At 39.5% G+C, this 72,089-nt stretch overlaps 2 protein-coding genes and 1 non-coding gene across 3 annotated transcripts in view; 2 read left to right on the forward strand and 1 right to left on the reverse strand.

The window, feature by feature from the left end:
- The first annotated feature begins 330 nt into the window (after nt 1-330).
- Nucleotides 331-24,430, forward strand: FCRL4 (Fc receptor like 4). The gene is made up of 12 exons (XM_030842200.3): nt 331-391; nt 2,324-2,347; nt 9,393-9,647; nt 10,666-10,920; nt 11,355-11,633; nt 12,456-12,743; nt 17,852-17,962; nt 19,104-19,131; nt 19,878-19,960; nt 20,160-20,228; nt 24,232-24,263; nt 24,361-24,430. The coding sequence occupies exons 1-12, from the start codon at nt 331-333 to the stop codon at nt 24,400-24,402; spliced, it is 1,527 nt and encodes a 508-aa protein (XP_030698060.1). The 3' UTR covers nt 24,403-24,430.
- Nucleotides 24,431-41,827: 17,397 nt separating this feature from the next.
- On the reverse strand, nt 41,828-41,934 carry LOC115844848 (U6 spliceosomal RNA). Its single transcript, XR_004036237.1, has one exon. It is a non-coding gene; the product is annotated as a U6 spliceosomal RNA (small nuclear RNA).
- A 6,312-nt stretch (nt 41,935-48,246) lies between these two features.
- The window catches only part of FCRL5 (Fc receptor like 5), a 42,381-nt gene continuing 18,538 nt past the window's right edge, over nt 48,247-72,089 (forward strand). The window contains exons 1-9 of the mRNA XM_070045072.1: nt 48,247-48,277; nt 55,542-55,562; nt 56,813-57,067; nt 58,143-58,415; nt 58,705-58,989; nt 60,447-60,722; nt 63,401-63,740; nt 64,816-64,838; nt 68,639-68,917. Of these exons, the coding sequence (XP_069901173.1) occupies nt 48,247-48,277; nt 55,542-55,562; nt 56,813-57,067; nt 58,143-58,415; nt 58,705-58,989; nt 60,447-60,722; nt 63,401-63,740; nt 64,816-64,838; nt 68,639-68,917 (1,783 nt within the window). The remainder of the gene's footprint in view (nt 48,278-55,541; nt 55,563-56,812; nt 57,068-58,142; nt 58,416-58,704; nt 58,990-60,446; nt 60,723-63,400; nt 63,741-64,815; nt 64,839-68,638; nt 68,918-72,089) is intronic.

A 72,089-nucleotide genomic window follows, 5' to 3' on the forward strand; every position in this document is an offset into this window, starting at 1 on the left:
GAACTGCAGTCTTACCTGATGTCTGGTAGCAGAGAGAATAAGTTGCAGTTTCCTTGGAAGGCAGAGACTGGAGCTTTCTGAAAATAAGACAACTAAAGCCTTGAGGGGCTATTCATACCAATATATCAAAGCAGTACTTAAATATTTTTTTTATCATATATTGACTTCTGTCATTGAGATTTTCTTACACCTCGTAACATAAGTGTTCGGTATTTTAAGAAAGATTCCCCTACTTCCCCCTTTCACTTCATTAACTCAACCAACTGTACTCAGAGGAACAACTTGCTGAACTCACTCTCCAGCGCTGGGAACTGGCCTGTCTCCTATGAGATGCTCCTCAGGACCCCAGAACAGACTTCCATGCTACTGTGGGCATCCTTGCTGGTCCTCGGTAAGTAGTGGGGGAAGTCTCTGTTTGCTGGGAAAACGGAGCCTCTCCACAGGCAAAAGACCTCTCCTCTGTGCTGCTGAAAAAATGGATTTTAATCTCATTTAGAACAGCAGAAAATGAACAAAGGGGAAAGATATTGATACAATGGAATGAGAGGGAAAAAATTATTTCTAGTAATGTGTTCCTTGTTTGCTTTTAATTGCCTATGAAAAATTCCTCTTACCCCCCCAAAAGTGGGCTTATTTTTCCATGCAGAAAACTACAATTAAATTTGGTTACCTTTCTAATTACAGATCATGAAAACCAAGAGTGAAAGATGAACTGAGTCCCTTGTGAAAGGACCATGTTCTGACCGTGAGCTGATGTAGAATGATTTTCTGCTGAGAATAGTTATTTCTTTCTTGTATTCTAAGATCAAACCTGCTCTGATGTTCACAAAGAACATGAGAAGAGGAGAAATAAGACAATTTCCCTTTGATTTTTCTTCCCTGCTTGCCAATATTTGTCCAAATGAGACACTGATTTTCTAGTAGCTCAAGCTTAGGGAAATAAAGACCAGTCAGTCATTTGTACACTGAATTTTGTTAAATGTGTTTGCCTTGTTCTCAGCTATATCTCCAGACTCCAATTAAGAAAGGAAGAGTACGGGGCTTCCCTGCTGGCGCAGTGGTTGAGAGTCCGCCTGCCGATGCAGGGGACACGGGTTCGTGTCCCGGTCCGGGAAGATCCCACATGCCGCGGAGCGGCTGGGCCCGTGAGCCATGGCCACTGAGCTTGTGCGTCCAGAGCCTGTGCTCCGCAACGGGAGAGGCCACAACAGTGAGAGGCCCGCGTACCGCAAAAAAAAAAAAAACAAAGGAAGAGTTATTAGTGTGACTGGCACATTATGGGAATTCAGTAAATAGTGAATGAATGGCTATATGGGGCATAGCATGGTGCGGGGCAATGCAGAGTATGCAGGGACACGGAGGACATGGCCTCTGCCCTCAAAAACTGACATTCTGATAAAGAAATCAAAGGACAAATAAAAGAGCATTTGACTTGGCAATACAAGAAAATTATTACACAATGGATCATAGGACAATGATAATTAATTCTTGCTGATAATAATTAATTCTTGCTGAGCCCTATGTCAGACAGTCTTCTAAGAATATCCCATTGTATTAATGTATCCAATCCTCTAACAATCGATGAGCTGGAACTTCTATAAATCCTGTTTTACAGATAAGGAATCTAAGTCATAGGGACGGTCTCTTGCCTTAAGTTTCATGCAGTAGCAAAGTGGCAGAGTCAGGATTCAAACCCATAATCTGACACTGGAGCTGTGCTTTTAACCACTGCCCCATACTGTATGTCCAGTTATGAGTTTCAACTGAGCGGGAATGGGAGGGGTTCTGAATCAATAGAAAAGTGAGGGTGCTGCAGCCTGGAGGCATCTCAGAGGGCTTCATGGAGGAGGTGGGATTTTATCTGGGCTTTGATGTGTGAGGGTAACTTGCTTTTGCTTCATAATGAAGGAGGAGAATAACACTCCAGGCAAGAAGATAGTGAAGCCAAGCCTCAGCAGCAGCCACAGTCATGTCAAAAAAACCAATTACAGCAACCTTAATTGATGACTTACTAATTTAGCTCATTAAAATATGGCCATGAGGTCAGTTTGATGGCCCCCATCTTACAGAGGAGAAAACTGAGCCTTGGAGGTTTTGTGCAGTTTGCCCAGGGCCACACAGCTAAAATTCAAACCTGTTTCTGCCTGAGTCTGCAGCCTGAGCTTTTGGCCATGACATTATCTTGTTTCTCCAGGGTGGGTGGAACTGGGCATGTTTCTCCTCCATTTGGCCGGAAGTCGAAAATGGGCGGGTGAACTCTCACGGTAAAATGGTTTGTGACTCGTTGCCTTGTGCTGATGCCTTGCTCTTGAATCTCTTGCAGCACCTCCAGTCAGTGGACCACTTGGTAAGTCCATCTTTTCTTTCCCTTTCTCTTTTATGTTTCTGGATATCTTTTATTTACTTTTATTTTTTTTATATGGGTGTTGTTTTCTTTTTTTTTAACCATCTTTATTGGGGTATAATTGCTTTACAATGGTGTGTTAGTTTCTGCTTTATAACAAAGTGAATCAGTTATACATATACATATGTTCCCATATCTCTTCCTTCTTGCATCTCCCTCCCTCCCACCCTCCCTATCCCACCCCTCCAGGCGGTCACAAAGCACGAGGTGATCTCCCTGTGCTATGCGGCTGCTTCCCACTAGCTATCTACCTTATGTTTGGCAGTGTATATATGTCCATGCCTCTCTCTCGCTTTGTCACAGCTCACCCTTCCCCCTCCCCATATCCTCAAGTCCATTCTCTAGTAGGTCTGTGTCTTTATTCCTGTCTTACCCTTAGGTTCTTCATGACATTTTTTTTTCTTAAATTCCATATATATGTGTTAGCATACGGTATTTGTCTTTCTCTTTCTGACTTACTTCACTCTGTATGACAGACTCTAGGTCCATCCACCTCATTACAAATAGCTCAATTTTGTTTCTTTTTATGGCTGAGTAATACTCCATTGTATATATGTGCCACATCTTCTTTATCCATTCATCCGATGATGGACACTTAGGTTGTTTCCATCTCCGGGCTATTGTAAATAGAGCTGCAATGAACATTTTGGTACATGACTCTTTTTGAATTATGGTTTTCTCAGGGTATATGCCCAGTAGTGGGATTGCTAGGTCATATGGTAGTTCTATTTGTAGTTTTTTAAGGAACCTCCATACTGTTCTCCATAGTGGCTGAACCAATTCACATTCCCACCAGCAGTGCAAGAGTGTTCCCTTTTCTCCACACTCTCTCCAGCATTTATTGTTTCTAGATTTTTTGATGATGGCCATTCTGACTGGTGTGAGAAGATATCTCATTGTAGTTTTGATTTGCATTTCTCTAATGATTAATGATGTTGAGCATTCTTTCATGTGTTTGTTGGCAGTCTGTATATGTTCTTTGGAGAAATGTCTCTTTAGGTCTTCTGCCCATTTTTGGATTGGGTTGTTTGTTTTCTTGTTATTGAGCTGCATGAGCTGCTTGTAAATTTTGGAGATTAATCCTTTGTCAGTTGCTTCATTTGCAAATATTTTCTCCCATTCTGAGGGTTGTCTTTTGGTCTTGTTTATGGTTTCCTTTGCTGTGCAAAAGCTTTGAAGTTTCATTAGGTCCCGTTTGTTTATTTTTGTTTTTATTTCCATTTCTTTAGGAGGTGGGTCAAAAAGCATCTTGCTGTGATTTATGTCATAGAGTGTTCTGCCTATGTTTTCCTCTAAGAGTTTGATAGTTTCTGGCCTTACATTTAGGTCTTTAATCCATTTTGAGCTTATTTTTGTGTACGGTGTTAGGGAGTGATCTAATCTCATACTTTTACATGTACCTGTCCAGTTTTCCCAGCACCACTTATTGAAGAGGCTGTCCTTTCTCCGCTGTACATTCCTGCCTCCTTTATCAAAGATAAGGTGACCATATGTGCGTGGGTTTATCTCTGGGCTTTCTATCCTGTTCCATTGATCTATCTTTCTGTTTTTGTGCCAGTACCATACTGTCTTGATTACTGTGGCTTTGTAGTATAGTCTGAAGTCAGGAAGTCTGGTTCCTCCAGCTCCGTTTTTCGTTCTCAAGATTGCTTTGGCTATTCGGGGTCTTTTGTGTTTCCATACAAATTGTGAAATTTTTTGTTCTAGTTCTGTGAAAAATGCCAGTGGTAGTTTGATAGGGATTGCATTGAATCTGGAGATTGCTTTGGGTAGTAGAGTCATTTTCACAATGTTGATTCTTCCAATCTAAGAACATGGTATGTCTCTCCATCTATTTGTATCATCTTTAATTTCTTTCATCAGTGTCTTATAATTTTCTGCATACAGGTCTTTTGTCTCCTTAAGTAGGTTTATTCCTAGATATTTTATTCTTTTTGTTGCAATGGTAAATGGGAGTGCTTTCTTGATTTCACTTTCAGATTTTTTCATCATTAATGTATAGGAATGCCAGAGATTTCTTTGTATTAATTTTGTATCCTGCAACTTTACCAAATTCATTGATTAGCTCTAGTAGTTTTCTGGTAGCATCTTTAGGATTCTCTATGTATAATATCATGTCATCTGCAAACAGTGACTGCTTTACTTCTTCGTTTCCGATTTGGATTCCTTTTATTTCCTTTTCTTCTCTGATTGCTGTGGCTAAAACTTCCAAAACTATGTTGAATAAGAGCGGTGAGAGTGGACATCCTTGTCTTGTTCCTGATCTTAGTGGAAGTGCTTTCAGTGTTTCACCATTGAGGATGATGTTGGCTGTGGGTTTGTCATATATGGCCTTTATTATGTTGAAGAAAGTTCCCTCTATGCCTACTTTCTGGAGGGTTTTTATCATAAATCGGTGTTGAATTTTGTCAAAAGCTTTCTCTGCATCTATTGAGATGATCATATGGTTTTTCTCCTTCAATTTGTTAATATGGTTTATCACATTGATAGATTTGCATATATTGAAGAATCCTTGCATTCCTGGAATAAACCCCACTTAATCATGGTGTATGATCCTTTTAATGTGCTGTTGGATTCTGTTTGCTAGTATTTTGTTGAGGATTTTTGCATCTATGTTCATCAGTGATATTGGCCTGTAGTTTTCTTTCTTTGTGACATCCTTGTCTGGTTGTTTCTGGATATCTTAATAACTATCCTGTATCTCAAATACTTGTAGAAAGAGGCCTTGTTGTGCCTGCATCATTTTCTTGAGGACTACGGGCAGGTGAAAACATGTCTTAGGACTCTGACCCTAAGAGTTTGGGAGTCACACTCTTGGTTGAAACCTGGCATCGTGCTGGATGATCTTGGAGACAGGGCTGGGATACATGTCACAGAATTCAAGGAAACGGGGTGTCCCCACCTGATGTGGGATTCTAGCCAACTTGACAGAATGCATAGAATCGTGAGAGGGGAAGGATAGAAATAAGCCATTACTTTATTGGGGGAGGCTGAGGTGCAACCAACTTGCCAGCTTCCCCATGTCCCCCCAAGCTTGACAGAGCCACGGGCAACCAACTCATCCCGAACTTCAGCATTCTGTGTAGACATTTCTCTATTAATAAGCTCAGATCATGATAACTTTGAGCCCCCATCCTACTGGTCAGCAGAAAGTTCAGCCTTCTGTTGGGAGCTGTCTCCACGAGTTTTGGCAATCCCTGCTGATTTGTCCAGCTCACCCCCGCCCCCCAACCAGGGAGCTTCTTATGGTCAGCCAGCTCCAGCCAGTGGGAGCCACTGCCCCTTGATGCACACCATCCCCTGCAGCTTCTGGGCCTGTGATTCTCCCCCTCAGTGCTGTGGCTACAACCCATTTCCCACAAATCTCTGCCTAACTGGGAGGAGATCTTAACTGGACTGGGTTTTGTTAAACATTCTAGGATGGAGAAATAAAATACAGAGAGTGTCAGCTAGTAGATGTGGCTAATCTCAGAACCCATTGACTCAGTCCCAACCTCTTAAAGATGCTGACAAGATGTGTCTCTCCCTGACCACTGGGCCATCTGTACATAGCAGGGGCAACTCACTTGGACCAGTGAGGAATAAAGCTGCACACACCAAAGAAGTTCTCCCTTCCCTCCAGTATAAGACCTACTGCCCAGTCTCCATTTCCCTAACCCCAGATGCTTCCCAGGAACATAGACAGTGCAGATTTCTATTCTCTTTAAGAGAAACACAACCCCATACTCACTGGGGCATAGTATATCTGTATAAACCTCTAGAGAAAGAGAAAGGAAAAAAAGTCTGCAGAGACACATGAATGTTTCTATAATCGAACAGAACATTTAATTTCTTTATTTAAAACAAGCGTTCAGGTTATTCTACAGTTTTTGCCCCCAAACAGAGTATTTCCATTACATTTGGGTACAATTCTAAGGCGTATTTGGGGCAGTTCTTACAGAAAAAGGTAAGAATATTTAAAGTCTCAAGCTTTAAAAAAACAATTGCTTGTACGCCCTTGAATACAGACAGTCCTCCTTACCTGAGCATAAAAACTACTAAGATAAAAACACACTTAATTGATTCCACTTATGATTTTATGGTAAATTGCATATCCCCAACAATGAGATTTTATTTTTGGAAAAAAGACAATACAAATGGAAATAATGTGTTTTATTTTCTACATCACAGAATTTAGATTACCAAGGCAATTTGTAGAACAAAGCATGAATCAAATATTGTTTTTTGTGTGGTTGTTTTTGTTTTGTTTTTTTTGTATGTGATAGCTGTAGGAAACTAAAACTGCAAAAGAGCTCCCCTGCTATGCTTCTCTCCTTTCATCATAAAGGAAAAATCTTCCCCCAGAATCCTCACCCCTTAGTTCACTCCTAGCTTTATTCCTCTGACATCTCCTTACTCAGAACTGTGTCACGTGGCTGGGCAAGTTAGTGCTTCTGTTTTTCAAACCCGCTGGTGGGCCACAGGCTCAACAGAAGGACATTGGGACTAACTTTCAGAAGCCAAACAAATATTTTCCCTATCATTGTTTGCTCCTCTTCAACTTTAACAAATCTTGCTTTACTACACTTGTCAGTGGCTTTGGGAGCCAACAGAGCCATGGTCCCACAACACTTTTACCGCCTTCATGAATTACTGCATCTTTGGCAGAATCTGAAGTATCACTTTACAATAAATTTTCATTGTATACACAATGAAGGATTAGCCTATCAAAACATTGATCTCTGTGCAGGCTAGAAAATAGTAGTGTTAAAGGGGTAAGAATGTTTGAGTGGGTGTTTCCAATAGTGAATAATTTGGTCTGTGATTACTTTTATTATGTCAAGGAAGAAAACCTTTTTTTTTCTATCCTCTTAGGTTTTCCTAATGAGGGCCTGCAAATTAAACTGACAAAAGGCAGACTAGCAAGAGAAAAGACAAATTTTTTTATTCAAAACGTACGGGAATACACAGAAAAATATAAACTCAGGAGGCAGTTAGAATTTGGGACTTATATAACATCTGGATAGGGAAAGGGGCAGGTGAGAAGGCTACTTACTGGAAAACAAATGATTTTTAGGAAAGATAAATGGGCCCTTAAGAGAATAGATGGGAGCTATGCTAGTTTTGTGACAAGTTCTGCTTTAGGTGTGGTGCCAACTTCCAGTGTCTGGGGATAAGAGCTGATCATTTATTTGCTCCTGGGGAGGTGATTTATGACAACTGAACTCTTCACAGGCTTGGCTTTTAGGCAGATAAGAGAATTCAGAATAAAGAAAAATAAAATCTATTCTCAAATGCCTTCAGCTCAAAATAATTTTTATGCCACAGTGGTAGACTCATCCTTCAGTTACTAACTCTCACACCTTGAAGCTACAAAACTTAGGAAATAAACTCAGATAAGAAAGAGCCACAGTAATGGCTGCAGGAAATAAAGTTAAAAACAAAATCTCCCAACCCAGAAATCCTCTCCACAAAGGTAATAAAGAAAGCAAACACTTTTAGCATTGAATAAGCATTAAACCATACGCTTCATAATAAGCATGCTCATCACAGACAATCCGCCAAGAGATTGCAAAGACAGAAAAGGATCTCTCACTCTTATATTGCCAAGGGGATTCAGCCCATTACACACATGTTTTCAAGATTAAACAGTAACTAGTTCTCAAGCAGGAGGACTTGACAGCACCTTTTGTCACACATAGTTTATCCTAAATTTATCATGGTTCTTGGCTTTTTTCAAGAGGAGGAATAAACATCTCATATCTTTAGTACTGGAGGTAGTCTTGCATACTGCAACAAGGTACCTACCAAAGGTAAATGCTTACCCTTCCACAGGAATGGGGAGACAGGGTCCAGGGGAGCTATCCCCCTAGATGTCTGCATTTCAAAAAAATGGCTCCTGGGGCTTCCCTGGTGGCGCAGTGGTTGAGAGTCCGCCTGCCAATTCAGGGGACACGGGTTCGTGCCCTGGTCCGGGAAGATCCCACATGCCACGGAGCGGTTAGGCCAGTGAGCCATGGCGGCTGAGCCTGCGCGTCCAGAGCCTGTGCTCCGCAACGGGAGAGGCCACAACAGTGAGAGGCCCGTGTATGGCAAAAAAAAAAAAAAAAAAAGATGGCCCCTTCTTGAGAAAGATGTTCCTGAGTTATGAGACTGGCAAGAGGCTTTTTAGCCATTATAAAGATTCACATACATTTGAAAGAAATTCTGAAAGAAAAAAACAGAGGGAGAAGTTGTTTCCCTTATTTTCAACAGGGAGAATTAAACCTCTTATCTTTAATTTGTATTGATATTTACCCTTACATTCTCCAGCTTCTGTCCATTAATTATTCAAAGATGTTAAGGCCTGATTTTATGCAGGGCCCACATTTTATTTTCATGAAAGAGTATCTTTGGGGTGTGGGGAGTTAGAAGCACCTAGTTCCCAGCACTCATACTCTTTGTAGTTATTTCAATATAATTTTCACTTCAGACAACAGCCTGCTCACCCCTCCCCTACCTACTTCTTGTTGGAAAAACATACTATGGACCCTTTTCCATAACTGCGTAATTAACCCCAAATTCCTATACTCCCTCCCTCTACAATCCCTCACCCCACCATATGGCCACGCCACACAAATGCTCATCTTAGAGAGGTGTGTGTAACATGAAGAGCCCAGGTGGGAGGGAGTTCAGGAGGAATCTACTTGAGGACCTGGTCCTGTTGGAAAAGGTAAGGGGGTTTGCGAGCCTCCCATCACTGATCTTCTGTGGTGAGTAGGTCCTGCTGGGGTTGCCCTCTGAAAGGTTAGTCTGTTCCTGTAGACAGACTTCACTGTATACAGAGCAGTTGCTGCACTCCTGGGTAAGGTGAACACAGCTGGAAAACTTGAAACCTGGGGAAACAGCAGCCTCGCTGGGGGGCCTTTCAGAGACTCACCAAAGCTGGGTGCTTCAGTCCACTCCACACAAGCCACTGCAGTGGGGACTGCAGACACCTCCACCTCAGACTCATTTCTCTTCTCCCCAGCTACTGTACCCAAATCCATGATTTCCCTCCAGCCTCCGTGGACCACTGTCTTCCGTGGAGAGAGAGTGAATCTGACTTGCAATGGATTTCACTTCTATGCACCAGAGAAAATAAAATGGTACCGTTGGTACTCTGGAAGACAACGTCCAAGTGAAACCCAAGGAAACACCCTCGAGGTTCGTGATTCTGGACAGTACATTTGCCAGGCCCCAGGCTCACTCCCGAGTAACCCTGTGCGCTTGCTTTTTTCTACAGGTGAGAAAGAAGGTGAATTAGTTAAAACATTGGAAGTGGTTTGCAGTACATCTTAGCTCCCTGGATTTTCCAAGAACTGAGGCCCTTCATTCTACTCTAACTTTGATCTTTCAGGTTCATGTCCTCCCTCACTGTCTATAAGTATTTTTCAAACTACTATTGACATTAGAGTTTAAATGTCTGATATTAATCAACAGACATTCTTACACACACAATTAAAGAAGGAAGTTTTAGTTTTAGGGGATTCAAAAGTGAAGCTGTCTTAGGTCCTGCCTTCAAGGGCTCTACAGCCTCCTTGGGGAGAACTTACGTATACATGAATGTACTAAGCACAAAATAGAGAGTGAAAAGTGCTATAAAATAAGAATTCAGAGGTGGGAAATCTCCAGCCTCAGGGCTTGTGTCTTCACCTGTCTTAGGATATGTCCCTTCTCTATTTCAGAAAATTTAGATCACTCCTCAGGCATTGGTCTATAGGAGCAGGCATTCACTGCATCGTCTCAGAGAGAAAGGATAGAACTAGCCTGTAATCAGAATCTGAAGAGCATGAGAGCTTCATGAGTGGACCGCATTCGCTGTCCCTTGACCCTGAATTTGTATCTGTGACCATAAGCCCTCTGCATAGCGCACTCCAAAGCACTGTAACAATTCCCAGTGTATTTCTCCAAGAACTACGTCTTTGACGACTCCTGTTCTGTTATTTGGTGAGCAAGTCGGTGTTGATCTTCTCCGTAATCAATGACGTCAGAGATTTGGTCACACCTCCTCTCAGCTTTTCCTCTGCACATTAGAATCCTTATATTTCTGAATCTGTCCCTGAATGGTTAAATAGACGTGTTTAGGATTTATTTAGGAATTGTATCTGAAGCAGGTCAACTGATTTGGAAGGAAATGAGTGAACTTGAGTCAGGAGACTAAATCCTGGGGGAGAAAAAAGGAAAAAAAAATCTCTGTAATTCAGGATGCGCAGAGGAAGGAGTGCCTCAATAACAACGTCTTATCTGTGTGTGGTTTCCAGCCTCCTTCATCCTCCAGGCCCCACATTCTGTGTTTGAAGGTGACGAGTTGATTCTGAGATGCCGGAAAAGGGGGAGAGAGAAACTGACTGCTGTGAGGTACTTTTGGAATAGAAAACTTATTTCTGATTCTAATAAAAGCTTGGATCTTCTGATATCACAAGCAAGTTTAAACAACAGTGGCTGTTACCAATGCACTGGATCCTTGGGAAACAATCGTGTATTAAGAACAAGTCTCACAAATATTCGAATTCAAGGTAAACACTTCATTTCATACAAATTTGCTTAGCAATGTCAGGGCAGGGTAAATTGGGCACATCCGCGGGGATCTATGTAAGTGATGTTTTTTGGTTTTTGGTTTTTTTTGGCTGTGACGCTCAGCTTGTGGGATCTGCTTAGTTCCCTGACCAGGATTGAACCGGGGTCCTCGGCAGTGAAAGCACAGTGTCCTAACCACTGGACCTCCAGGGAATTCCCTATATAAGTTGATATCATAACAAACTCTGGAAATATTTGAGACCACGTCCTCTAAGAGGCAGAGAAAGCGGAACAATTTGACTTAAATAATCCTGGGAAAGAAAAATGTGGTAGAGGGGTCGATACGTTTGTCTTGCTGGGTGTCTGAAGTTTTCCAGAACCGCGAATCCAAGCCTGCCTCATACTGAGAACTTGATTCACCTCTTCTCTCTAGAGCTATTTCCACGTCCAAAGCTGAAAGTCACAGACTTCCAGCCTACAGAGGGGAATCCTGTAAACCTGAGCTGTAAAACACAGCTTCCTCTGGAGCGGTCGGACACTCGGCTTCGCTTTGTCTTCTTCAGAGACCATGGGGTCATCCTCTCAAACTGGAGTGCGTCCCCAGAACTCCAGGTCACAGCCGTCTGGAGAGAAGACTCAGGATCATACTGGTGTGGGGCCATGACCAGCGGCATCCACAAACGCAGCCTTCCACTTCAGATTGACGTGCAGAGTGAGTGCTGGAGAGCCGGGCTGTGGCGTCTCCCCTGACTGCTCCTTCTGGCCCAGTGAGGGTAGGGACTGCCCAGTACAGATGGAGTTTTTCATCCTGACAGAGGCACCAGGCTTAGACTGTGAAGTGAGGTAGATAATAAAAGAAATACAGGATTTCATTTCCACCTCTAGTTCTCTAAAAACTTAGTCTTTCTTTGAAATTCTAGCACCTTGAAATGACAGAGGTGATTCACGGAGGCAGATACAAGAGTTGGGCAAAACAAAATGAAAACAAGAAACAAAATTCTCTGCTACTGAATCGACAGATTCTAGGATGTCAGATCTTGGGGCAAACTATTTAGAAGACACATATCCACAGAGGTGGACCCTAACCAGTAACAACAAACAGTGTGATGTGTAAAGCAGAAGAGAAGGACATGCATACACACAAAGATAAATACAATAAATATCAGCTTGTCTTAGGTACCAAAGCAGGACTTCTGGAAACGGATGTGGTCTAGGTCAGTGTGATGATAGCCACTATTGCTATTACTTCTCCCAGGTCAAAATAATTCACACTGACAACTAGGACAGGACATAAAACCCAAATGATTTTTCAGGGAGACCCAATTTTTCTCTCCTGGAGTCTGTGCATCAGGATGGAAAGGTTACTACATTTAATGATACTCTAGGTCCCAAATCCACAGTCTATGAGCTACAGTGCTAACACCTGCAGAAGAGTATATCCTAAAGTCCCATAAAAAGTGACCCTGTCCAACATCCCAACCCTGTCCTCCTCTCACCATGCCCTCATGCCACCATGTTGTCTGTGTTCATACAGGAATCCCTGTGTCTGGAGTGTTCCTGGAGACCCAGCCCCAGGGGGACCCGGTGGTTGAAGGGGAGATACTTGTCCTTGTCTGCTCTGTGGCTGAGGGCACGGGGAACACCACGTTCTCCTGGCACAGAGAGGACACAAGGGAGAGTCTGGGGCAGAAAAGTCAGCGCTCCCAGAGAGCAGAGCTGGAGATCCCTGTTACCAGGGAGAGCCACGCAGGGGGCTACTACTGCACAGCTGACAATGGCTACGGCCTCATCCAGAGCGAGGCGGTGAACGTCTCTGTGAGAAGTAAGTCTTAATCCCCATTGACCTTATTTATTCTCAGATTTCTCAAATTAGGGGTGGGCATAGCCAACACTATCTTTGTGACTCTAATTTTTCTATTTCCATTTTCCACTGCGATATTCACTTTTTTCCATTAAATATCAATAATTCAAGTTATAAGGAGGTACTACAGTGAGGGAATGCTGGCCAGGGGCCATTTCATCTCTTGGGGATGATTCTGTGTGCCTGTACGCTGATCCATTGTGTGTTGCTCTCAAACAGCAGTCTTATGTCATTAGCAGTGTTTTAGGGTAGGGTATAGCTCCTTCATCCTAAGCGTCAACTATACTCTCCTTTTGGTAATCCTCCACAGGGCCAAAGACATAAAACATCCCTTTACTCCATTACTGTAGGTCTAAGAGTGTGTCAATACCAACTTGTATGCAGGTCAGGAAACTTACAAGTACCAAGAGCGAATACAGAGCTCCATTATGTCCACAGAGGAGATAAGCCTTCCTTTGGGATAGCACAGTCGTAGCTTATATCTTTACCTTCCTCTGTCTCCAAGGAGTCATACTAGGTCAAGCCAGGTTCCCACTCAGCTCCCCTGGGACTAAAGAAATTGTTTCTATGGGGCTTCAATTCATCCTCTATCTCAGGTTCAGTTGCATCCCAGGCTATCCAATAAAGCTAGTTTTATGGAGGAACTACTGGAAAGCTAGATTTCCCTTAAAAGAGTTATCTCTACTCACTCTCTTTACTTCTGTTTTCTCTCAAACCCATCACCTTGAGGCTTGCCTCACTCCAATGGTACTTCTATACCTATTCATCAGATACCCCTTTTAAGGTTTTTTTTTTTTCTTTTTACTGGATCCCCATTACATTTTTTAAAAATAAATTTATTTATTTTATTTTTGGCTGCGTTGGGTCTTTGTTGCTGCGTGTGGGCTTTCTCTAGTTGTGGTGAGCGGGGGCTACTCTTCATTGCGGTATGTGGGCTCCTTATTGCAGTGGCTTCTCTTGTTGCAGAGCGCGGGATCTAGGCGTGAGGGCTTCAGTAGTTGTGGCACGCGGGCTCAGTAGTTGTGGCTCACGGGCTCTAGAGCACAGGCTCAGTAGTTGTGGTGCACGGGCTTGATTGCTCTGTGGCACGTGGGATCTTCCCGGACCAGGGCTCGAACCCGTGTCCCCTGCATTGGCAGGCGGATTCTCTAGATCCTCCAACTCTAATACACCTGCAAGTCCAGATAGCTCTACCTTCAAAGTATCACCAAAATATGACTAATTCCCACCACTTCCACTGCTACCACCTGATCCAAGCCACCTGGATGATTGCAATAACACTCTGATTTTCTGCTTCACCTGTGGCTCCACACAACCTGTTCTCAACACAGTATCAGAAGGAACTCTCTAAATCATAAATCAGATCATGTTACTCTTCTGCTCAATATCCTCCCATGGCTTCCCATCTCCTTCAGAGGGAGAGCCAATGTCCTCTCAACATCCCACCAGATCCTGATGATCTGGCTATCCTGCTGTTCTGACCTGATGGCCCACCACTGTCTCCTCACCTTCTCCACTCTAGCCACCATGGCCCCCTGTCTCTTCTTCAAAACTTCCAGTCACACTCCAACCTCAGGGCCTTTGCACTGCTCTTCCCCACTATCTTCATGCTCATCCCATCACTTCCTCCAGGACCTTACTCACCTTCCCAGTGAGACCTTCCCAGCCAGCCTATGTAACATAGCAGCTCTTCACCAAGGCCCTCCCTCTCCAAGTCTTGCTTGATTCTTCCTCACAGCATGTGTCACCAACTGCCATGCCATGCAGTCATTTTCTGTCTCTTTCCATGCCTCCCATAGTAGCCTCATAAAGGTAAATCTCTATTTTGACCATATTTTATCCCAAGTGCCTATTCCACTGCTTAGCTCATATTAGGCATTCAATAAATATTTGCTGAATGAATAAGTTTTACACATATCATTTTTGCTTATCGTAGTCATAATCCTAGAAAATAAAGATATTATCATCTCCATTCTACAGAAAAGGAGTGTGAAACTCAGAAAGGTTTGGTAATTTGCCTATGGTCACAAAGCTTATACCTGGCAGCCCAGATTTGAACCTCGACACAATCTTTTAGCTCAAAGAGACAGAGATCTTTCCCTCTGTCTGACTTGTCATACGTAGCATAATGCCCTCAAGCTTCATTCATGTTGTTGCAAATGGCAGAATTTTCCTTCTTATGGCTGTATAATATTCCATCACATTCACATTCCATCATGATGGAATATTATATATCTATACCAGATTTTCTTTGTCCATTCATACATCGATGGACACGTAGGTTGCTCATGTCTTGGTTATTGTAAATAATGCTGCAATAAACATGAGGATGCAGATATCTCTTCAAGACAGTAATTCCATTTCCTTTGGATATATATGTAGAAGTGGGATTGCTAGATCATATAGTAGTTCTATTTTTTAAAAGTTTTTGAGGATCCTACATACTGTTTTCCATTGTGGTTGCACAAGTTTACATTCTCACCAACAGTGTACAAGGTTTTCTTCTCTCCACATCCTTACCAACACTTGTTATTTCTAGTCTTCTTTTTTTTTTAAGTTATAGGGAATAAAGTTTATTTTGGCAGAGAGTGTTAAACAAAATTAAAGTTGCATACATTAGTAACATAACTCAACGTCCTTAATTTAGTGTAAGTGTGACACATTTTCTTGCTTTCCTATGGTCTGCTAAATCACCATAACGTAGACTGCTTTATTAAACTGAAATGCTGAAATTTAATTTTACTGTTTGTTTGTTTGTTTGTTTTGCCGTATGCGGGCCTCTCACTGTAGTGGCTTCTTCCGTTGCGGAGCAAATGCTCCGGACGCGCAGGCTCACGGGCCCAGCTACTCCGCGGCATGTGGGATCTTCCCGGACCAGGGCACGAACCCGCGTCCCCTGCATCGTCAGGCGGACTCTCAACCACTGCGGCACCAGGGAAACCCAATTTTACTGTTTTTGCTTATGCTCTGATTCTAAACAAACTTTATAAAAAAGCCATTGTAGCAGGTGTGAGGTGCTACCTCACTGTGGTTTTGATTTGCATTTCCCCAATTAGTGATGTTGAACACCTTTTCATGAACTTGTTAACTTTTGCATGTCTTCTTTGTAAAAATGTCTATTCAAATCCTTTGTCCATTTTTAAATTGGATTATTTGAGGGTTTTTTTGCTATGGAGTTGTATGACTTCCTTATATTATTATACATTAACCTCTCAACAGATACATGATTTCCATGTATTTTCTCCCATTCTATAGATTGCTTTTTCATTTTGCTGATTATTTCTTTTGCTGTGCAGAAGCTTTTTAATTTGTTGTAGTACTATTTGTGTATTTTCACTTTTGTCGCTTGTGCTTACGGTATCATATCCAAAAAGTCATTGCCAAGGCTAATGTCAAGGAGCTTTTTCTCTATGTTTTCTTCTAGGAGTTTTATGGTTTCAGGTCTTACATTTAAGTCTTTAATACATTTCAAGTTAATTTTTGTGAGTGGTATAAGATGGAGATCCAGGTTCATTCTTTTGCATGTGAATATCAAGTTTCCCCAGCACCATTTATTAAGAGATTATCTTCTCCACTGAGTATTCTTGGCTCTCTTATCCAATATTAGTTGACAGTATATGCATGGGTTTATGTCTGGCCTCTTGATTCTGTTCCACTGATTTATGTATCTGTTTTTATGCTAACACCAATTTGTTTTGGTTACTCTAGTTTTGTTATATAGTTTGAAATCAGGAAGTGTGAAGCCTCCAACTTTGTTCTTTTGTTGCAGGATTACTTTGGCTATTTGGTGTCTTTTGTGGTTCCATACAATATATATTTTTTAATTTCTGTAAAAAATGCCATTGGAATCTTGATAGGGATTGCAGTGAATCTGTAGATGACTTATATAGTATGGACATTTTAACAATATTAATTCTTCCAATTCACAAACATGGGATATCTTTCCATATTTGTGTCTTCTTCAATTTTTTTCAACAATATCTTATAGTTTTCAATATACAGATCTTTCACCTCCTTGCTTAAATTTACTAGTAAGTATTGTATTATTTTTGATGTTATTGAAAATGGGATTGTTTTCTTTATTTCTTCTTTGGGTAATTCATTGTTACATGGATAGAAACACAGTTGATTTTTGTATGTTGATTTGGTGTCCTGCAACTGTAGTGAATTTGTTTATTAGCTCTAACAGATTTTTTGTGGAGTCTTTAGGATTTTCTTTATATAAGATCATGTCACCTGCAAACAGAGACAATTTTTCTTCTTCCTTTCCAATTTGGAGGTCTTCTATTATTTTTTTCTTGCCTGATTCCTCTGGTTAGGACTTCTAGAACTATGTTGAATAGGAGTGGTGAGAGAGGACACCCTTGCCTTGGAGAATGGATCCAATGGAAAAATCAGAATTCCCCAACAACTTAGTTTATTCCTTCCATCAGTTTCTTTCCCACCTCCCCTTCAAAGACTCAGGCTTCTATGAGGAAGGAAACTGGTGGCATTTCATTGTGGTGTCCCAATATATTTTTTTAATGGAGAGCAATCTCAGAGTTACTGCTGGTTCAGCTAGTGTCCTAATCAGTGGTGATATTTGCTTTCTTTCTCAGGCAGGCTGCTGTTCCAAAGTTAGATGCTGCCAAGCCGCTGTCGCATAACATCTTTCCAGATGTCTAGGGGAAATTTCCAAAAGGCCAAAGTACAGAATAGATAGAGAGATAGAGAGGCAGATGTAGATTTTCCCCCAAATATTAATTTCTGAAATGATGTCTGGGGGTCAGTGGAGGGAGCTGTCTACCTTTCTCCCCTTTGTCACAATCCACCCAGGCTCTTGTCTTCTACCCCTTCACAGTGAGTCACTTCCTGTCACATGCAGGCTCAGGGCTGTGCTGCCCACAAGTAGAAACCTGCTTCCTGTGCCACACCAGTCCTAGCCTAGTCCTCAAAGGCCCCCATGAGTCCTCATCTTTTAGATTCTTCCCTCTACCAGGCTCAAGGCCCCAGCCAAGCTGAGGAAAGCTTCCAGGGCTCCAGGCCCTAGACCCCTCCCCTGGAGGCTCATACAGGCTTTTCCCCTCCAGGCACCCCAGGGAAAAGAAGAGGCCTTGTTGCTGCAGGAACCACTGGGGGGATATTCAGCGTTCTCCTGGCTGTGGCCCTGCTGTTTTACTGCTGGCACCAGAGGAGACTAGGTTTGTGTTCTCTCTTACCTTTTGCTAGAGCCCATGCCCTGTCCCTGCCTCAGACACCCCAGCTCATCCCAACCTCAGTAACAGCCACGCCACCGTTCTCTACCTCACCACCCCAGCGCTCACAGACACACTCATACTCTTCCTTGAAATGGCAGTTTCCTTAATAGGTATCTAGTCTAATCTACAAAGCCTCAAGTGGAAAGGGAGGGAGGAAATAAACATTTTAATGTGAAGTTTCAAAAACTTTAAATGGTTTCCTTGGGTAGTTTCTTTGGTCCAAACAGACTGGTCAACTAGATGCTTCAGCCCACCCTACATCCCCTAGAAGTGGACAATCAAAATAAACTGGAAGCCCCTATGAAGAAATGACTGAGAATGGGAGCTGGCTAATCTTTATCCTTCTTCTTCCTCAGAGACTTCCCAGAGTCAAAGCCTGAAACGAGCACCCTGTGCTCCAATGGCTCTGCTCTCCACAGGTCAGGCCGCTGCCTCCCCCTCTACATGGTGGAGAGAGTTTCTCCCTGGTACTGTCATGTGCTTCCAAAGGCTTCTTGCTTTAACCCAGGTCAGGGTAGTTTCAGATGCCAGGAAACCTGGTGTAGAAGACAGGCACAGAAACTTTTTCAGCTCTAGTATAATTACCCATCCTTCCTCCCTGTCTTTTAATTTAATTCAATTCAACTCAACTCACCAGATCCTTCTGAGCACCCGCTATGTGCCCTGCACTGGGCTGAATGTAGGGAGCCTTGGACCTTTGACCATGAGTCTCCTTAACGAGCTTGAGACTGAGGTTCCTCTGGGCATAACCACAGATGTTCCTGGAAAGCCATATACAGCCCCTCACTACTCTGCAAGAAAGACAAATTTGGCTATATTTAGTATTTCCTGAGGTAGATCAACACAGCCTTGAACCTTAATAAGTCTCAAATAATTGTATATTCAACATAGAAATGTATAGCCCTGTCCCCAGCAAGTTATATGCTTTGTTCAGTTCTTTTTCACATGGTTTTCATGAGAATATGGGACTGGGCCCATGTTTGAAATAACTTTCTGATGACCTCTCTTAGGCAGTGCATGTGTGTGAAATATTTGAGAATGAGCTCCCTCTGCTGACACAATCGGCCTTCGTTTTATTTTGCAGGAGATGGTTCTCTGGGAGACACAACCAGGTGAGGCCTCAGCCTTCTGTTTTCCCAAGAATAAAATGTGCAGAACTGTGGGGCTGCAAGTTTAGGCTAAGTGATTTCTCTGTGTCCCTGTGTCTAGATACTCCCGTTTTCACATTCCTTAAAATGGCCACAATCACAGCTTCCTAGAATCCTTCTAATAGTTTGTATAATGGATTTTGCATGTATTTAGATCAGTTTCTTATTTGAAATTTATCTGAATAGATGATACCAAAGGTTATAGATTTTCTAGGTTGCCGCAGAATATTTCTGGTGCAAATAGTCCTATAGTTAGGCAACGTGTTACTATAACTACGTATAAAATGACTGTTAATTCTAGACTTTCTAGAGGAACCTCAGCTTCTAGGAATCTTCTTTTTGCCCCACATGTGCTCATATACTCATCAAATTTTGTGTTTTTAAATTTGGTTTGGAAAATATGGTCTTCTTCTGTCTGTGTCAGTGCCTCAGTCTTATAGTCAGGGACTTGGAGCATGGATTATGTCTAATTTCTTCTTGAATTGTCCAGATAGAATGCTTTGAGGACACTTCCTCCAGGTGATGAGGCTGGGTTTTTTTAATCAACTGAGAGTGACCATTCTATCTATGAGGTCATCATTCCTATGATGTTAGAGACTCTTCTGGCCTTGTTCTGCTGACTTCTCCCCATTCCTTTTTGTCTCTGTCTATCCCACTCTTGTGCATATTATAATGTTCCAAGGATGATCATGTGTTTCTGTGCCTCGCAGGAGACCCCTGACCCTAGGCCCAGGAGTGTCCTTCCATCCCATGTGCCCTGCCCCAGTGGAGCTGCAGCAGTTGCATGGCAATGGTAAAGATTTCCTGGTAGGAAACTGCTCCCAGCCTGAGCCAGGGAGAGATACTTTGTTCTGAGGCCTGGCAAAGGCCCCTGGTCTCCCTAAGTATCCCAAACCCAGACATTCACAATAAATAATTGCTTAGGAAGAAGCATCTGCAGCATACCCCACTGACTGGGACAGCTTAGAAAGTGTTGCTTTTTTTGTTCTCAGTGCACCCCAAAGAAAGAGACCTGGTATATTCTCAGATCCAGATTATTCAGCCTGGGGAAGAAGGAGAAGGTAAGTCACTGGGGAGAGATTCTTGCTGCAAACTATATTCATTCATTTGACACATATTTACTGAGCACCTCCTATGTGATGGGCACTGCTTTAAGTAAAGGGAGTAAATCAGTGAACAAGGCAGATAAAAATCCCTACAGTGTGATGCTTAGATTCTGAAGAGAGAAGGCAAACACAGAAAACTACATAACATATCTTTGCTGATGATCAGAAGAAAAATTAAACATCCTTCTAACAGATATTATAATCATGAAGGTGTATGTACAAAGATTTCCCTTAAGTAATGAATGAATGATGGCAACGCACCTATTATGTGATAAGGATATATATGCATTATAATATATAAAAATATACATATGTATGTATATGTTTAGTTAATCCATATAACAACCCTGTGTAACCAGTATACTGAACAAGCAAGACTCATGACTTAATTACAAAAATCTTCCGTCTCCCACTGTCTGTTTAAACTTTCTTCTGTGAGAGATCTTCTCGGGCACTCAGGATGAAAATTCTGGCAGCCAAAGTCTTTACAAAACATTATCTTAGACAATAGACAGTAGGTGGACACTTTATGTCATAGTCTCTATTAAGTAACTAGAACACCTAGTTTGAAGATGTTAAGCAAAACTTTCCCCTCTCCTAGTTCAGGGAAATTTCAGAATGGAAGCTGGCAATGGTAGGGATGAGGGGGAGGACGAGGCAGAGTTGGCCTCTCTGTTTCTTTGGTTGGCTTCCCCTAATTAACCTGGAGAAAGGAGTGGGAAAGGAGTTACTCCAGCTGGTATTTTGGAAGCTGGCTTCTGCCTCTCTGGGATGGCAGATGGTTAAGCAGGCACTCCCCTGTATAAGGTACATGTGTGGTCTCTTGAGGTTTCCTGCTGGACCCCTCCTTCCTAAAATTCCTTTGGCACAGCTGGTGCATTTCTAATTCCAGGAGTTGTTTGTGACTCCTTCATTGGCCTCACCTCCAGTCAATCACATCCAGCTTCCTGCTGCTGGATTCCCTTGGTACCTGGAGGCCCTATTGAACAGGACCCAAGGTGACCATACTCCTGCTTGTTCTGTCTCCCACGTGGACCACATCTGTCCTTGGGGACACCTGGGAATTTCAGGTCCTTGCTGACCCACAGCTTTCTTCCAATCCCACCACCAGTCATGAGTCAGAACTCTCAATGCTCTAGATAAGGGTGTTGAAATATTTTTTATTGTTATCTGCAGTAAGAAGTACAAATTGTACTGTTAAGCAGTGTGAATGTGCACACACTCACACACACATAACTGAACTAAAGTTTTAGGAGACAGTACTTAGTGTGATGCACTCTGTCTTCTAATCTACTCATTGATTGTTTTAATCAGCTTTATTGAGATATAATCGACATACAATATAATTCTCTACGTTTAAACGCACAGTTCAAATTATTTTAATAAATGCATCCATTCACAGAACCACCACCACAATCACGATGTCGAACATTTCCAACAGCCCAGAAAATCCTTTCAGGCTCCTTTGCAGTTAATCTCCCCCCAGCTCTACCCCTGGCACCCACGGATCTGCCTTCTGTCCTATAGTTTTGCTTTTCTATAATTTCATATAAATGGAATCTTATGTAATGGAATCTTTAGGTCTGGATTCTTTCACTTAACATAATGTTTTGCAATTCATCCATATTCTAGCATATTATAAGTAGTTCACTATTTTTTTTGTCATGTAAAAAGCTATGCACATTTAATGTATACAACTCATGAGTTTGGAGATAAATTAACACGAAGGAAACCATCACCACCATTAAGGCCATAGATATATACATCATCTTCCAAAGTTTCCTTCCACACACTTGATGATGATGATGATGATGATGATGATGATGATGATGTGTGGTAAGAACACTTAACATAAGATTTACCTTAGCGAGCTTTAAGTATACAATAGAATATAGTTAGCTGTAGGCACTATGCTGTATAGTAGATCTCCAGAATTTATTCATCCTTCATAACTCAAACTTTGTACCTTTTGAGCAATACCTCTAGTCTCCTTTCCCCCAGCCCCTTGGAACCACCATTCTACTCTCTGCTTCTATGAGTCTGAGAACATACAGTATTTGTCTTTCTGTATTTGGCTTATTTTTCTTAGAATAATGTCCTCCAGGTCCATCTGTGTTGTCACAAAAGACAGGATTTCCTTCTTTTTTAAGGTGGAACAATATTCCATTGTGTGTGTGTGTCTGTGTGTGTCTGTGTGTGTGTCATACTTCCTTTATGCATTCATCCATCAATAAACATTTAAGTTGTTTCCATATCTTGGTTATTATGAATAGTGCTGTGATCTCTTCAAGATCCTGATTTCAATTCCCTTGGATATGTACTCAGAAGTGGGATTGCTGGATCACATGAGAGTTTTATTTTTAAATTTTTAAGAAACCTCCATACAGTTTTCCATAGTAGCAGTACCAATCTGCACTCCCACCAACAGTGTACCAGAATTTCTTTTTCTCCACATCCTTGCCAACACTTGTTATCTTTTGTCTTTTTGATGATAGCCATCCTAATAGGTGTGAGGTGATATCTCACTGTGGTTTTCATTTGTGTGATTACTGATGTTGAGAACCTCTTCAATAACTGTTGGCCATTTGTATGTCTTCTTTAGAGAAACATCTATTCAGAACTTTTGCCCATTATAAAATTGGGTTATTGTTATTATTTTAGCTATTGAGTCCTACGAATTCCTTATATATTTTGCATATGAATCCCTTATCTGATATATGGTTTGCAAGTATTTTCTTCCATTTTGTAAGCTGCCTTTTCTACCTGTAGCACCTCTCCAGTATTTTTGTGCCTAGTAGAAATTTCAGTTGTAACGTGATCCTGAACACGGTTTACAAATGGGGTTAAGGACTTTTACAAGGTCACAAGCCAGTAAAAGACTAAGTCTTCTGTTTTGCTATAATATTTGCTGCATATAGTGCCTATTGCTATATTTGACTAACATGCATCATCTGAACACCTGCTTTGTCCGTTACTTTGATTTCTCAGCCATCCCCACTAATCAGGACCTTTTGAATGACAGAACTGCCACCAATTTGATTGGGTTAATTGGGTACATCCTATAGAGTCACCTTGATCAGTTGCTGCTCTTCACACTCTGTCCTTGACATATTTGTCAAAACACCACTGAAGCTGAGCACTCTGTTGGTGGACGAGTTATATTTTAGGCACTTTATGTGTTGATGATCTGTAGCAAGATTTCTTCACCAGTGCCTGTGTTTGCATGAAGCCCCTGAAATTTTATGCAAATTTCCATGCATATGTCTATTGTTCTGGGGAGGGAGTACATAGCTTCTATCAGGTCATTAAAAAGATCTGTAAATCCAGAAGGTCTATGGTAAAAATATAATGAAAACGAAAGAGTTCCAGGATGTATCTTTTTTCCCAAGCTCTATCTCTCCATAAAATTACTATATATAGCTCTCATGATTCTACCTTCTCTGAGATTCTTAATTTCTAATATGCAGGATATGACAAATCATACCTGCTAAACACTTCTCTCACTATGGCTCCATCTCTAAGAAACTTTGGCAATAAAATCAATAACCAGAACATGCTAATGCAAGAGAATTTTTCTCACAGAGCAGACATTTGAAGAAGTCTAGTGGGAACTTGCAGAACAAGCAGGGGTTGGACTTCAAGGTTGGTAAGATGGAAGTTAAGAGAGGCAAGAATTGTAACTAAGAGAGAAATTATCTCTAAACATCTGGTAAATGAAGGGAGTGAGATTTCTTTCTGTGGTATTAAGGGAGCCTGAAAAGGACATGCAGAAGGCTGGGTTAAGAAATGGTAAAACAAAGTCACATGTGTTGTAGGACATGTTGGGGATCAGGGAGGAGAAAACATGACAATCAATGCAAAAGGCCTAGTGACTCCCAGATTCTGGGAAATAAGCTATAAGACTGAGTTCTGAGTGGATCCAATACTCATAGTTCAGTGGTTTCCTTTTCTTCCACAGGAAATACCTTCAGAACATCTCTAGAGGACCAGGTGAGTTTCATTTCCTGACGGTTTTCTCTCCCACTACTGCTTATAGCCCCATACTCCTTCTCCTTCCAGTTCTTCTTCTATCTTTTTTCCACCCCAGCATGCCTCAATTGTCTACTCTGAGGTGAAGACACAGCTCTGAGATGATTCGGCTGGAAAGGTCAGCTCTAAAGATGAAGATATCATGGAAAATTACAAGGATGTCCTACTCATGTGACTTGTCCCTGATCCCAAGACCCAGCTCAGTGCAGTCCTTGAGGTCTCTAGAGTGACCAACTAGTTCCAACTTTCCGGTTCTTCTTGCCCATGTGCATTCACTCCCAGGACTTCTGATTCACCCACTCTGATGCCGTGATGGGAAAGCCCCTCAAAGACGTCACTGAAATGACCAGGGTCCATGGTTAAAAAAAGAGCCTGTGTGCCTGCTCTGAGCCTAACCTAATGTGTTCCCTAGGGTGTGATTTAGGGGAAAGGAATAAGGGGGGAGAAGGACTGCTGCTGAAAAACAGAAGCATAAATTTTGGAGAACTGGGATTTGCATCTAGACAGAAAGGACCAAGTGACTCAGGTCTCTGTTTAATACATCTTCAACAATTCTCCCACTGGGGAATCAGCTGCATCAATTAGTTTCACTATGAGTGGCTGCATGTGTACTTTACAGGAATTCATAACCCCATCCCTCCTGCTTACACTGTTTACACTGTCAAGATTCAGTTGCAGGCAGAAGAATCCATTCCAAGTGGTTTACAGATAAAGGTATTTAAGTTTATATTAACTACTTTGAAAAATCATTAGAAGACCTGAAGAAGCAGGCTCTAGACTGAGTTTCCAAAAGCAAAAGCTAATTACGTTAATGTTATTAGGGACAAAGATTTTTAACATTGGAGAGAAGAAATATAAAATTAAAAAGTTAAGTAGGTAACTTTAAGTAACCCCCAAAACCTAAATTTGAATTGGAAATGTTAGTACAAACTGATGACAAACCCTGTCTTTTTTTTTTTTAAGCCCTGCCTTTTAAAAAAATTATTTATTTCCTAGTTCTGTCCACTAGAAATGTCTAGAAATAATTAACAACTCAATAACAATGAGCACCCATTGCACATGTTGTAGTCTCTAAATACTATTCCCTACTCAAAGGATACAGAGCTGCCTTTCTTGTAGGAGCTGTATCTTTGAGTTATCAAATAGGTGATGTTAGAATAATTCTTCCAATAGATGAAGAAAGACTGAAAGAAACAGAAAACGACTATTTGTGTGAATGTTTCATGCTACTGATCAAGTTGACATACAAAAACCAGCCTAATATTATGTGCCTCCTGATGGAAGTATCCAATACCACCTACAAAGTATTTATGCCTGAAATATCAAAACTGAATCCACTCAAGTCGCTAGGTCTAACTACCAGTTTACAGGAAATAAATGGGACAAAGGACTATGTTAAATAGCACCATGGGATTCCAATCAGAAAAATGTAAACTATGGAAAAATTCTACAGGACAAATGACCTGGTTTCTTCAACAAACAAATGACTGGAAGGAAGGAAAGAGGGAAGACCTATAAATTAAATGAGACTTGAGACATGTCAGTCAAAAGGAATAAGTGAGGCTGGACTCAAACAAATTAAGTTAAAAAGGAATTACTTATGGAATAGTAAATGAAATTTGTACATTAATATAAAGAAATTATGTTTGGATAATTTATGTGTTTGAAGAATTTATGTGTTTTGGATATAAATGATAGTATTGTGGTTATGTTTTTATTAAAAATATTCATTTTTTACTTCATACTGAAGTATTTGTAGATTAAATGATATGCTTTTGTTTGAAATAATCCAGTAATGAGAGGGTAGGCAAGAAGTGGATAAGGGTATAGATGAAACAAGTTTGGTCATGTGAGCACCACTTCTGAAGCTGGGTGGTAGGTACATTACAGGAGGAAGGAGGGTTTATACTGGTCTCTGCTTTTGTATGTTTCAAATTTCCATGATAAAAAGTTAAGCACTCCCAATCTCCCTTACTCTGCTTTACTTTTTTTCTCCACAGCACTTATCACTTTAAAATATACTATACAATTTGCTTATTTATTATGCTTATTGTATGTCAGCCCTCTAGAAAGTAAGTTAAGGGCAACAACCTTTGTCTTTTTTGTTCACTGATATATCCCAAGCACCTAGAACTGTGCCTGGTACATTGTAGGTGCTTAATAAATACTTTTGAATGAATGAATTACCCATTTCATTGAGGAGAATAACCACCCTCTCCAGAATGGAAGAGATCTAATGTAGACACTCTACTACCATGTAACAAGCTGGCCCCCCATGGATCTGGCACGTTATCAAACTCCATCTAGCCTCTGTATCTGTCAGGCTGGGCACTTAAGAGTGGCCAGACTGGCCATGGTGAGCACATGCTTATATAACTGAGTACATACTTAACCTCTGCATCTTCCACCGATGCCACTTTTTACATGAACCCTTAGAGTAATCAGTGGAGAAGCCGGGGAAAGAGCTGACTGATGTTCACCTAGGGCAAGTTATCATGTCCCTCAGATTATTGAGATCCTCTTCTGCAGCAAGGCCTTTGGTGAGCATTCATATGAGACACAAATACTCTCATGCTCTGGGTCCAATCAGAGAGGTCCACCCATGTAACTTTTTCCTAATCTCCTAACTTTTTTATTTCCAACCCCCAGACCATATGGCCCCTGCTCATGAATCAGAGTAGACATCCATCTCTGGATATCTCATCTTCCAGTCAAAGTGGACCTCTAGATGTGCCACTAAAAGTTCTGTCACTGGCAAAACTCTTCTTCACAGTCCTCCAAGTACTCCCCAGATGGGGCTACAGTGTTGCAACAGTCACCTCCAGCTGACACTGGCGTATTTAAGCCAGGATAGACTTTTTCCTCCTCTGTCAACTGGTCATAGGGAACTCACCACCAGGCCATAGTTGTTAGTTGAGAGAGAAGTTGGAGAGATGAATATGAGCCAGTTATTATTTATTCAACTTACTCATACCTTCAGGTGTCAGATCTTCTGTAATCACTTCCACTTGGTGATGGTATGAGTTCTTGATTAGTGGATCAGACACCTTCCAGCTAATGATGAACAGCTCAGGTCTCTGGTGTGTCATGTTCAGTGACTACCTGAGCAAGGCTACCCAAGAGCTTTTGCAAAAAGATGGTAGTTACTTGAAGAGGGCATAGGTTTGCTCCAAAACCCTAGGGTCATTGACTGTGATTCTCCTGTCTAGGCTTGCTATAGCACCCACAAAACATCCTAATCAGTCTCAGCACTTTTGGACCCTTTGGGTATACTAGGGCATAAAAACCAAGGACAGAACTGATTGTACTCTAGCCTAGACGAGCTGAAGAACTCTTCCTTCCTCAGGGACTCTCTCAAAGATAACAGCTTTATGGGCAGTTCAGTTATTGAGTCAGAACAGGGCAACCAGTGTGATATATGTTGCTTCCAATATCCAGAGGTCTGGGTTGGGCTTCTTTCTTAACAGAATGCAGTAATAACTAATCTTACTTTGAGAGGACTATCTCAATATGTTGTAGAGGGCCAATAATACTGCAAAACCCAGAAAAGGAAGGATAACATGTTAAGAGAATTTTTTACATTTATGAATTTATAATAGCAAAAACCTGGATATTTTGCCAAGGATAGTAGACTAGGGATGGAGGAAGGTAATTTTCTTTGGGGCTAAATTAATTGATATAGTTTCAATTGGTAGAGATCCTGGATTCAGTGTATGAACACAAGCAGCTAGGAGTGGTCCTAAATAGTTGCTCTCTTGGAGGATCAAAAATTATACTCAGCAGTGGCCTGGGTTAAATGAGGTTGAGATAGCAACTATTTATTGGTATAATGTAGTGGAAAGATTCAAAGATTAATATAAATGAGATTGCTGAAGTGGATTTATCACATATGACCCACTCGCATACACTCTGACTATATCTCCCAAAAGGGCCTGGAGGACACCCCTTTCCACACATAGCTGTGAAAAATACATGAGTGATAAAAGTCTAAGCATCTTTGTGAAGCATAATAGAAATAGGGAAAGGCGAAGATACCACATCTGAAATAAGCTCCCTGATAGTGATGGAGTTCAGTGTAGCAGAGTCCAAGGAGGGCGTGTCTACTATAATAGGAGGCAAGATCAGAATGGTAATTAGAATACTATTGCTGAAAAGGACTTTGAATCTTGGTACCAAAATAGATGAGCAAGCTATATATGTACAACTTGTACATATATAAAACAAACTGGATGCCTGAAAGGGATTTAATATAGGGTATTAAGGGACAGGCTGGAGAATGAGGCTCTAGGCTGAGCCTCCAAGGGCAACTCCCAGAATAAAACTGCCAATTTGGCCTGGCAAGAGAGCAGCCACTACAAGATCCACAGGGTCTCAGCTGCTACTGGCAAAGTTTCAAAACTGAGAAGCTGCTATAACTTCCATTCAACACAAAAGCCTCTCCTTCTTCAGCTCAGAAAAATCAAAACATCCAGCTCTACCATGCAGCTTCCAGAAGAGCTCACAGCTGCAATTTCATTACACCAAAGTCCATTTCTAAGTCTGGCAGGTGATCTGTTTAGTGAAGGAGAGGCTACATGCAGAAACCCTAGCTTCACCCTTCTAGTCTCTATTGAGTAAGAAGTCACATAGAAAGCATTGGTATTAAGAAAGCCATTCATCATGACCTCCCATGACAGTTCTTTTAGAATGGTGTGTGTGTGTGTACTTTTAGTGTAACTAAAAGTAAAAGTCACAGGCTGGAGAGTGTATCAGAATGAATATGGGCTTTTAAATCCAAAAGATTTCAGTTCAAGCCTTGAATGTGCCACTTATAAGTTCTTTGATAAGTTACTTAAATTTTCTGGGTTCAGTTTCTTTCTATGCAAAATGAAGATACTATGTACCTTGTACAGCCATTGTGAGCACATGCTTACTCAAGGCTTTTGTCCTTGCAGTTCCCTCTGTTTGTAATGATTTCCTCCTGATAACCACTACTTGTTTCCTCTCAACCTTACTCAAATGTTATAATCCCCACAAGGTCTTCCCTTGTCACCCATTTAAGATAGCCACATCTCCTAACCCCCATTAATTCCTCTTCTTCTTATGCTACTTCATATTTCTCCAAAGCACTTTTACCATCTGACATTCTAAGAGTTTTTCTTATTTGTTTATTATCTGATTACACAAAGTATAACTTATGCTGTATGCAAACAGGGACTTTGTTTTGTTTACTAATGTATCCCCAGGGCCTCTTTCAGAGCCCAATACACAATACATGGTAACCACTTAATTAACATTTGTGAATTATTAGAATTATATAAAGCAATGAATATGTGCTTGATAATGTGCCTTTTGCATATAAGCATTCAAAACATATTATCAATATTAGTATTTAGTAAGCCATTGATATATTTTCTAGGTCAACAAATATTTAATGTGTACTTAATATACCAAACATAAAGACTGATCAGAAAAAGTGTTTCCCCTTAAGATGTTTCCAAACATCTTATTGGAAGAGATAGATACATAAAGAGATAATTCCCATATAATATGAAAGTAACATTAGATGGAGCACTTAGCCCATGTGCTAGGGAAAATAACATTAACAGTGTTAACAGCACTTCCCTGGTGGTGGAGTGGTTAAGAATCCGCCCACCAATGCAAGGGACACAGGTTCAATCCCTGGTCCAGGAAGATCCCACATGCCTCAGAGCAACTAAGCCCATGCATCACAACAACTGAGCCTGCACTCTAGAGCCTGCAAGCCACAACTACTGAGCCCATGCACACGACTACTGAAGCCCTCACGCCCTAGAGCCCATGAGCTGCAACTACTGAGCCCACATGCTGCAACTACTGAGCCCACAGCCTAGAGCCTGTGCTCCGCAACAAGAGAAGCCACCTCAATGAGAAGCCTGTGCACCACAATGAAGAGTAACCCTGCTCACAACTAGAGCTGTGGCGCACAGCAACGAAGACCCAATGCAGCCAAAAAAAAAAAAAAGTAAAAACAAAAAACAGTTGTAACTGATGACCCTAGAAGTCTTAGGAGCTTTCCAAATAAAGCATCACTTGCTCCCAGCATGAAGGGTAAAGCTGTGCTCCACCCAGTCATTTAGGAACCTAAGCTGCTTACATTTCATGATACTGTCATCTTCTGGGCTTCCAATTTCTTTGCAAAAAGAGAGAGAGTGTGGAAGGTCACCAGAGAGACTTTAGGGGCCAGCCCTGAAAGTGGCATGCACTCATTCCTCCCATAGCCCATTGACCAGAACTTAGCCACAGCTTCCTTGCCTAACTCAGGGGTGGGAAAAGCAATCCAGCTGTGGCCTGGGAAGCAGAAGACACAGATCTGTTGAACATCCCAGCCAGCCACTGCCCGACTCAACCGAGGGAAATTTTTCTGGAAGAGATAGTATACAGTGATTAAGAGAGTATTAACATGTGGGAGCCAACCAGATCTGAGTTCAGATCCAGGTCACAGTTCATAGCTATGTAACCTTAGTTAAGTTACTCAAATAACTCCTTAGAGATTAAAAATGAGAATAACTGTAGAATCTAGTTCATAAACTTGCTGTGAGGATTAAAAGTGTGGAGTCTTAAGCATAGTGCCTAGACATAGTAAACATTTAATCAATGTTAGCTGTCGGAGGAGGAGGAAGGAAGGATAGACAGAAGAAGAGGAAAAGGAAACTGAGTTGGAAAACTAGACACAGAAAGGATGGGCTAGGGAATGAAGAAAAGGACTTAAGCAGACATAGAAAATGTGCACAGGCATAAAACAGAAAAATGTGTTCAGGAACTTACAAGCAGTTTAGTACATTTGCAAAATAAAACTCTGTTCACTGGAAAATTGGGTCAGTCTGGAAAGGGAGAGCCCCCAATAGCCTTGGTGCCGTAAAGAGCTTTATCTTGTAACCGCAGGGAACCACAAATGTTTTAGTCAAACCATGTGTCTCAGATTTGTCCTCCAGAGAGATCTTTCTAGTGGCTGTGTCAAAGACAGCTTCATGGTGGGAGAGCCTGGTGACAGGGAGAGTGGTTAGGTACTGTTACTGTCATCAAGGTTAGATGAACAGGGCAGAGCCACAGATGTAGTAGAGGGGAGGGGCACACACCTTGTTTTGTAGGAAACTCAGTAAAAGCAGTTATTGATTGGAGGTGAAGGAAGGCATCTAGGACAAGTCCCAGGAATTTGGCTTAGGCAACCAAGGGAATGACGATGCCATAGATGAAGACAGACTGAAGTATCGTTCAAAAACTCCTTGGGGGCTTCCCTGGTGGCACAGTGGTTAAGAGTCCACCTGCCGATGCAGGGGACACGGGTTCGTGCCCCGGTCCGGGAAGATCCCACATGCCGCGGAGCGGCTAGGCCCGTGAGCCATGGCCACTGGGCCTGCGCGTCCGGAGCCCGTGCTCCGCAACGGGAGAGGCCACAACAGAGAGGCCCATGTACCACAAAAAACAAACAAACAAACAAACAAACAAAAACTCCTTGGCATAAGTGCAGTCTCACCCAGCTCCTCTCAGTGTTGCATTTTATGTGCCAAGATTTTATTTACCAAAAAAACTTGAAGAAAATTTGAGATTCACATTCAGATTTCTCTCCTCCTGGCCAATCACTTTGTGGCCTAGACATTTTTTTTTTTAAAACAATTTGAAATTCCCTGCCTTCACTCTTGAGTCATTAAAATGTTTACCTAGATAACCTCTACAATACTTCAATCTTGTATATTTGGTGATTCTGCTGTGCACACCATCAGCCTTCAGTTTTCATTAGCTCCATCCCAGTTTCTTGCTTATTATATTTAATAAAATCTCTAAAGCTAAGCATGGCCTTGAGATAAGATGTAAAAACAGCCCCCACCCAAACGTCAGTTCAAGAGTATCAGAAAGAGGAACCCCAAGATAAATATATCATTTATGTTTATGCAAAAATGTGTTGTGTCTTCGGACTTCCCAGAGGCATGGAAAAATAACACCTCAGAAATTTACATAAGCTGGAGGGGTAAGGGGAAAGCCTCAAACCAGTTGGCTTCTACTATTTTCTGACTAAAAAAATGAGAATTTTCATTATGAAAAGAAATCAGTTCATTTGCAGAGGGCCTCCTTCCCTAAGAGCACAAGTAGCCCAAGTTCTCCCCAGGAAGATATTCAGGACCACCAAGAAGAGAGCAGAGTTAGATGCAGGGTGTTATATAAATTTTGTGGCCCAGTGAAAATGCAAGACCCTCTGTTCAAAAACCAAGAGAAAAAAAGTGATGCTAAATGTACTAAAATATAAAGCTTTTTTTTTTTTCTTTTTTCCATGGTCTCTGCCTCTTCTTGTCATGATGCTTTTCATTTGCTATTTAAGGTCATTATAAGAAAAGAAAAAACAAAATTTTAAATCATTAGCGTGAATTTTATGTTTCACCTTTATATTTTGCAATGCCAGCTTTAACTGCAAATGTGAGAGTATTTCACTCATATGTAGAACCACAGAAATTAGACAATTTGTATTTCATAGTTCACTCATCATATGTATTTTGTTCTTTTGAGACCAGTGGAAATTCTGCAAAAAAAAACCTCTCAACTTTTAAAATTTCATTTCTTAATATGAGCACATTATGCCAACACTTTCTATCTTTAGATTACTGAGAAGTAAGGAAAGACTGAAATATAGAGATTGTCTTATCTTTCCTTTTCCTTTTATGTTATTTTCAGCTAACTTGATTAGCTAATATAGGGAAGTACCTTATATTAGGGTTCCTTGGTTGTTGAAGTTTCTTAGAACACGATTGCCTTCTTACTATGTTTAAAGCCAGTTCTGGTTCAAATGGAAAGCATGGCTTCTCAGGGCTGTTATTCATTGATGTAATATGTTTACTTTGTACTCCCTTTGAGTCTTGCTGACTCACACATATTGTGGATCCAACAGGAATTCTGTGTTCCTGGGGTATTTGAATGCTATTTGCATTTGGGCAGCAAGGAAAGTGGACACACCTATAGCAAGTACCTTCTCTGCTCATGTGCTGACTCCATTGTTCCGTCAGACTTCATTTACAAAACACAATTTAAAGATAAAATTATTAGAAATTTCAAGACGGCAACAGCAGAGTGTTAGACCAAGCTCAGGGCCTTTATAAATAAATGTAGGGTCCTGTGTGACTGTACAGGTCATATGTTCATGAAACCAGATGTAGTTGTGATGCTTCCAGCAAGTCGTAAGTGGCTAGTCAGAGGTCTTCTTCAATTGATCTTCCAGAATCAAACAGGCCCAAAACAAGTTCTCTCTTTTTCTAAATGCTTTCTAACTAAATATTTGAAACCGTCATTGGAATTTGTGATTATGCTAGTGCTGGGATTAAAAGGCAATTGGATCTGAAAGCCCCGGGCTGAGGGCAGCCTTGGAGAATGTTACCTAACACAAGTTCATGTGCCCAACACACAGTGAGGCCAAACAAACTGAAACGTCAGAGTTTGGAGCAGTGAAATGTTTATTGCACGGCCACGCAAGGAGATGGGTGGCTCATGCCCCACCCCAAAACCTGAACTCCGCAAAGGGCTTCAGCAAAGCATTTTTAAAGTCCAGGTTGGGGGATGGGGGTGGTAACAGGGTATGTGATCAGCTCGTGCAAAATTCTCTGATTGGTTGATGTTGAAGTAACAGGGCCGTTAACTTTACCAGCCCTTGGGCGCCAGTAGGTCTGTGTGCTATGTGCTCATGATCACCAAGTAGTTAATTTCTTCCATTTGATGGTGGTTTTTAGCATCTGAAAAACTCAGGAAATATGCATGAGATACTATTATCTGTGTACTGTGGAGAGGAGTTAAAGCCGAGGATATGGGGTAGGGGTCTGTCATGGGAAAACCCCATAGGGTGCTGCTCAGTTACGTGAACGGAAAAAAGAGCTGAGTTCAGGGTGACAGGCTAATAAAATTCATAACTGCCATTTATGCAGCATCTACTGTGTTCTTGTGACATATACTTTGCAAACATTTAATGCTGACAACAACTAGAAGGCAAGTATAATTTATACCTGCTTTATAAATGAGAAAACTGGGACTCAAAATCTTGCATTGTTTGCCCAAAGTCCCCCAGAGGGTAACTGACAGAGCTAAGATTCAGTTTCATGTCTATCCAATTCGAATACCAATGTTCTTCCCATACAACAAGCTTCCTCCCTGGCCAATGATCAGCGTCTGAATACACAAGGCAGTTGGTGTATTGGGATGTCCAAGTTGGAAAAAAAACACGAAAGGAGAAGGGTCTTTGTGTAGAGAGTCACCTTGGCAGGTCCAGCATGTATCTTAAGATGGGGAAAGATTTGCTTGACAAACCCAATGATGGGTGCCTGTTTTGATTACTTTTTCTAAATGTAACCAGGTAGATAAATTAATAAGAAATAAAAATCAATATGAAGTAATGGACAGAGGGTATTCAGAAGTTGAATTAGGTGGAGGAACGGACATAGATTGGAGAACTAGCAAAAAATTGGAAAGCTGGGGAGCTTTTGTTCTTTGCTACCTGTTCAAGGTAGCAAAGCCACAGCACACAAAAAGAATGTCCAGCATTCAAAGACAGAAGTCAAGAGCAGCCTAATCTGACCTAATATCCCTTCTGGACATGGTCGGGAAAATGGTAGCAAGTATGCAAAGTGACCCACAGGCATGGGTATCTCACCTCAGAACCCTAGAAAGTTTAACGGGGGATATCAGACATGTTCTTTCCTTATTATCTCTGGCTGTTGCTCTTGTTTATCAAACTCAGGTTGATGTAGACAGTACCTTCAAGGAAACTGAAATATTCAAGGAGATTCTTAACAAACCTTGTTATCCTAGCCAAGAAGGTTCAAAAAACAAAGCACACATTCACAAAGTACTGATGAATGCTAAAACACGGATGAGCCTTGGAAGCATACTAAGTGACCACATATTGTATGAATCAATTTCTATGCTCAGAATAGGCAAATCTATAGAGGAAGAAAGTAAATTAGTAATCTGTTGCCTGGGGCTGTGGGTGGGAATGGAGAGTACAAATGGGTGCCAAGTTTCTATTTGGGGTAGTGGAAATTTTAAAAAAATCAGATTGCGGTGATAAAACAAATGGATTTTATCATTGAAAATTATACTTCAACAGAGTTATTAAATATAAATGCATTCACCCAGTGATTTTTAATAAGCATTAATTACCACAAATAAAGGTAATTTGGTAAAAAGGCTATAGTGTAGAAAGTGAATAGAAGTTTGAAAGAACAGCAGATTTGGGTTTCATGCAGGTCTGGGTTTTGAATAGGCTGGCACCAACCTAGTAAGATGGGTGGTGTTGTCTCCTTTATAAAGATGAAGAAACTTGGGATCAAGTTTGATAATTTGCTCATGGTCATCCCTCTGGTAAGTGGCAGAGCTCTGAGTCTCTCTGGTAACAGAGCCTGTGCTCCTTTACCTCTTTGTCACGACAGAACGTTGCCGGTTAGATTTTCCTTCAGGAAAATGACCTGATGGTAATATTTAAATTCTCCCTTTGTCCCGATTTGTTTATGCTGCCAACACTCCCTCTTCATCTCTGTCAATCCTCTCTCATTACTGTATCTGACACTTTTTCCTCCAGCTGCCTATAGCCAGAGCAACTGAGAGGTTCCAACCCTTTTCCATATTGATTGACAGAGTCCTTGAACTGAAAGGTTTATCCAGTGATCATGAGGTTACCGTGGTTAATTCCTCACGTCCTACTTTAAATATGTCTCTCCCTTTGTGCTTCAAAAGACTTTCATTCTAATTTGTACTGTTATAGATAGTACAGTGCTTACTTATAAACTTCAGAATACCAAGTTTCCATTTCCTGCCATCAGGAACCCAGAATAGGTCCTTAATATTGCCCTTGAGATAACCATTTAACCATGGAAACTGTTGCTGCTACAGATGGCTTTAGAGCAGTGCTTTACCTAGATTCCTATTCAAATGTTAATGACTGTTGAATCTCTGTATTGAATTGGTTATGCTCATTCTCAGACAGATCTGGGTTCCAGACCTGGCTCTACTACTTACTGTCTTTGAGTCTTTGGACTTACAACGTACTTGAAATTAAGGTACTTAATTTCTTTGAGCTTCAGTTTTCCTCATCTGTAAAATGAGGACAATAATACCCACCTGACAGAACATTGCCTGTGTTATTTCACTGTTTAACTGTTTTAGTGTTGAAGCAAAGATTAAATAAAATAATATATACATATTATGTGTAATATATACATATTATACATATTATACATAATGTGTAATATATACATATTATACATATTATACATATTATACATATTATGCATAATATGTATACATATACATATTGTACATATATATACATAATTATACATATTATTATTATAATATATACATATGATGTGATGTTGTATTACAGTAAGCATCCAATATATGGTAAGCTATCAGGATAAACATCACTTTCAGTTCAGAATAAAAGCATGTCTACCACATTTTACTTTCTGAGACAAACCACAAATGACTAAAAGAGTGAAAAACAAAACTCCATCTTCAATGAAACTTTTTGGGGGAGGAGGAGTTTTAACAAAACATTTTTTCCAAGCATACTTTTCCTTGGTATTTAAACTCATGTGTATTTCAAGGGAAAAAAAATCCATTTCTTTCTGATTCATTTATACTTAACTCATCAGGATGTTACTAGAGGAGTGTTATTGGGTGTCCAGGTCACTTCCTTCCACCCTCCTTAAACTTCTGTTACTTCTCTTCTTTCTTTTTTTCATCTTGAATTTGTTGATTAATGTGGTAAGATTTAAGGTCATTATGTTATTGTGTTGCTATCCTCAAATATGATATAACTCTCCATTTATCCAGCTTTTTCATGGCAATAAATTTTACAATTTTCTTAAAGTATTACCAAATCAGGTCCAGCTGCTCACCACTCAAAAATCAATACTCAAGAGAGGCAAATGTTGGTAGAAAGGAAAGTTGCTTTTAATCAGAATGCCGGCAGTCTGGGGAGATGGTGGACTCAGTGTTCCCCAAAAACCGCCTCCCAAGATTCTGCTCAGCCATGAAAGTTTTAAAGGGAAAAGGGGAAGTTATCTCAGTTAATCATTGAGATAGGGGGTCAGAGTCGTTGCCATCCCCCTCTGCATGCAGGTTTGTGTGCAGGCTTGTCAAATTCTTGTGATCTTTCTTTTGATATTGTCTTGTTCACACAGTTTGTTCGTGAGATTACTGAAAGGGATGCTAAGGAAGAGATCTGGTCATCTGTTAATTACTTATTCTTCATTTCTACTTCTTTGATCTACAGAAAAGACCAACAAGTTAAGCAAGGTATTGTGTGATCAAAAGATTTGAAAGTTGTGCTAGGGCTAGAGATGAGTACAGCATAGGGGTGTCTGATTTAAGTTTTGTGACAAGACAAAAGGGGCCTCCTGCGAAGAGCTCTTTCCTGCCAAAGGCTGCTTACAAAAAGACTTGTACATTATTTTCCTTTTTTCTTTTCATTCCCTTATTTCTACCACCCCAAACCCCCTGTCTCTTTCAGATTCCACACCTGAGAGAGGTCACATGGTATTTGTCTTTCCCTGTCTGACTTATATCACTCAGTATAATGCCCATGAGGTATACACATGTTGTCACAAATGGCAAGATTTCATCATTTTTGTGGCTGAATAATATTCCACTGTTCGTATGTACCACAAGTTCTTTGTCTTTTTATCCATTGATGGACACTTAGGTTGTTTTCATATCTTGGCTATTGTAAATAATACTGCAGTGAACATATGGGTGCATATATTTTTGAGGTAGTGTTTCTATTTCCTTCAAATAAATGCCCAGAAGTGGAATTGCTGAATCATATGGTAGTTCTACCCTTTTCTCCACATCCTCACCAACATGTTTTTTCTTGTCTTTTGGATAATACCTATCCTGATAGGTGTGAGGTGATATCTCATTGTTGTTTTTATTTACCTTTCCCTGATGATCAGTGATGTTCAGCACTTTTTCAGATACCTATTGGCCATTTGTGTGTCTTCTTTGGAAAAATGTCTATTCTGATCTTCTGCCCATTTTTAAATTGGATTGTTTATTTTTTTTTTTTGGCTGTTAAGTTGTATGAATTCTTTATATATTTTAGATATTAGCTCCTTATCAGATATATGATTTGAAAATATTGTCTCCCACTCTGTAGATTACCTTCTCGTTTTGTTGATGGTTTCCTTTGCTGCACAGAAAACTTTCATTATGATGAAGTCCCACTTCAAAACCATACTGTTTTAATTACTGTAGCTCCACAATATAATCTGATATCAGGGCATGTAATACCTCTAGTTTTGTTCTTCTTTCTCAAGGTTGCTTTGGCTATTCAGGGTTTTTGGTGGTTCCATACAAATTTTGGGGTTATTTGTTCAATTTCTATGAAAATGCCATTGGAATTTTGATGGGGATTGCATTGAATCTATAGATTGCTTTGGGTGGTATGAACATTTTAAAAATACTGGCAGAACATTCTTTGACATAAATCACAGCAGGATCTTTTTCGATCCACCTCCTAGAGTAATGAAAATAAAAACAAAAATAAACAAATGGGATCTAATTAAACTTAAAAGCTTTTCCACAGCAAAGGAAGCCATAAGCAAAACAAAAAGACAACCCTCAGAATGGGAGAAAATATTTGCAAATGAATCAACAGACAAAGGAGTGATCTCCAAAATATACAAACAGGTCATACAGCTCAATATCAAAAAAACAAACAACCCAATCAAAAAATGGGCAGAAGACCTAAATAGACATTTCTCCAAAGAAGGCATACAGATTGCCAAGAGGCACATGAAAAGCTGCTCAACATCATTAAAAATTAGAGAAATGCAAATCAAAACTACAATGAGGTATCACCTCACACCAGTTAGAATGGGCATCATCAGAAACTCTGCAAACAACAAATGCTGGAGAGGGTGTGGAGAAGAGCGAACTTTCCTACTTTGTTTAGTGGGAATGTAAATTTGTATAGCCACTATGGACAACAGTATGGAGGTTCCTTAAAAAACTAAAAATAGAATTACCATATGACCCAGCAATCCCACTCCTAAGCATATACCCAGAGAAAACCATCATTTGAAAAGATACATGCACCCCAACGTTCATTGCATCACTATTTACAATAGCCAGGACATGGAAGTAACCTAGATATCCATCAACAGATGAATGGATAAAGAAGATGTGAGATATATATATATATATATTGTGTGTGTGTGTGTGTATACACACACACACACACACACACACACACACAGGAATATTACTCAGCCATGAAAAAGAACAAAATAATGCCATTAGCAGCAACATGGATGGACCTAGAGATTGTCATACTGAATGAAGTATGTCAGACACAGAAAGACAAGTATCGTACATATATATATATAACTGATTCACTTTGCTGTACATGTGAAACTAACACAGCATTGTAAATCAACTATACTCCAATACAAATTTAAAATAAAATAAAAATACTGATTCTGCCAGTACATGAATATGGTATATATTTCCATATGTTTGTTTCATTTTCAATTTCCTTCATTAGTACTTGAACTTTTAAATATACAGGTCTTTCACCTAATTGGTTAAATTTATTCCTGAGTATTTTATTTTTGATGCAGTTGTAAATGAGACTGTTTTCTTTCTTTTTTTTTTTTTTTTGCAGTACACAGGTCTCTCACTGTTGTGGGCTCTCCCGTTGCGGAGCACAGGCTCTGGACGCGCAGGCTCAGCGGCCATGGCTCACGGGCCCAGCCTCTCCATGGCATGTGGGATCTTCCCAGACCAGGGCACAAACCCGTGTCCCCTGCATCGGCAGGCGGACTCTCAACCACTGCACCACCAGGGAAGCCCCAGGACTGTTTTCTTTATTTCTCTTTCTGATAGTTTAGTTTATTAGGGTATAGAAATGCAGCAGATTTTTGTATATTGATTTTGTATCCTGAAACTTTACTGAATTCATTTATTATTTCTAACAGTTTTTTAATTAAATCTTTAGGATTTTCTATACATAATATCATGTCATCTGCAAATAGTAAAAGATTTACTTCTTTCTTTCCAGTTTGGATGCATTTTATATCTTTTTATTGCCTATTTGTTCTGGCTAGGACTTCCAATACCATATTGAATAAAAGTGGAGAGAGTGGACATCCTTATCTAGCTCCTGATCATAGAGGAGGTCTTTCAGCTTTTCAGTGTTGAGTATGATGTTAGCTGTGGGCTTGTCATATATGACCTTGATTATGTTGAGGTACTGTTTCCATGTCAACTGTGTTGACAGTTTTTATCATAAATGAATGTTGAATTATTTCAAAAGCTTTTTCTTCATTTATTGAGATTATTAACCTTCATTTTGTTAATGTGGTATATCACATGACTGAATCGTGGATGTAGAACTTGGAACAGCTGTATCCCACAAATTTTGGTACATTTCAATTTTTGTTCATCTCAGAGTTTTTTATTTCTCTTTTGACTTCCCTCTGACCCATTGATTGCTCAGTAGTAAGTTGTGGGTTTTGTTGTTGTTGTTGTTTTTAACATCTTTATTGGAGTATAATTGCTTTACAATGGTGTGTTAGTTTCTGCTTTATAACAAAGTGAATCGGCTATACATATGCATATATCCCCATATCTCCTCCTTCTTGCATTTCCCTCCCATCCTCCCTATCTCACCCCTCTAGGTGATCACAAGCACAGAGCTGATCTCCCTGTGCTATGCAGCTGCTTCCCACTAGCTATCTATTTTACATTTGGTAGTGTATATATGTCCTTGCCACTCTCTCACTTTGTCTCAGCTTACCCTTCCCCCTTCCCTTGTCCTCAAATACATTCCCTATGTCTGTGTCTTTATTCCTGTCCTGCCCTTAGGTTCTTCAGAATCTTTTTTTTTTCTTTTTTTAGATTCCATATATATGTGTTAGCATACAGTATTTGTTTTTCTCTTTCTGACTTACTTTACTCTGTATGACAGACTCTATGTCCATCCACCTCACTACAAATAACTCAATTTTGTTTCTTTTTATGGCTCAGTAATATTCCATTGTATATATGTGCCACATCTTCTTTATACATTCATCTGTCGATGGACACTTAGGTTGCTTCCATGTCCTGGCTATTGTAAATAGAGCTGCAATGAACATTGTGGTACATGACTCTTTTTGAATTATGGTTTTCTCAGGGTATATGCACAGTAGTGGGAGTGCTTGGTCGTATGGTAGTTCTATTTTTAGTTTTCTAAGGAACCGCCATACTGTTCTCCATAATGGTGGTATCAATTTACATTCCCACCAACAGTGAAAGAGGGTTCCCTTTTCTCCACACCCTCTCCAGCATTTATTGTTTGTAGATGTTTTGATGATGGCCATTCTAAATGGTGTGAGTTGATACCTCCTTGTAGTTTTGATATGCATTTCTCTAATGATTAGTGATGTTGAGCATCCCTTCATGTGTTTGTTGGCAATCTGTATATCTTCTTTGGAGAAATATCTATTTAGGTCTTCTGCCCATTTTTGGATTGGTTTGTTTGTTTTAAAAATATGGAATGCTTCACGAATTTGCATGTCATCCTTGCACAGGGGCCATGCTAATCTTCTCTGTACCATTCCAATTTTAGTATATGTGCTGCCAAAGCAAGCACAGTAGTATGTTGTTTAATCTCCACATATGTAAATTTTTGTTGTCTTCATGTAATTAATTTCTAGTTTAATATTGTGTTCAGAAAGACGCTTGATATGATTTTAATTATCATAAATTTATTAAAACTTGTTTTGTAGCCTAACATATGATCTATCCTGGAAAATATTCCAAGAGCCCTAGAGAAGAATGTGTATTCTGTTATTTTTGAGTGTAACGTTCTGTATATATCTGTTAAGTCCATCTGGCTAACACATCCTTTAAGGCAGATGTTTCCTTATTAATTTTCTTTCTGGTTGATCTATTCACTTATGTAAGTGGGGCATTAAAATCCCCTACAACTATTACTGTCTATTTCTCCCTTTAGGTCTGTTAAAATTTGCTTTATATATTTAGATGCTCCTATGTTGGATGCACAAATATTTATAAATGTATTCTCTTGTTGGATTGACTCCTTTATCATTATGTAATGCCCATCTTTGTCTCTTACTACCGTCTTTGTTTTAAAGCCTATTTTTTCTGATATAAATATAGCTACTCCAGCTTTCTTTTGGTTCTGTTTGCATAGACTGTCTTATTTCATCCTTTCACTTTGAGTCTGTGTGTGTTCTTACATCTAAAATGACTCTCTTGTAGACAGTATATATATATGGGTCTTGTTTTCTTATCAGTGAGTCACTCTGTGTATTTTGGTTGGAGCATTTAGTCCATTTACATTTAAAGTAACTATTGATAGGTATGTACATATTGCCACTTTGTTAATTCTTTTCTACTTGTGTTTGTAGTTCTTCTGTGTTCCTTTTTTTCTTCTCTTGCACTCTTCTTTTTTTAATAGCTTCCCAAATTTTATATTATTTTTATTCATTAAGTGAATAATTATTTTAGCTACAAAATATTTAAATATACAAGCAAGTAAAATTATATGTTCAACAAAATTAAATTACAATCATTGATGTGTTTCCAAACATGTTTGTTCTTTTGAATTTATCACACCAAATTTACAAGTGTTAGTTTTTCATCCTAAACAATCTTCACAATGTTTTAGAAATTTAAATGTTATCTTTCAGATAAATTTTAAAATCACCCTGGTGTCTCTGTAAGAGTGTACCAGTTTAAATTATAATTATTTTTAATTGAAGCATAGTTGACTTACAATATTATATTGGTTTCTGGTATACAACATACTTATTCAATATTGTTCTGGATTATACTCCATTTACATTTATTACAAAATAATGGCTACATTTCCTATGCTGTAGAATATAATTATTTATTTTATACATAGTAGTTTCTACCTCTTAATTCCTTACCCCTATCTTGCCCCTTGCCCTTCCCTCTCCTCACTGGTAATCACTACTTTGTTCTCTATAGCTGTGAGTCCTTTTCTGTTTTGTTATATTCGCTTGTTTTGTTTTTAGATTCCACATATAAGTGATGACATACAGTATTTATCTTTCTCTGTTTGACTTATTTCACTAAACATAGTACCCTCTAGGTTCATCCATGTTGCTGCAAAGGCAGAATTTCATTCGTTTTTTTTGGTTGAGTAATATTCCATTATATATATATATATATATATATATATATATATTCAATATATATACCACATCTTTATTCATTCATAGGTTGCTTCCATATCTTGCCTATTGTAAATAATGCTGCTATGAACATTGGGGTACATGCATCTTTTTGAATTAGTGTTTTTGGTTTTTTTATATGTATACCCAGGAGTGGAATTACTAGATCACATGGTAGTTCAATTTTTAATTTTCTGAGGAACCTCCATACTGTTTTCTACAGTGGCTGCACCAATTTACATTTCTACCAACTGTGTACAAGTGTTCCCTTTTCTCCATATCCTTGCCAACATTTGTTATTTGTCTTCTTTTTGATGATAGCCATTCTGACATGTGTGAGGTGATATCTCATTGTGGTTTTGATTTTAATTTTCCTGATGATTAGTGGTGTGTCTGTTGATCATCTGCATTTACTCTTTGGAAGAATGTGTATTGAATTCTTCTGTGCATTTTTAATTCTGTTTTTTGTTGGTTTGTTTGTTTTTGATGTTGAGTTGTATGAGCTTTTTGCAAATATTTTCTCCCATTCAGTAGGTTATCTTTTCATTTTGTTGATGGTTTCCTTTGCTTTGCAAAAACTTTTAAATTTAATTAGGTCCCATTGTTTATTTTTGCTATTGGTTCTTTTCCCTTAGGAGACTGATCCATAAAAATATTGCTGCAATTGATGTCAAAGAGTGTTTTGCCTCTGTTCTCTCCTAACAGCTTTTTCACGTATTACATTTAGGTCTTTAATCTATCTTGAGTCTATTTTTGTATATGGTGTGAGAAAATGTACTAATTTCATTCTTTTACATGTAGCTCTCCAGTTTCCCAGCACCACATATTGAATCTTTTTCTCTTCCTTTGTTGTTTGATGAATTTTTTTTTTACTGTTATGCTTATATTACTCTCTCTCTCTCTCTCCCTCTCTCTCTCTCGGTATTTACTAAAGGATTGTTTTGTGGTTACCAGGAGGCTTTTGTATAATAACATAACATTCTATTTTAAATTGATAACAACATAAGTTTGATCCCTATATCTCAAAATTTTTACTTTCCACCTCACAGTTTATATCTTTATGTCTTGTATATCCCTTAACTAATGATTGTAATAGTTGTTTTTACTGCTTTTGTCTTTTAATCTTTATACTAGCTTTATGTGATTAAACCACTAAATTTACTATATATTAAACCACTAAACCATTAAACCACTAAATTTACTATATATTTACCTACTATATATTTTCTCTCATATGTTTTCTTGTTAGAAATTAAACTTTTTTTTTTTTATTTTAAATAAGTCCTCCTAACACTTCTTGTTAGGCCAGTTTAGTGGTGAAAACTCCTTTAGCTTTTGCTTGTATGGAAAACTCTTTCTCTCTCCTTAAATTCTACCAGATAACTTTTCTGGGTTAGAGTATTATTTGTTGGATTTTTATTTTTTGTTTCAACACTTTGAATATATCATTCCACTCCTTTCTGGCCTGCAAAGTTTCTGCTGGAAAATCTACTGTTAGTCTTATGAGTGTTTCTTTATACATAACAAAATATTTCACTCTTGCTGCTCTTTAATATTCTCTCTCTGTCTTTAATTTTGACATTTTAATTATAATGTGTCTTGGTGTAGTTTTCTTTGGATTCATCTTATTTAAACTCGGAACTTCGTGGATCTGGATGTCTATTTCTTTACCCAGGTTAGGGAAGTTTTCATCCATTATTTCTTCAAGATTTCTGCTATTTTCTCTCTCTCCTCTCCTTCTGGTACACCTATAAGTTGAATGTGTGTCCATTGGGTTTTGCCTCATAAGCTCCTTAAGTTATCTTCACTTTAAAAAAAAAATTACTCAATTTATTTTTTGCTGCTCTGATTGGGTGAGTTCTACGGCCTTGTCTTAAAGTTGACTCATCCTCTTTTATGCTTCATCTAGTCTGCTGTTGAATGTGTCTAGTGTATTTTTCAGTTCAGTTATTGTATTCTTCAGCAGTGATTTCTATTTGGTACTTTCTCATATTTTCCCTCTTTTTGTTGAAGTTTTCCTGTGTCCATCCATTCTTCTCCCCAGGTCAGTGAGCATCATTATGACCATTACTTTGAACATTTTATCAGGTAAATTACTTATCTCTATTTCATTAAGGTTTTTTTTCTTTCTAGGTTTTATCTTATTCTTTTATTTGGAATATATTCCTCTGTTTCTTTACTTTGCTTGACTCTGTTATGGTTTGTATACAGTAGATGAAATGAAGCCCTCTCCCAATATTGAAGAGTGGCCTCATGTAGGAGATAAAACTTATTATTCAACCCTGCTCCAGCTCTTTGTCATCTCTCAAATCTTTGTGCTTCGTCAAACAGACTACTATATTTTTAAATGCTCCCAGTATTTGAGGATATGCCAAGAACTCTCAGAGTTCCTAAGAGGAGTATCTCAATACCTAGTTTCAAGCTGTTTGGAAGCTCTGTTCTTTTTTCTTAAAATTGTTTTGCCTCTTCAAGGTTTACTGTCTTTCCATACAAATTTTAAAATTGTTTGTTGTGGTCTGGGAAAAAAATGCCATTGGTATTTTGATAGGAATTGCATTAAATCTGTAGATTGTCTTGGGCTAGTATGGTCATTTTAACAATATTAATTCTTCCAATCCAAGAACATGGTATAGCTTTCCATCCACTTGTGTCATCTTCAATTTGTTTCATAGGTGTTTTATAATTTTCTGTATACAGGCTTTTTACCTCCTTAGGTAGGTTTATTCCTAGGTATTTTATTCTTTTTGATTTGATGGTAAATGGGATTGTTTCCTTAATTTTTCTTCTGATAGTTTGTTGTTAGTATCTAGAAATGCAACAGACTTCTGTATATTAATTTTGTATCCTGCAACTTTACTGAATTCATTAATGAGCTCTAGTAGTTTTCTGGTGACATCTTTAGGATTTTCTATCTGTAGTATCATTTCATCTGCAAAAAAACTATATGTCAATAAAATAGACAACCTAGAAGAAATGAACAAATTCTTAGAAAGATAAAATCTCCCAAGACGGAACCAGGAAGAAATAGAATATATGAACAGACCAATTACCAGTAATAAAATTGAATCAGTAATTTAAAATTTCCCAAAAAATGAAAGTCCAGGACCAGATGGCTTCACAGGTGAATTCTATCAAACATTTAGAGAAGAATTAACACCTATCCTTCTCAAACTATTCCAAAAAATTGCAGAGGAAAGAACACCTCTGAAGTCATTTTATGAGACCAACATCACACTACCAAAACCAGACAATGATATCACAAAAGAAGAATTGCAAGCCAGATGAAATAAAATTTGTATTTTAAGGCAAGAAAAGAAAAAATGACCAGTGAGATTAAAAGAATATCCAATTCACCAATTAGAATATGAAAAGATGTTCAATTGCATAATTCACCAGGGACATGAAAATTAAAACTGCATTAAGATAATCCTAGCACAGTGTCTAAAGTTTACAAGAGTATAATACCAATATCAGTAAATATTTTACAGCAACAAGAACTCTCACACACTGGTTGATAAGGTAGGAATTAGCACAACCACTCTCCAAAATAATTTAGCAGTACCTTCTAAACTGAGCCTTCTAAAATAATTTTAAGAGCCAGGAATTCTTCTCCCAGGTATATATTCAACAGATATGTGTGCCCACATGCACCGAGAGACCTATACAAGAATATATGTAGCAGAGCTATTTGTATTAGCTTCAAAAGCAAGTAAAAGCTCTTTGTTCCCTTGAGGTCTTCTGCTGGACTGAGATGGAATAATCTCTATTTACCCTTACATGTTTTTCTTGTCTCAGAATGAAGTAGGTAGGATATAACATAATATATGTAAGGTGATATGCATTTGCAGATATGAGATTAAATGTCCCCTTAAGAAGACCAAGGTATGGACTCAGAAAGAAAGGGTGGGGAAAACTATTTGAAAATAAGGAACTGGCATTTCTCATGGCAGCTAATGTCTTAGTGATCTTTGCTGTCAGTATACCAGGATGGAAACTTGAGTTTTAAAAAGTTATAAAATCAATTCACAAACATAGTAATTTTTTAAAAGTTAAACAGTATAGAAAGACATAAAATAAAATGTCTCTTTCCCATCCATAGTTCTTCAAATATAACCACTATTTTAGGTATACTTTCCAGGAAATAAAAAAGAATACTTTGTCAGTTTATACACACATGTACTCTATTTTTTACATCTACCCCAATGTGTTAATACTACAAATACCAATCTACTCCTCACTTTTTTCTCTTCACATTAATCAAGGTTGTCTTGCCTTCTTATATGTGCAACTTTATCTCATTCTTAATGTCTGCATTTTATGTCATTGTTTAGATGTATCAGAATATTCTTAAGCAGTCCTATTATGTTGCTTCAAGTGTTTTGGCTATTATGAATAATGTCACAAAAACATTATTTTAGAGCTATCTTCCATACTTTCCTTAAGGTATTTTCCAAGCAATAGAAATGTGGGGTCAAGGATATGAGCTTTTTAAAAACCCTAACATTTATTTTTTCACTTTGATCACTGGGCAGAAAACTTTGATTAGTAGTTAAGGATGGGTACTTCCACTTCCTTTTTTCTAATTTACTAATGCATCCTGCTCTTTGAAAAAGCTGTTTCTCAGATGTCTTCCTTGGCGCTACTGTGACAGTGTACAACTAACTGTAAGATCAAGGCCAAACCTGGTATTCCTGAGAAAACCTCTCTTTTGGTCTCAGCCCTGGGCAGGCCAAGTCTTCATGCTGCTGTGGGTATCACTGCTGGTCCTGGGTAAGTAGAACAGCTCAACGTGGGCCCTGGGTGGGGTTGGGACAGCACCTCTCTACCATGGACCTGGCCTTTTCTTGGGGCTCAGCCCCTGCTCAGAGATTCTTTTCTGCCTGGGGAGATTATATTCTCTGGCTTCACTGTATAGCTCAGCGATTTCTCCCTTGAGGCTGAAAGAGTGGTCAGAGCTTCAACTTTACAAAGAAGGAAACCACAGTGACCACAACACTTAAGGGTTTATTCATTTTTTTCTACAACAAATATTACTTGATAAAGTCCAGAAAATGTATTATGTTTGCTTGTTCATATTGTCTCATTCAGAGAAGACCCTAGTTTTCTCTCTGCAGAGGAAGAGTGTTTATCCCTTGTATGACAATGCCAGAACATGGTGCTGGACATGGGAAGGAAAGTTTTCTAATACAAAAGATGTCTCCTTCTTTTGCACACAAATGCAAACCACAGCTGTGATTGTCAGATAAAGAACACAGGGAGGGGGAGACAAAGACCGAGACTCACAGGGAGAAGTGGGCAAGGCAAGGGAAAAACCTAAGATTCATGACATTCTTTCTTTTTCCCTCCAGGTTTATTGAAGTATAGTTGACAAATAAAAATTGTATATATTTAAGATGTACGAGATGTTTTGATATACATATATTACACAGTAATAACAACAATCAGCTAGTTAACATTTCTCTCACTTCACATAATTACCGTGTGTGTGTGTGTGTGTGTGTGTGTGTGTGTGTGTGTGTGGTAAGAACACTCAGAATGAACTCTCAGCAAATTTCAACAAAACATTATTAGTCACCATACTCTACATTAGATATCCAGTACTCCTTCGTCTTACAACTGAAAGTTCATTTCCTCTGACCAACATCTCCCCAGTTCCCCTACATCCTACTCACTGCCTGGCAAACACCATTTTATTCTCTGCTTTTGTGAGTTCAACTTTTTCAGATTCTACATGTAAGTGAGATCATGCAGTATTAGTCTTTCTCTGGCTTATTTCATTTAGCATAATGTCTTGTAGGTTTATCTATGTTTTCACAATGGCAGGATTTTTTTCTTTTTCTTAAAGCTGAATAATATTCCGTTGCATATATATATATATATATATATATATATATATATATATATATGCAACGGAATATTATTATACACCACATTTTCTTCATCCATTAATCAGTTGACAGACACTTAGATTGTTTCAATATTTTAGCTACTGTGAATAATGCTGCAATGAATATGGGAATGCAGGAATCTCATCAAGATACTGATTTTATTGCCTTCAGATACATACCCAGAAGTGGGATTGCTAGATCATATGATAGTTTTACTTTTATTTTTTTTAGGAACTTCCATACTGTTTCTGCATAATGACTGTGTGAATTTATATTCTTACCAACAGTGTACAAGGTTTCTTCGTCAACACTTGTTATCTTTTTGTCTATTTGGTCTATCTTTTGTCTATTTTGCCATTCTAACTGGTGTGAGGTGTTATCTCCTGGTTTTGATTTGCACTTCTCTGATGATTATTAATGTTGAGCATCTTTTTATATACTTTTGGACACTTTTATGTCTTCTATTAAGGATATCTATTTATGTCCTTAACTGTATTTTAATCAGGTTATTTGTATTTTGCTGTTGATTTGTTAGAGTTCCTTAGACATTTTATATATTAACCCCTTATTGGATATATGGTTTGCATATATTTTCTCCCATTTCATAGGTTACTCTTTATATTGTTGTTTCCTTTGTTGTGCAAAAGCTTTTACTTTTGATGCAATCCCATTTGTTTTAGTTATTACTTTTGTTGCCTATGCTTTTGGGGTTATATCCAAAACTCATGTCCCAGATCAATGCCAAGAAGCTTTCTCCCTATGTTCTCTTTTAGTAGTTTTACAGTTTCAGGTCATATATTTAAGTCATTAATCTACTTTGAATTGATTTTTGTACATGGTGATATATAAGGATCCAATTTTTTTTTTCATGTGGATATTCAGTGTTTGTAGAATGATTTACAGGAAGAACTATTCTTTCCCCCTTGTGTGTTTTTGGCACCCCTTTTGAAGATCAGTTGGCTATAAAAGTGTGGACTTATTTCTGGGCTCTCTGTTCTTGATCCATTGATCTATGTATTTATTTTTATGTTAGCTTTGATTACCATAGCTTTGTAATAAAATTTGAAGTCAGGGAGTATAATGCCTCCAGTTTTGTTCTTCTGGTTCAAGATAGTTTTAGCTTTTGGGGGTCTTTGTGTACCTATTTCAGTTTTTTTCTTTGTGATTACTATGGGACCTTATAAAATATAACAGACAATTTAAGTTAAGAAGTGTATTTCAATCACATATTAAAACTCTACACTTTTAGTTCTCCCCCCCATTTTGTTATGGATATCACAATTTACATATTTTATATTGTATATACATTAACAAATTGTTTTAGCTATAGTTATTTTTAATACTTTTGTCTTTTTAAACTCTTTTCACTGGAATTAAATGTGATTTATATACCATTATATAGGATGCTATGGTCTGAATGTTTGTTTCCCCTCAAACTTCATATGTTAAAATTTTGACACCGAAGGTGATAGTATTAGGAGATGGTGGGACGTTTGGGAGATAATTATGTCATGAGGGCAGAACCATCATGAAAGAGATTAGTGCCCTTGTAAAAGAGGCCAAAAAGAGCCCTCTTATGCTTTCTTCCATATGAGATTATAGTGAAAATATAGCTGTCTATGATGAAGTGCACTGTACTGGAGATGAGTCTGCCAGTGCTTTGATATCGGACTTTCCAGGCTCCAGAGCTTTGAGAAATAAATTACTGCTGTTTATAAGCTACCCAGTATGGCATTTTTTTCATAGCAGACTGAATAGAATAAGACCCAGTATTCAGAGTAGTCTGAATATAACTATACTGATCTTCCTCAATTCATGATGAGGTTATGTCTTGATAGACTCACTATAAGTAGAAAATACCATAAGTCTAAAATGCATTTAATACACCCAGCCTACTGAATATCATAGCCTAACCTAAACTGCTTTAAGCATGCTCAGAACACTTACATTAGCCTACAGTTGGGCAAAATCATCTAACACAAATCCTATTTTATAGTAAAGTATTGAATAGTTCATGTAATTTATTGAATACTGTACTGAAAGTGAAAAACAGAATGACTGTATAGATACAGAATTGTTGTAAGTTTACCCTTTTGACTGTGTGGCTGACTGGGAGCTCTGGCACACTGCTGCTGCCCAGCATCATAAGAGAGTATCATACCACATATTGCTGGCCCAGGAAAAGATCAAAATTCAAAGTTCAAAGTATGGTTTCTACCAAATGTGTATTGCTTTTGCACCATCACAAAGCTGAAAAATCATAAGTCAAACCATATATATACTCACCTTTAACAGTGAATTTTATAATTTCATGTGTTTTCATGTTGCTAGTTAGTGTTCTTTAATTTCAACTTGACGAACTTCCTTTAGCTTTTCTTTACAACAGGTTTTATGGTAGTTAAATTTCCCAGCTTTTGTTTATCTTGGAAAGTCTTTATCTCGCCTTCATTTTCAAAGGACAGATTTGCCATGTATCGTACTTTGGGTTGGCAGGGTTTTTTTCTTTCAGTATTTTAATTATCCCACTCTCTCATGATCTGCAATTTTTCTACTGATAAATCCACTGTACGTTTATTAGGGTTCCCTTGTGTGCGATGAGTTGCTGTTCTTCTGCTGATTTCAAAACTTTCTCTTTGTCTTTGACTTTTGAGAGTTTGATTATAATATGTCTTGGACATTTTGATGTCTAGCTTATTTGGGATCCTTTGGGAATCATGGATCTAGATGTTCAATTCCCTCCCCAGATTTGGGAAGTTTTTAATTATTTCTTTAAACAATCTTTCACTCTTATTCTCTGCTCCTTCTGGGACTTCAATAATGCATATATTGATTGGTTTAATGTTATCCCATAAACCACCTAGGTCATCTTCACTCTTTTTTGGTCTTCTTTCTTTTTGTTCCTCTAACTGGGTAATATGAAATGGCTTGTCTTTGAATTTACTGATTCTTTCTCCTGCATGATCACTTCTGCTATTGAAGGTGTCTATTGAATTTTTCAGCTTAGTCATTGTATTCTTTAGCTCCAAGATTTTTGTTTTGGTTCTTTTTTATGTTTTCTATTTCTTTGTTAAACTTCTCATTTTGTTTATCTATTGTTTGTGGATTAATTTACTTGTCTGCTTTTTCTTATAGTTCATCGAGCTTCTGTAAGACTATTATTTTGAAATGTTAGTCAAGCAGTTCATGGATCGTTAGGGGAGTTACTGGAGCTTTATTAGTTTCCTTTGATGTTGTCATATTTGCCTGAAAAATATGATCTGTGTAGCTCTGCATTGGTGTCTGTGAATTTAGAAAAGCAGACACTCTTTCTGGTATTTACTTGTTTGAACTGTTAAATACTCTTGCTTCTTCCATGAACTTATAGGATTGCCTCCAGGATCATGGTTGAGCTTGGCTAGAGCTGGATCTCATGGTTATTGCTGGGTCTGCATTTGAGTCTGAAGTTGGCAAGCGTGTTACCAAGGGCATGGATGGGTGTGATTTCTGCTAGGTCCCTGAGCATTCTCTCATTGGGTTGTTTGGCTGGTCCCTGGGAAGTCAGGACTTCCCTGAACTTCAGTAGAGTGGTACTGGAGTTTGATCACAGGATGGCTTTAGGACCACAGTCAAGTTCAAGACATGAAGTTCTGTTGTCAGGGATGCCTACAGGTGTGGCTTTCACTGGGTACCTGGGTAGAACCCTGGACAGGTAAGACTGCTTTGGACTACAGTAGACTGGATCTCAGTCACAGAACTGCTTCAGAAATAGAACTCAGGTCTGAGGCTGGTGGGCTTGCAACCAAGGGCATGGATGAGCATGAATTCCTCGGCAGAAAAGGCTGGTGGCAAGACAATGGACAAGTGGAGCTAGAGTTGAGTTTACAGGAGAATAAGGCAGCTTTCATTCTGTAGCTGGGATCATAGTCAGTGAGTCTTCTACCAGCGCATGTGCTTGTCTTCTCAAAGTGGCCCTCCTTGGTCTTGGGCTCCAATGGGGTTTCACAATCTCTAGATCTCAAAGCTCTCAGTTTTTGTTTGTAGATGGCTGCCAAAACTTTGTTTCTGTAGAGGGTGGAGACAAAGACTAGAGACCTCCTCCTCTACCATCTTGTTCATGTCACTCCCAACATGTGACATTCTCTTTGTGCCTGTGGGTGTGTATAAGTCTATCAATTCACACATATCAACTGGTTCTTTTTTTACCAAAGTTGAAAATATTAGAATAAAACATATTTGTTCAACAAATTATTTAGTAACATTAATACACAGCACTATGCTAGGTGCTGAGAATGATGGGAAGACACGGGAGGCAGCATTTCTGTGCTTAGGAAGCTCATGATATAGAAGGGCCTTCAACAAGGCCAATGTACAAGAAATATCTATGTAACAAGATCTCAGTTAAACAATTGTCCAAGCAAAGTTACCAATGATTGTAAAAGTGGTTAAAAACTATATGCCAAGTAGCTGGTAATGACTTCATGAAACAGATAGACGGTAGGAGATGGAGGGGGCAGGGAAGAGGTGCAGCACAATGTGAGAAAAAAAGACCCCATAGTTGGAAGCTGCATGGAATACTCCAGAAATAGGAAGCACATCCTTGTGTGGCACCAAAACAAAGGAGCAGGATAGGGTAATGGCCAGGAACATGTGCTTTGGGGTCAAACAGGATGGGTTCAAATAAATGGGTTAAAAACTCAATTCTGCCCTTAACAGCTACTTAAACAGTTTCTGGTCTGTAAAATGGGGATAATCATAGAACTTTCCTCATAGGGATAGTTAAGAAGATTACATGAAATAATGTATGTGAATATCTACCACAGAGAATACACTCAGAAAAATATTAGCTACTTACAAAACAATACAAATCCATGGTGCCAAGATATTTAGAAAATGGCAAATAATCCATTGCTCTGATTATAACACTTAGGTTTGGATTATTTCTCATCATCCCCATGTGGACAGAGATAATATCCCTTTTGCTCACTGCTGGATTTCCATTGTCTTGTCCAGTTCCTAGATACAGTTGGCATTCCACAAATTTCTGTTGAATGAATGAATCAAATCTGTCCCTCATCTGGAATGTGTAATCAGTTTACAAACTAGTCAATTTTGCCTCCTCTGCCTCTCCAATACCCCTTTCTCAAACCCGTATTCTCCCAAGTAGAGATACTTACTAACTTAGTACTTTAATTAATTCATTACTCAATAAATGTTTATGAAATGTCTCTTATAAGCCAGGCACTGTTATAAATTCTGCGTGATATTTGGTGAACATGAGAAGTCCCTGCTTTCACATAGCTTCTATTCTAGAGAAGGGAAAGTAAACAAACAAAGTAAACAAGCAAATAAGATAATTTCAGATAAACATTCTGAAGAAAATTAAATATCATCATCTCTTGCTCTGCCTTCCCTCCAGTCCTTCTGCTTTACATCTGCCAGAGTGCTCCAATAAGTTACAACTTTTAATCTTGTCACTTTCCTACTTGAAACGTTTCCATGGCTCTCTGTTACTTTTATGATGAAACCATAGCTACATACCATCCATAACTTAGGCCCTGCCTATCTGTCTAATTTGATTTCCCCTAAACTCTCTACCTTCCAGAACCACTCCTGCATTCAACTTCTAAACACCAGTGCTATTTCTTCACATCTGTGCCCTTTCTGTCTTAATTACACCCCCCATCAGCTCTTGCCACACACAAACACCTTTGCCCGGCTGACTCCTATGTTCTCATTCAGTCTTCTCAAGCATCACTTCCTTCAGGTATCTTTCATGATCCACCCACCCTCTTTGCCACACACTGACTCACATACACAGACCCTGCATACTGGGATGGGTGACCCTTCTGCCTTCAAGATGCCCATGTGTATTTCTGTTACTGCACTTATACCCTGTATTATAATTATATTATTTTGCTTAGGGTTTCTGTTTATCCCACCAATCAACTTCTTTTATCAGATACCATTTTTTATTCATCTTTTTTATTCACGCTTTAGTCCAAGCACAATGACCAGTATAAATAGACGTTTGACAAATGACTATTACATTAAAAAATAAATTTTAATGAAAGAAATAATAAATGAATGGAAAAAAAAACAAGCTTTCCCTTTGAAAAGCCAAAGATTCCTTGCTCTGTGCTCATCTCTGGCTCTTTATATTTTTACAGCTCCTGTCAGTGGACAATTTGGTGAGTTCTCCTTTCTTATGTACTTCAGTGTCCCTGGATAAGAGTGTCTCCCTAATAAATATGAAATATTTGTGATGACTGCCTGAGGATCTCTAATATCTCCAGTTTCTCTTGCTGAGGTCGGCAAAGATGTGAAAGTGTCACCTGGTCTATTGGCATTGCCTAAGAGCCAGGATAGCCATGTGGTCATCCTCTGACCCTCCCTGGAAGAAGCAGCAAATGTACAAGCAACTCCTGGCCTTCACTAGGTCCTGCACTTACTCCTATTGCAAATGGACCCCAGATAACAAGGCAGGACATCTTAACTCCATATCAAATGCACAGGACTTGGGATAAGACGTTTTCCATTCAACAAGCCTGCAAAACTTCTCTGAAAACATCACACTGTGCAGATACCAGTGGGAATGTTGCCTTCTCTGAAGTTTTAGGAGTAAAATCCTCCAGGAAATGTGTGGGGAGCATAAGAACATCCAACAAATGGTCCCTTAAAAGAAAGAAATACACAAAAAGAGGAGATTGAGGGAGGAGACAAATTGTCTGTATCCCACATTTTTTTAAAGTTCTAACACTTAATTGCCAATCTTTTGGGTCAGAGTATTTTGGCTATTTGAGGACTCATAAATAGCAAGAACTCACTACCACCTCTCTCCTGTCCAAAATCAGCTGCCCAGTGTTTCATCCTTAATTAGATCACCTCTGGATTCTAGCTAACAACTTGTCCATTCTTTGCTCTACCACAATTAGCTATGATGGGATTTTTCTGGGCATTTCCTGGACATGATCTATAAGATGAAGGTGTTAGACAAGTTAATCTCTCAAGCTTTTTCCAGTGCCAAAATCTTAATATGATTTATCCTTTTTTGGAAAGTGCAAAATTGTGATTTTAACAACTCCCTGGGAAGTTCTTATGAGTTTATGAACATGATGAAGTGGCAGGGGCAGGGGATGACATTTCCCAGGATCCAATTCCATAACAGACTAACCTACCATTTTTTTCCCATTGACATTTGGCAGTGAACCTTTCCTGGTATCACCCTCTTGAAATCATTTTGCTCATTGTCATCCCCTCAGCAATCACTTTCTGCTGGGTGAGTGCTTTGGTTGAAACACAGACTTGAGCAATCAGTGACCTTCCCAGGGGGGTTTCTTAGGGATTCTCCAAAGACAGGACCTCCAGTCTGGGCCTCACAAACCACTGTGATGGGGACTGCAGGCCACTCCACCTCAGATTCTTTCTCTTTCATCCACAGCAACTGAACCAAAATCTGTAGTTTTCCTCCATTCTCCATGGACCACTGTCTTCCAAGGAGAGAATGTGACACTGACTTGCAAAGCATTTCACTTGGATGCATCAGAGAAAATAAAATGGTACCATTGGTATCTTCTGGAAAAAACACAAAGTGAAACCTCAGGAAACACCCATGAGGTCCATGAATCTGGAGATTACAGATGCCAGGCCCAGGACTCACCCCTGAGTAATCGTGTGAGCTTGCTCTTTTCTCCAGGTGAGAAAGAAATGAAAGAAAAAAGTTTAGTAATAATAAAGTTACCCAGAACTCAGCTAGATTTACTAATTCAAAAGCTATAGAAATAGGGCCCAGGAATTTATATATTTTACAAGCTGCTCAGGAAAAAGGAAATTTGAGAAGCAATTTATCTGAATGGTTTCTGAAACTATGTATAGTTTGAGGCTTATAAAATTTATTAGGAATAATAATTTACATGAGGATTTGTTAATATTTGACAGATAGATAGATAGTTATATAGATAGACAGAAATTTCCATTTCTGTCCTAAAGCCACCTGTTTTGAGTTGAAGCAGTATCTTTCTAGTTATAATGCTCTTTAATTTAGTGAACAAGGAAGCAGTATAGTAGCAAAGAGCTAAGAGCTTCTTTGACCTGACAATTCCCCTCTTAAGAATTTACCTACTGAAATAATCATAGATATATACAACCAAAATTGAAGAACATTAAATGGTCAAGAAAAGAAAACTCATTAAATGAATTACCTTACTGCCATTGTAGGAAAACTTTGTGGTCATTGAAAACCAGATTAGGGAATGATATTGATGACATAGGAAAGTGTTCATAGCAAAGTAAGTGAAAAGCAAGTTATCAAGTAGATAAATATTTTAATTTCATAAAAAGAAAAGAAATACACACAGACTTTCATATACATGTACATAGAAAAAAGAACTTGAAAAAATCTGGGTGGTGTGATGATAAGATTAATTTACATTTCCGTTTACAAAATTTTCTCAAACATATGTGTTCCTTTTAAAACCAGAAAAAAAGAGGGATTTCCCAGGTGGTCCAGTGGTTTGGACTCTGCACTTACACTTCAGGGGCACGGGTTTGATCTCTGGCTGGGGAACTAAGATCCCGCAAGCCGCGCATCATGACCAAAAAATAAAATATAAAATAGATAGATAGATCGATAAGACCAGAAAAAAAGAAATGATAATTATTTTAAGAATCCTTTTTCCTAGTCCCTCTCTTATAAAATCTATTGGAATAATAATGAAAAGAAGGGAGAAACAATCAGATGAAACAGACAACTGTCCATGTGTTTCCTACAGCCAACCTGATCCTGCAGGCTCCACTTGATGTGTTTGAAGAAGAATCTGTAATTCTGAGATGCCGAGCAAAGGCAAACACAGTACTGAAAACTATAAAGCTGTACAAGAATGAAAAAGTCCTGGAAGATCACACTGTGGAGATAGCAGTGGGAATGTTGACTGACTTCCATATTCATCAGGCAAGTCTGAAGGACAACGGCAAATATCACTGTACTGGAGTTAAGGAAGATGATCAGTTGGTTTCTTCAAACTCGGTCAAAATCGAAGTCCAAGGTAAAGCTTTCATTATTTTGTGAAATAGGTTAGTCTAAAGGAGGACCCCTGAGATTGTAGAGGATAAAGAGGGTGGACTGTAATACCATTGAACCTCAGGGCACAGTCCTACAAGGAACAGAGAAAGTACTACTGTGCTTTGGGCTGAAGGATATTAGTAATCAAAGGTGGCATCTCTTCTGCCTGCTTTTGTATGCTCTGCTTGCTCGTGCTGAGGATGAACTGTGTTTTTCTCCAGAGCAGTTACAAGCCTCACTGCTCCAGGAACTGTTTTGATTCTTCTCTCTAGAGCTGTTTCCACGTCCTGTGCTGAGAGCCAGCTCCACCCAGCCCACTGAAGGAGGAGCAGTGACTCTGACCTGTGAGACCCAGCTCTCTCCACAGAGGCCAGATGTCCAGCTCCAGTTTCACTTCTTCAGAGACAGAAGGTCCCTGGGGTCAGGCTGGGGAAGCTCTCCAGAATTCTGGATCCGCACCATATGGAGAGAAAACTCAGGGTCTTACTGGTGCCAGGCACAGAGCATGAATCCCTCTGTCCAGAAACAGAGCCAGAGATTACAGATACAGGTGAAAAGTAAGTGTTAGTGAGGTGAGACTTGCTAAGACTGGGGCTGGGAAGAGCCGGGCAGAGTGGCACAACAGTTGTTTATTTTTTTCTTTCAATCCCATGAGATACAACTCTTTCTTTTTCTTCTGAAGTTTCTCTTCCTTGACACCATTTTTTTTTCCTGGTAGGCCTATAGGAATAAGCCACGGGCTGTGGCAGAGCCCTCCGACTGGGCTGGATGGACTCTGCTCAGCCAGATGGACAGATTCCTAGAATGCTAGATCCCTGGAGCAGAGCACTTAAGAATAAAAAAACAAAGGACAGGAGATTGGGGAGTAAATAGTTTCAACTTGCTGTCTTTAAGGATGGTGTTTTATCCACGATTACTTTTCCCTACATCTCTGAAACTGTGTAGGTCCTCATGCATGACTGCTAACCAATTGTCAAATGCCTCTTCTGATTAAATTTGACTCATCTCATAGGAGACGTGTTTGAGCATTAGGGAAGATGCAGATCTGGGGTGCATGCTTTCCTGAATGAGGAAGGGGTGAAAGTGGTAGCATTCTCCATAAATTCACTCCCATTCCTAAGCAAAAAAGAAGGTTCTATGTTTCTTCTACACTATCCAGAATTTATTAATCTTTGTTCTCCAGTCACAGTCAACAGGTTTTTCTTAGGTCCCTGGTTTGGACTGGAAAATTGAAAGGAAGTGGAGAGGGTGTTACCCAACAGTTGCAAAATAGTAATTTCTAGCATAGGATCTCCCCTAGCATAATTGATGGAACCCCAGTCTCAAACCCTACTCCCTCTCTGTTCCCAGGTATCTTCCCTTGTTCTTCAAGCCCCCAGGATGACTCAGAAAGGCACTGCCCTAAGCCAACATCCTAGTGTAAAACCACAACCACCTGGAGTATAGAACACTTTCATCACAGATTTTCCCAGTTTTAGGAGGACTGTTAGGTGTCCACATCCTCTGATCATCTAACTGACTGGCAGAGGTGTTAAGAAGTGCTTATTCCAGGGCAAGCTTTCTGTATATGCCAATGATTGATTTCCAGCTAGCCATTGCAGTTGTCACAGCTTCAGAACAAGCACCTCTGATGGCAGGTCTTCCTGTCCCCTTCACCATCCACCACTTCCCCCACAAGCAACACCACTGTTGGGCACCGGGTGTAATTTCTAGAATGATTAGTCCATGTTCTAACAGGTAGGGCATGAGGGGAGGGTGGGCAGGGTTGCCTCTTTTTCTTGTGCCAGAAGCTCCACCATTTCATTAGGGAGTTGAAGTTCTCCCAAACAATGGATGGACCACAGTCGCTCCACCACTTTCTCCCTCGTCCCAAGGAAAAAGCCCAATTCTACTCCAGGCCAACTTCCCATCGGGTCAGCAGACTTAGCCCTTCCCATTCTGAGACTCTTCTTCTATGACTCATTCTGTGACACCCCAATACCAAGAATCCCACATGTCATTTTTATTCATTTAGAAGTTGTTCCTGACATCCGTATATACCCTCGCCCAGAGTTGGTGTTTGAAGGGCAGGAGCTGGTGCTCATCTGCTCAGTAAATGGAGTTCCAGGCCCCATCACAGTTTCTTGGTACAAAAAATTCAAGCTGAGGACAGAAAGAAAGCTTCACACTTCCTCAAAAACAGAATTCAAGATCCCTGTGGTGCAAAACAGCCATGATGGAGAGTATTATTGTGTTGCCAGCAATAGTCATTCCTCCTTCCGCAGTGACCCAGTGACCATCAATGTGAAAGGTATGTCTGCCAGATATTATCTGAGGGATGGCTTTTCAAACTTCGTGAAAACCACAAGGTGGTTGGGTGGGAGTGAATGTTGATAGTTGCCAATAATTTACTACTCTGAATAATCTACCAGAAGTTAGAGACTAACAGGAGTGGGATTTAGGGATAGAAGGAGTTATGGGAGCTTTTGGAAACTCCAAGAAATGGAGGTCAGAGAAAGTACTCAGTGATTGGCATATGTCTGGACTCTTCATATTTACAAATTACTTTTTAGCTTAAATGCAGTGGCTCCTGGGATAAAGCCAGAACAAACAGAATTTTAGAACTGGAACAATCTGGGACCATGTGTCTTCATAAGCCTCATTGATTTAAGGATGTGCAGGGATTCCCTCCCTCCCACTACCTCGTTGTCTCTTTTAGTTCCAAATGACACATCCTTTCACCACCCTCAGGGCTCCTAGGGCACAGGATATTGGGAAGAATGAGATAGAGTTCCAGATCTTCCCTGTGAAACCAAGGGAGCCTCTCTTTCAATTCTGTATCAGTTTTATCATGAGGCTGAAATCCTGAGGACCCCAGATCCCTATACTAGAGGAACATCCCTAAATCTCTCTGCCCACAGAACATTCTGGGAATGACTCCTGTACTCAGACAATGACCTGGGGACCCAGGCAGTGAGGAGAAGCCACTCTCCATCAGAAGTGAGTTAAGTCTGACCACCAGAAGTCACAGGATCAGGTTGTTTGTTACCCCACAATCTAAAGACTGCAGCTTCAGAAATTCACAGGCTTTTGGTTCACATGGCACCACGGCAGGTTCATTGCCTCTGCTTGGCAGATCTGAGCTCCTTCCTGTGACCACACTCTCAGGAATTCCTTACAGTGAATCATCAACAGTAAAATACACAGTCTGACCAAAACTCTCCTAACACAGCTGTGAAAATTTTTCAGGGTCCAGATGCTGTCAGAGTTCACCATTATTTGGTTTAGATGATATGCAGTCTTTGATTTTTCTGTCAATCAAAAAAAAAAAAATAGTCCAGCGATTCCTGGGTCTAATCTTCCTGTTACTGAATCCCAACAAATCTCTACTCCCTTACCTACTTCCTGCTTCTTCCCCAATTCATCTATATTAGTTTGCTCAGGCTGCCATAACAATACCACAGACTGGGTGGTTTAACAACAGAAATTTATTTTCTCACAGTTCTGGAGGTTAAAAGTCCAAGATCAGGTGCCAGTAAGATTGGTATTTAATCAGGGCTCTCTTTCTGGCTTGTGGTAGGCCACCTTATCTCTGTGTCCTCACATGACCTTTCCTCTGTGCCCTGGGAGAGAGAGAGGCCTCTCTCTTCCTCTTCTATGAGGACACCAGTCCCATCTGATTAGGGCCCCACCCTTATGACCTCATTTGACATTTATTTCCTTAAAGGCCCTATCTCCAAATACAGTCATATTGGAGATTAGGGCTTCAACATATGTATTTGGAAGGGACACAGTTCAGTCCATAACACCATTCTAATATCCCCATTGGTTCCCAGGCCTTTGAACAACTGTCTCTATCTTGTGGGCCTCATCTTTCAACAAGTTCAGATACCATCACACCCCTTAATATGTCTGCAGCATCTGTCTCTCTCCTCCTCCTTGGTCCCTGGCATCTACAGAATTCACTGTTTTTCTCTTTTCTTTCTTTATCCTTCAAATCCCCAGATGCTTGAGTTTCCAATCAATCTTAGTAGTTCTCAAATCATTTCTCTATCCCAGAGTTGTGGAGATATCTGTTGTTCCAATCAACAATTAATTATTGGCAATAACCAATGTGCAAATCCATGTAGGATACAGACAGGTAGCAACATCACAGTTACTCCAACCATGTAACTATGGTTACTGCACCACCCCAAACTACACCACCTACTTTACCAGTATCTGATGCCATCTTACACTGAAAGCTATTAAGGTAGTTGTGGTAGTGAGAGGAAAATAGCTTCTGTAGAGCCCTATGCTGTTTCCTTCATTGGTGGCAAACTCCAGTTCCACTTTCAAGGAGATGATATGATTCAGCGTTAGACCATGAGTAAGGAGACAGACTCAGGTCCTATCTGGCCCTGAAAACAGCCCGCTGAGGGACTACAGGTGGATCTCCTAACCTTTTCCTGACTCAGTTTTCTCACCTGTAAATAGAGAGGGTCAGGCTGGATGCAGGGAGAGTGTAGGAACAGAGGAGAGCATCCTGGAAGAGTATGTGAATCTGGAACAGAAATGGGCCAAGGGCAGAGGCCTGAGGCCAATCCCAGCAAAGGGAGAAGTGTAGAGCAGGGACTGATAAGAAGACTCAGAGAGGCTTGGCAGGTGAGGGAACAGATCTTCCATGGTCATATGGCAAAGGGAAGGGACAAGGTAAATCTGTCAGTCTGGTGGAAGCAAAATAAGGGACTTCTTCCCAGAGAACATCATTTCCTCTGGAAAACAAGAATGAGGGTCACCTAACAAAGGGAGACAGGAGAAGAGAAGGGCCAGGTCTGATGGGAAAGGAGAAGACCAGCATGGAAAACAGGAGAGAGCTGGGGAGAAAAGCCTGGGAGGCACTGGGCTGCCCTGAGGGCCAGTGGACTTCAGACTGGACATCTCACTAGCCACTAATTGAAAGCTCCAAGAAGTGTCAGATGCACCTGTTTGACTGTTTCTTTCCCTCAGTCCCCGTGTCTCAACCTGTCCTCACCCTCAGCCCTCCTGGGACCTGGACTTTTGTGGGAGATGAGGTGAGCTTTGACTGTGAAGCTCAGAGAGGTTCTCTGCCCATCTGGTATCAGTTTTTTCATGAAGATGTGCTGCTCATGAAGATAGAAGCTACTTTATGGAGAACAATGTCCTATAGATTCTTTCTGACTGAAGAGCATTCTGGGAACTACTACTGCACAGCTGACAATGGCCTTGGCCTCCAGAGCAGTGAGACCCTGAGACTCTCTGTCACCAGTAAGCTCTGGATTCCTGTCAGTGACCCATCCCTGACCCTCTCACACCAACCTTTTCAGAGGTCTGCATGGATCTTCCAGTTTCCTACCTCAGTCAACCTCATGCCTGTCTTGGTTCCCTTCTTATAGAACCAGCTATCTGTGGGCCTTAATCTCACCCATCCCTGGCTCAGCCAGACCCCTATGATAGCTCAGCACCTTCCCCAGCTTTTACCAAATGAATTTGTTTTCTCAAATTATCTTCTCAGGCCCTGTATATTCAGTCTCCAAGCCAATTTCTCTTAACTCCATGCACAGAAGCATCTCATATTTCCCCAATAACACTTACATATTAATTTAGTTACAAGCACAGTCATATGGGCATATAGTGGGCAAGACCTTACTTTCTCCAAAGTGTTCTCAAGCAATTCAAGCTCTTCCAGTAGGTTTAAAGAGGGCTGAAGGTGAAGGGAAGGGAGGAAATTGCTTCCTGGAAACCAGCTCATTTGTTTTCTGGGGTTTCCGTGATCCTTTGACTTAACCCAGTAAAATAAGTGTCATTTCATTGTATTATGTTTTTAAATTTTTTGTTGCAGTATGACATACATTTATAAAGGTATACGAACCATAGTTGTACAGATCATGGTTTCCCATGGAACCATGAAAAAGTGTCATTTTAGGGGCAAATTTGTTTCTGTTTACACTTGGAATCTTTGTTTAGTAGAGAGTGAAAGTTCAGTTTTCTTTTCAGAGAAGAGAAATATAAATAGAAAAATCTTGAATCTGGTATATCAGATCATTTTAGGTCAGAAGAAAAAAACCCTGATGTCTCCAGTGGGTAAGGGTTTGTTAAGGATATCCAGGGATTAAAAAACAACAACAACAACAACAAAACAAAAAACAGGAAAGACATTATATTCAGATTCATGGAATAAGAACTGGGAGATCTCTCAGAATTCAACTTATTTCTCAAAAACAGATTATACTGATGTCTGAGGATCTAGAAGCTTTCATTATTCTCTACTCCTAAGCCCATCAGCTATTTCCTTTCTATGTCCTTCTGACCCATTGTTCTTACTGCTCCTAAGTGCTTTCCACCCTCATTCTTATGACTCTATCTTATAACTTATTTTTACTCAAAACTCCTGTTAATTTCAGCATTGACTGCCTTGGACTTCTAGGTATGACATCCTGCTCTGTATTTCAGCGTCTGCCCCAACTGCCAAAGCGGTGCTTCCAACTAGTCTAACTAGTCAAGCAGCCTAGCTCTAAGACACCTCATAGGCCACTGGCAAGTCTATACATAGAATGTTCTTAAACCAACTGCTCACCTCTAATTCAACAAATGATGGCCAAGAGAGCAGGGTCACTTGGGACAACGTGACATGTAATGAACTACGTTTAAGAAAATACTTTTTCTAGGAACGATATGCACAGCAGGACCTCTGAGGTTTCCTAGAAAGAGCCAGTGTACATGAAAAAGACCTTGCTCGGGTTGTCTGATGTCAGCGTGGGTCAGAAAATCTGAATTCTAGCCCTGGATATGAAAATAGCTAGCTCATAATTTGGGCAAAACTTTTAAATTTTCTTTGTCTTGCTGTTTTCACCTTCTATTGAAAGTTAGATAAGACAGTAATTAGCGTCCCTTAGAGCCCCAGAATTCTGTGATTCAAGTTGGAATAGGAACCCAGAGGCCATGAATTCATGAAGCTCTGGAAGAAACAGAGTGAGGGAGAGGCTGAGCGACACTCGTCAAAGCCCCAGACAAGACAACCAGGGAAATCTGTGGGTGCCCCAGAGCTGAGCTTGTTTACCTGGCAAAGCAAGGGAGAGCATCAGTTTCACAGAATCTCATCAACTCTCACAGCAGGGAGTTAGGTGAGGCACTTTTAGGGCTTTGGGAGCAGGAATTGGTCAGAGTGTGATTGTAACTGCAAGTGTGGTCTGGTCAGAATTTGTAAATTAGGCAAGTTTCTCTTACAGTCTGTGGTCTTAGGAACCCATGAGTCCACTTGGAGTTCTTATTACTATGGTCCTATCTTGGAACATATGGATCTGAAGGACCTCTTGCTCCTCGATAGCTGTTTCAGATCATAGAAATAAAACATGGCCAAAGGAAGACATTACCCCAATATAAATTGTTGAGTAAAGAGATTATTTTAAAAATGTAAATGATCTGGGGCCCAGACTCCAAAGCCTGAAGCCAATCTACCTAGGAAAGCCCCAAGCCCTAAGACATCCTCTTTCTCATTATGATGTTGTATTTTCTTCTCAAATTTAGCAATATCTGAAACCCCTTTATTTCCCATTTAGTGTCTGTCTTCCTCAATACCAGAGTATAAGCTTCATGAGAATGGAACCTTATCAGTTTTGGTCTGCACCTCATCCCTGTGCCTACTTGGTGTCTGGCATAGAGTAGGTCCTCAGTCAGCATTTGTAACTCCATGAACAAAAAGTCTTTGAGAAGAGATGAGGAAAAAAAGAGCAGGGAGAAAACATTGATCTTTGCAACTGTTTATAGAAGTAAATGAGCCCTAAATTAGCAAACAAGTTGAGAAGCTTCACTGTGAGCCATGCAGACTTTCTGGCAGAATAATCTGGGTTATTTTTTTTTCCCCAAGAGAATATACACCAAAGAGAAGACACAGAAATTTCTTGGGAATGTGAGCTAATAAGATATACCCATTTTGAATCTATCAACAGCCCTGGGTCACTAAAACACTACCCGCCCCCCACACACACACAGCTTTCTCAAGCAAATACAAAACTCAGAATATAATTTTATTCATTGAAGTAAAAGCCATAAAGAAAACAAGTCCAATATGAGAATCTTATATGTATAGCTGATTCACTTTGTTATAAAGCAGATACTAACACACCATTGTAAAGCAATTATACTCCAATAAAGATGTTAAGAAAAAAAGAGAGATGATAACAGAAAATAAAATATATATACATATATATATAAAACAGAGCTCAGGAGAAAAACCAAACCTATGTTAAAAATAAAATCCAAATTTGAAGCACTAGGAAGAGAATGCATACTTCCAAAATCTGTTACTGGAATGGAGAATTGGTTTGAGAAAATAATACAGAATACAAAGTAGAAAGACACAGAAAAAGGCAAAAAGAAAGTAAAATATGGAGATCAGACAACGAAGCCCACAAGTGTGGATAATTAAGTGTCTAAAGAGAGAAACAAAACTCAAAGACATAATAAAAAAGTTTCCTGAAGTGAAGAAAACTTGAATATGTAGATCAAAAGACATATCCTGATGAGGTTATTGACTTTCAAGGCTAAAAATATACGTGTGTGTGTATGTGCATGCGCCCACGTGTGTGTGATCACAGTAAAAAAAAAAAGAAAAAATAGCAGTCATCTCAAAAAGAAAAAATATGCAGTTGGTCTTAGTCTTTACACAGAAGTCAATGCTAAAAGAGAGAGGAATTGTATTCAGACTTGAACTTTCAGAGGAGAAATGAGAACTGAGAATTTTATATCAAATCAAAAAAACATTTTCAAACGTGCAAGAATTCAGGGAACTTAGTACCCATTAAAGCTTCTTGAAAAATTACTTGATGACAAACTCTAGCCAGCCAAGGTATGAATCAATATAAAAGACTCCAAATGAGGAAACTATGATATGAAAAGTGAATACTGAATCTATTCAGATCAGTAGTTCTCAGCCTTGGCTGCATATTAGAATCACCTAGGAATTTTGAAAAAAGACTTTTTACTAAGCTCTCTCCAGACTAATCAAATTCAGAATCTCTCAGATGGGGTCTCAGAATCCATATTTTTTAACACATCCTCAGTTGAAAATATTGTACAGATATGGTTGAAAACCACTGATTCAGACAGAAAAACAAAGGCTAAGCAACATGAGAGTTATGGTTACAGAAGAGAAAGCAACTATTATAAATGCTGAAAACGTAAAAAATATATGTAACAAAGGAAAATCAGCCAGAGGGAGAAGAGGAAATTAAAAAAAACAATTTTCTCATGATTATTATTATTTCATAATGGAGAACAAAAATTGACTTGATAATTTATAAAAATTAATGACAGATTTCAAAGTTTTCATTTTGTAAATAATTTCTGGTTACTTTATAGAGAACAACTCATCATTAATGGATTATAGTTCACTAGCAGTCCATAAAAAATCAAATAATAAATTGTAAGGTCCCATAGGATAGAATAAGTCAATTCTTCAGATGGAACAACTGTAGAGTTTAAAACTAGGAAAAGAGAAATGATAAGAAAAATAAGCCTGTGCATTTATATGCCTATAATTGATCAGAGGGTGGGGAAAGGAAACTCTTACATACTATTAGTGCAAGTGTAAATTCATTGAAACTTTTTGAAGAAAAATTTAGCATTATATATCATTATTTGAAATGCCCATATCCCAATCCCAGAAATCCCACTTCGAAGAATTTATCCTAAGAAATGCATTGACAAAATACAATGATATATATACAGAATTGTGTAATGCAGCCTTATTCAAACTTAGAAAACAATAACAACCTAAAGTTCCATAATGAGGAATTGCTTCAGTGTATTACAGTAAATTCATACCATGGAATGCTTTGCTGTTGTTAAAAATAATCAAGCAATATTTACCCTAAATTATCAAATTTTAAATTTAGAGGAGTTGCATTTTATGCATGTAAATTATACCTCAATAAAGCTGATTTTTTAAGTGACTGAGATAGATCTTTAGGTAATAACACAGAATGATGCTCATGATATTTTGCTAAGGGGAAAAATCAGGTCATAGACCAGTATGTATACTGTGATCCCAGGCATGTATGTGGGTATTTTATGTATTTGTTTATGTGTTGATAAGAATAAGAGTTCTTACACATAGAAAAGATCTAGAAAATGTCACCAAATAATCGTCAGAGGTAACTTCTGAAAAATAAAAATAGAGTCAATGGGAAAAGATCCTGGTATCAACTAACTCATTTTTGCTCTCAGTTCCAGTATCTCGCCCCATCCTCACCCTCAGGACTCCCGGGGCCCAGGCTGTGGTGGGGGACATGGTAGAGCTTCACTGTAAGGCATGGAGAGGCTCTCCCCCAATCCTGTACCAGTTTTATCATGAGGATGCCAGCCTGGAGAGCAGCTCAAGCACCTCTGGAAGGGGAGCTTCCTTCAACCTCCTTCTGACGGCAGAGCATTCTGGGAACTATTTCTGTGAGGCCAACAATGGCCAGGGGTTCCAGCGCAGTAACACAGTGTCACTCAGTGTCAGAGGTAAGTGGACCCAACTACAGCACAGCCAGGGACAGACCATCTCCCCCACCTTCACCTGTAGCCGAGATTGGAGGTACCACAGGGCCATTTGCTGTGTGACATCACTGCTACACAGCCTCCAACTGAGAGTTCTGTATTCTACATTTTCAGGAACTCGCACCTTCCCTTTGCTTGCTTTGCCTCTCTTGGTAGCAGCAGTGCAAGGCATTGTGACTAAAAGTTTCCTAACGTAGGAATAAAGGCTTTTAAAACACAAATTGCATCCTGGCCAACAATGATCAGTAAGAAAGGAAATTATAAAGTTCAACATGTCTCACCTCAGAAGAGATTTAGTTGGGGTTTCCTTTGTCAGTCAATCAATAAAAAGGCCAACTCATCCTTTCACTGGCTCATGAATTTCTCTCTAGCTTCTCCTGCCCCTGTCCCAGAGCATCTCAGACCTCCAGCCAGAACTCCTGCTAAAAGACCTTTCAACATCATTCTCCTGACATCTTACCTCTCATTCAGCTATAGCACTCTCTCTCCTACCTGGCCTCCCATGGGCTGACCTCCTAGTCATGCCCACTTTCAGTGCAGGCTTGGCACCTCACTCATAGTCTTCCTCTCTACCCTACACTCTGTCATCATTCCATAACTCGTCCACATGGATGACCCACTCAATAAAATGGCTTGTCATTCTTTCCGCCACCCACTGCCCCGTACATACACTACTCCAATCACCTGATCACAACCTCCTATCCCTCTACTTGTTTCTTCAAATCCTCCAATCACTAGGGGCAGGACAGGAATAAAGACGCAGGTGTAGAGAGTGGACTTGAGGACACGGGGATTGGGAAGGGTAAGCTGGGATGAAGTGAGAGAGTGGCATGGACATATATATACTACCAAATGTAAAATAGATAGCTAGTGGGAAGAAGCCACATAGCCCAAGGAGATCAGCTCGGTACTTTGTGACCACCTAGAGGGGTGGGATAGGGAGGGAGAGAGGGAGACGCAAGAGGGAGGAGATACGCAGATATATGTATATGCACAGCTGATTCACTTTGTTATAAAGCAGAAACTAACACACCATTGCAAATCAATTATACTCCAATAAAAATGTTTTAAAAAAAATAAAAGAATACAGGAATTAAAATAAATAAAATCCTCCCATCATTATTTTTCTCAGACCTCAACAGAACCCCCAGTTCATTAACACCTTTACTTCCTCCCAGACAATCACACCCTCGACTCCCACCACCATTTGAGTGTTTGTCTCGGTATCCATCCAGTAACTCATCCCTCCTCTTCCTAAGGTATAGAAGACTGCTTCCTATGAAAGGTGAACATCTCCATCCCACCTCTAGAGTCCATCCTCCCTTGCATTCTCAGACACTTTGAACAACTTTCTCTCCTGCTTTATAGGATCCTTCCCATTGACATTTAACGTGCTATGTCTCTCCCATGTCTAAGAAAAAAACCCTAACTTGGTCCCACTTATGTCTCCAGCCACTGCTCTATTATGGCTTCACTTCCAAAAAAGAGTCAGTTGCACAGATTGTCTCCATATCCTCCTTACCTTCTTGGATTTAACACTTGGTTTCTTCTGACCTTTATATAAAAAATGATTCTCACAAAGGTCACAAATGACCCCCATGGCTTTAAATGCAATGGCCATTTTCCAATCCTCACCTTACTTGGTCTCTCAGAAATAGTATTTCTTTCTTCTTGAAACCTCCCTTCCTTGGCTTCAATGACTTCACCTTCTCCTGGATCTCCTTTCTCTGCCACTCCTTCTCAGTTCCCTTTACTAGCTCCTCCTTTTATGGACAAACTTTAAAAGCATTGGTGTGTCCCAGAGCTTTGTCCTGCATGTACCCTCTTCTCTTATATATGTTCTTTCTCTGGATAATCCTGGGGGTGTCATCTATAAATGATTCTTAAGCTTTTATCTCCAAAAGAGACCTCCTACCTGAGCACCTGCCTATGCCATATCTCTTAAAGGCTCATGAACTTGAACATCTCTAAAACTGAACTCATGGAACTCCCCCCATATCTGGTCCTCCTCCAAGTGTCCCTAGCTCTGTGAAAGACACTCCCATTCACCCATATATACAAGGCAAAATCCCAGGAGTCTTCCTTGCCATTTCTCTCCCTTGGTCTCCATAGCCAGTTAATCATTGACTCCTATTGATTTTATTTCCAAAATATTCCTTGGATCTTTTCTTTCTATCTTTACTGCCACTATCATAGTCAAGTCTACCACCATTTCAATTACTGCAACGCCACCACTCCACCCCTAATAACCTCTCCATTCCATTTCTGTCCATTACAATCCATTTTGCACACTGAGATCAAAATTGTCTTTAAAAAAGACAGGTTTGATCATCTCATGCCCCTGTATAGAGACACTTACAGGTTTCCCATTGCTCTGTGAAGAAGGATCAAAATCCGTACCATGGCTTGTGAAGCTCTGCCTAGCTCTCCAGCCTTCTATTTCATGGCACTCTTCAAACCCTTCTCTTACTGCTGCTGTCACCTCGTTTCAACAGCTCAAAAGCGCCAACCTTCTTCCCAGCTCAGGGCCTTTGCGCACACTGTTTGCCTGCCTGGGCAGTCTTCACTCCCTTCCTCACCTGGTTAATTCAGATGTCACTTTGTGAGGAAGCATTACCTGACTAACCCATACTAGATCAGGCCCCATTATTATACATTTCATAGCATCCTATTCTTTACTTTGTATCAATTGTAAATGTTTTAATTATGTATTTGTATTTCTATTTAATTGCTCTCTATCATCTCATCTAGATTGCAGGCTTCATGAGGGCAGGAACTGTGTCTTTCTCACTATTGAATCCCCAGCATATTGTGTAGTTCCTGAGACTTTTAAACAGCTCAATTAATTTTTGATGAATGAATAAATATAAAAATGAGCCAATAACTTGATCAATATTTATTCTCTTTTGGGTCTTATTTTTGATGCGGCCAAGACTCGGTTACATCTCTGGCTATGTAAGCAGCAGTCTCCCCTGTTTCTCATTTTCTATTGAACTGATTTCTCCTTTTCTCCAATTGTCTTCTGACTTCTCAGATACTTGGGTTTCAATTTAATCTCTGTTTTCAGATTCCCCAAACACTTTTGCGATTGTATATCGAAGTATTCCAGACTATATATAACACTACACAAATGATT

Source organism: Globicephala melas, chromosome 1 (assembly GCF_963455315.2).
Source record: "Globicephala melas chromosome 1, mGloMel1.2, whole genome shotgun sequence".
NCBI classification, from domain to species: Eukaryota; Metazoa; Chordata; class Mammalia; order Artiodactyla; family Delphinidae; genus Globicephala; species Globicephala melas.

What these genes read in the sequence shown, in the direction of transcription:
- FCRL4 (XM_030842200.3), top strand. Translation starts at nt 331, where the DNA reads ATGCTCCTCAGGACCCCAGAACAGACTTCCATGCTACTGTGGGCATCC. An exon ending in TCTCTGGGAGACACAACCAG is followed by an intron (nt 19,132 to 19,877) that starts GTGAGGCCTCAG and finishes TGTGCCTCGCAG; the next exon opens with GAGACCCCTGACCCTAGGCC. An exon ending in GAACATCTCTAGAGGACCAG is followed by an intron (nt 24,264 to 24,360) that starts GTGAGTTTCATT and finishes TTTCCACCCCAG; the next exon opens with CATGCCTCAATTGTCTACTC.